Consider the following 72,089-nt stretch of genomic DNA (forward strand, 5'->3'; position numbering starts at 1 on the left):
TTAATTTCGTTGACGAAAACTATGACGAAACTATTCGTTAACGACCTTTTTCTCATGACTAAGACGAGACTAAGACGTGACGAAACGGATCTTTTGAAAATAAAAACTATGACACCCATTTTAACTTCGTTGACGAGACGAGACGAGACGAAAAATATTGTTGGTTGACTAACTCAGGGTTCCCAAACTTTTCAGCCCGTGACCCCAAAAATAACGGTGCCAGACTGCGACCTCACCTACCCTGGATGTGGTATATAATGTTGCGCACAGCCACGCACATGCACTATTAGGCCTATGCAAACACGGGCATTAATACAACACAAAAGAACAACAGCCTTACAGCCATGATATTATTTTATAGCAATTTAAGAAATAGAATATAACCAGAATACAGGGAAACTCCTGTATAAACAGCAGGGCTGAGTGAGCATGCTGTAAGTAGGCATGTCTGTGCGCGTCTGTATGCAAAACGAGCAGCAGAAACCTTATTGCCGCCATGTGCAAAAACTTTAGGTTATTTATTTTAGCCTAAACATTACTTTAATTTTAAACTCACTAATGAGATAGGTGGGCAACATGCATGGAGCAGAGCAAGTCCATTCTCGGCTTTGTTTTGAGACGGCGACTGGAGATCATTCCCTCCACGTTTTAGCTGCGTCTGTATTTATTCTTTATGTATGTCAGGGCTGAGAAAGTCTTGCACAAGTACGCCAGCCTTGTTAACCAGTCAGGGTCAGTGAGGTGGTCAGCGAGTTGGGATTCATGCTCCATCAGAAATATGCTCACCTCGGCTCCAAGAAGCTCACGAGGCGGCTCACATTTCCCGCAAGAGCAAGTCTGATATTGAGTAGACGTGTTTTTATGTAGTGGACCATTTTTATTGCAATGTCAAGAATATATTTAAGCTTTGGTTCAAGTGTTTTGCTTGCAAGAGATTCTCTGTGAATAATACAGTGCGTGAAATTTACGTGCGGCGCCACTTGTAAGACTCGCCAGTCCTTTTCTTTCCCAGCATCGCCCAGCCCTGTCCCGACACACACCAATACAGCTTTTAAAGATAGTCCTCTTCTTTAGTTTTGTAAAATGTCTCATATCTGTGCACGCCCACCCGGAGTGCGGTGTGGAGCGCGTAGCAAACAGCATTACGCTTCTCCGTCAAAACTGTATCTGATGAAAACAAGCAGCTGGGCAGATTTTAATATATCTGTGGATCATCTAACTGTAAAGCATATTTCCTTTCTTAACTCTATCCACCAGCTGGCACTTTATGTCCTGGCCATGTCGAGGATGTGCGTCAGGGCAACAGTCCCGTTAGACAGCGGCACTGATTCCAGATCACGGCTACTTTATCTACAGCAGCGGTTTAATTAACGCTTTCGCCGATTGTGTGTGGCTTTTTGCCTGTGCACTAAATATGCCACATCATATGATGCCTTTGAGCTTCGGGATTATTCAATGAGCGGTAAGGACTTACTTTTGGCCTTGCAACTCTCTACTCGCTCTGCACTAATGTGTTAGATAACTTCATCCCTTCCTCCTACATACGCCACATCCTATAGACCTATGCTAGGAGGGATATCTAATGGGATAACCTAAGTACTGCAAGCTAGAATATTATGCAGTTGTCCCTGGGCCTGAGAAGGGAAGAAAAAGGAGTTTAATGTGGCTATTAAATGTGACTCAAAACTAGACTAAAATGTAATTAGTTTTCGTTTCGACTAAAACTAGACTAAATGTTCTGAGTTTCATTACGAAAACTAGACTAAAACTAAGAAGGATAAAAATGACTAAATGTGACTAAAACTAATACTTATTTTCGTTTCAAAGATCAAGACTAAGACTAAATCAAAAATAGCTGCCAAAATTAACACTGGTGGAGAAAGGCATTTTCTTCTCTTCATCATTCCTGTTTATGCTGGAGTGAATATTATAGAAGTGACACTAAATCTGATTCTGATTGTGTTGCAAGTTGATTTAGCGCAGCATCAGCACAAGCCAAGAAGTTAAAACCTGAACAATACGAGCTCTCTACAGAAATATCAGTAGTGGCATATGTACCAACCAGTAACTAACTAAAAGCTGAAGAGCAGGGTTCACTGAACACATGGGGAACATTATGCTGCCTGTACATTCTACACACTAAACCTTTAAGGTTTCTACATTCTATTGGCCAGGTATTCAGTATCCTAAGCATCCACATTTAGATTTAAAGATGGAAAATAATTACATTACCAGAGTTTAAATTGATAAAAAATAAGAGTCGGGTTCACAACTGCTGAGACAACCTATTTGAGAAATAGGTTTAAGAATAGAGAGGATGACTGTGGTTTCTTCCGAGCATGGAAGTCTGAGTTTAAATCAGCTATAGCAACTCAAAACTAAACTGCAAATGTGCCGGATTGGGAGTATGAATGTTGTTTAACTGAAGTGAATATCAGGGACTGAACTAATCTCCAAGTCTCAGTGTCTCCGACTACACCCTGATCTGGACTCAGCTCCACCAAGAGAACAACCACAGCCAGCAGTGGTGCAGCCTGATGACCAGTCGGGACACTCAGCTGCTACCGCTGCAGAGGGCGCAGGCAGCAGCTCCAGCCGCCCTAACCTCTATCCAGACTCCACCTTGTTGCAGCGGAGGATGTGGACAGGCTTCCCAGCATACACCACCCATATGTGGCAGCCCATATTCCACGGCAAAATGGAAAAAGGACAATTCATATCCTAAATGCAACCTCGCAAGCACAGAGGGGGCGCTAGTCAGTTATTTTGCCATGCCCATTCCTTAAAACCATCTGAATGTCTGCAGGGGGGGGCTGTTGTTACACAAATTTAGTTTGAGGGAGGTTGAACCTCCAACACCGAAGTTATAGTAATTTCGTGTGTCACGGCGAGTTGATGAACTTTGACGCCACACCACTATAATGGCGTTTGATGAAAAGTCACAGTAATGTTTTGCCTACATTATCAATGTCTTGAGACCCATTTGATACAGTTTGACATGGCTTCGAGCAGTGGGTGAGGAGGAATACCTCCAAGTGTAAGACGTTCCAAAAACAAGACATTTCTTGTTTCCACCAGGGGGCGCTGTGATTTTAAGTCAAGATTTCTTTGTAGATGTCATCAGGCCGGGACTTTTGTTTTACATGTCTAGTTTGGAGTCGATTGGACCTTGTATGTCCGAGATACAGAACCTCGTGTTTTGATGGCGTGTAATCAAACTTTGATGCCACGCCACGGTCACACCGTGTGATGACAAATCGATCTTTGAGTTAGTTTTTATCTCCATCTTGTTGTGATGACACTCATCTCAATTTGAAGTTGATCAGATGAAAGCCCTGGGACAAGTTCGTCAAAGTAAAAATTTGGAATATGGCCAAAATGGCCACTAAATGCAAAATGGCGGGCTTCCTGTTGTGTTTTTCGTAATGCCCCTTGAGACTTTTTTGTATGACTGGTCACGATACACCTGGGCTACGATTTTTGTGAAGATCGGTCAAAGGGAAACCTAGGGGCTGCGTTCCAGGGGGCGCTGGTGAGCCATTTTGCCACGCCCATTTCAAATCACTCCAGAATACGTACATTTTCACCACTTTCTAATTTACTGCAAACTTTAGAATATTTTTGAGAATGTTGAAGCCCTCAAAAAGCCCCTTCTTTTCCCTGAATAATAATAACTAGGGCTACATTGTAGCACTAACGGGCCCGAGCACAGGCATTTCGAAGCCTGTTGCGGTTGGTGGAGAGAGCGATCAATGACCAAGCGCACGTCTCTGTGTTTTGCGCACTGCGGCAAGGACAAACGCTTCACTTCCTGCGTCCGTCCCGCGATGTCGATCCTTGCCTGCTAATTGCTCATTACGGTCCACGCTATCAATTGCACATCACACTTTGAACATTTTATGGAAATCGAATGGTAGTTGTAAAACAAAGCTTACTTCCTGTTGCCAGTAGGTGGCGCCATCACTATTATTACCTACAGACTAATATATCTCTTCAAGTAGGGGCTCTGATGTAGCGTGAGCAATTTTGTGTCAATTGGACAATGTTACAACAACTTAATTTTCACACTGATCAGTAGGTGGCGCTATGACCCTGAACTAATATTAATATATGGATGTGTTCAGGTCAGGATTGTGATCATAGGTCAGTAGTTCGGAGCCGGTTGGATAATGCAGAGTGGATTTACAAAGTACTTCCTGTTTCATGGCGAATCAGAAGGTGGCGCTATGACACTGAGGAAATATTGACACATAGAGCTGTTCAGGCTTGGACTATAATCATGAGACAGAAGTTTGGTAGTGATAGGACTATGCACACTGGAGTTATGCCAACATCGTCTCCTTTGGCGAAGGATGATCCTTCGCCGCACCTCAATGTTTACACGGTTTGAGGAAATGTCACGATTCTGACCATGGTCCAATGACTTGACTGAGCTCATTTGAGCTGTTTATTGTAAAGCAGCCAGGAGCAGTTCATCAAAGTATAAAACATGTCACTTCCTGTAGCCACCAGGGGGCGCTGTGATTTTAAGTCATGATTTCTATGTAGATGTCATCAGGCCGGCACACTTGTCTTACATGTCTAGTTTGGACTCGATTGGACCATGTATGTCCGAGATACAGAACCTCGTGTTTTGATGGCGTGTAATCAAACTTTGACACCATGCCACGGTCACACCGTTTGATGAAAAATCGATCTTTGAGTTAGTTTTTATCTCCGTCTTGTTGTGATGACAGGCATCTCCATATGAAGTTGATCAGATGAAAGCCCTGGGACAAGTACATCAAAGTAAAAATGTGGAATATGGCCAATATGGCCACTAAAGTCAAAATGGCGGGCTTCCTGTTGCTTTTTTCCAATTGCACCTCTGACCTTTTTTGTTTGTCTGGTCATGATACACCTGGGCTACGATTTTTGTGAAGATCGGTGAAAGCTAACTGAGGGGGTTTTCCTTAGATGGCGCTGTTGAGCCATTTTTCCACGCCCATTTCAAATTACTCCAGAATACAATTACTTTTTGGGGTTTTGAATTCTCTGCAAACTTTGATAACAATTTGAACATGTCTAGGCCCTGAAAAAGCCCCAAAAGGGAAATACAAATCCTTCGAAATACAATAGGGCCTCCCACCGTCGGTGCTCGGGCCCTAATTACATAAATCTTATTAGGGCCCGATCACCGAACAGAGTGGGAGACAGTGAGACAGTGAGGCCCTATTTTCTTCAGGCAAATTAATTGGCTTTTTGAGGGCTTTAACATGCTCAAATCGTTACCAAAGTTTGCAGAAAATTAGAAAGTGGTGAAAATGTACGTATTCTGGAGTAATTTTAAATGGGCGTGGCAAAATGGCTCAACAGCGCCCCCCGTGCCCCCTGGAACGCGTTCACATTGACCGATCTTCACAAAAATCGATACACAGGTGTATCATGACCAGACAAACAAAAAAGTCTCGAGGTGCAATTTGAAAAACACAACAGGAAGCCCGCCATTTTGCATTTAGTGGCCATTTAGTGGCCATTTAGTGGCCATTTTTCACATTTTTCACATTTTTCACATTTTTACTTTGACGAACTTGTCCCAGGGCTTTCATCAGATCAACTTCAAATTGAGATGAGTGTCATCTAAACAAGATGGAGATAAAAACAACCTCAAAGATCGATTTTTCGTCAGACGGTGTGACCGTGGCGTGGCGTCAAGGTTTGATTACACGCCATCAAAACATGAGGTTCTGTATCTCGGACATACATGGACCATGAATCAAAGGCTACAACCAAAAACAAAGGAAGCTGGACTTCAAACCTGTCTCAGAGCTGTGGCAGCTGCTGAGAAGGCTGTGATATGTGATGTTGTGATATATGATGATGATGGTGCCATATGCTTGGCCCTATTGTATTTCGAAGGATTTGTATTTCCCTTTTGGGGCTTTTTCAGGGCCTAGCCATGCTCAAATTCTCACCAAAGCATATGCTCGGGCCCATTATTATTATTATTATAATTATAATAATAATATCTTTTTATTATTATTTTTTGTCATTATAATTTTTTTTTCAGGCAAATGAATTGGCTTTTTGAGGGCTTTAATTATTATTATTATTATTATTTATTTATTTTTTCAGGCAAATGAATTGGCTTTTTGAGGGCTTTTAATTGAATTTGTTTTCAATGAAGGTTGGTATTAAATGGCTGGTAAATCCGATGATATGAGAAAATCGACAGTGTAAAAGGTGTATCTTTGTTATTATTATTGTATTATTGTCATAATTAATATATAAATAAAACCAATTGTAAAGAATGTAAGAAACATTGTTTGTCTTGTGTTGCTGTGTTGTGTTGTTGTGAACAGTAGCACACTAAACCATTCACCCTGATGTGTTTAACTCCAACACTGTGTTAATTGATCAGAGCCATGAATCCTGTATCTATATTCAGAAAGACATACACAGGTAGATGTTACCTTACTTGTTATATTTATTTACAAGATTAAACATATTTACAATATTTACATAATTATAATATTTTGGACAAACTTTTATCTACACATCCCTCTCTTCTTTGTACAATGTCTGCTGGTTCAGGAGTTTGTCTTTGTTTTAGACCTTCACTGTCCCCAGCTGCTGCTCCTCTCTCCTCCACATCCTCTCAACAAACTTCAGCTCGTTCTCTCTCTCACTGAGCTTTTTAAAGATCGAGTCTGCTGCAGCTTCACCTCCAGCTTCCTCTGTCCGACCTTCAGCAGGTTGACCTGATCCTTCAGAGCCTGGTTCTCCTTGTCCACCTCCTCCTCTCTAATCCAGCTCGTCTCTGCCTCCACCTCTCTGCAGCTCAGTCTCTCAGATCGAGTCTGCTGCAGCTTCACTTCGAGCGTCTCTGCCCGACTCTTCTTCAGGTCCTTTTCTTTAGCCGTGAGCACGGCCAGGCAGTCAATGTAAGTGTTGGTCTTTTTTCCTTAGTAGCACTCACGATTAGCTGGTTCTTGTGTATCAGCTCATCTTCAAGCCTCCTCTGTCCGACCTTCAGCAGGTCGACCTCCTCCTTCAGAACCTGGTTCTCCTTCTCCACCTCCACCTCTCTGCTCCAGCTCGTCTCGGGCTGAGGTGGCTCCTGGTGCAGACTTGCCTCCAGTCTCCCACACTTGGCCTGACACTCAGTGAGCTCGAACAGGCAGTCCATGTAGGCTCTGAAGCGATTACATCGTTTCCTGGTCTCTTTTTTCACGAGACCATCCTTTTCTCTCAGCTGCTCCTTCAGAGACGAGGTTCCATCTTTGAGAGCCTTTATCTCATCCATGGCTCGGATGAGTTCGGCTTTGAGGCTCGTCACAGTGTCTTGTTGTTGCATATTTCACAACGGAGACAAGAAGTTCTTCTTGATTAAGCACGGAAGAAACTCGAGTTCAAAGAGTTGATTCACAGTTTCCTCTCGTCTGTTCGGTTGGTTGTTGACTCCTTGTCGAATAGTAGTTGTCGAGGATTTGTTCTCGCAAAAAATATTCTGCTCTCGTCTGGATCTTGGCGGCAAAAAACGGTTGTCTGCAGGTGACAACATGAAATAGTGTTTAAGATTTAGGTGAAATTGATCTATTGACAGACATTCAATATAAAATAATTGGCACAGAGAGAGAGACACACAGAGAGATGGCTGGTTTGAGAGAGAGAGAGAGAGAGAGAGAGAGAGAGAGAGAGAGAGAGAGAGAGAGGCAAAACTTCCCTCATCAGTCACCATGGCAACCAGATGCTTCCATTTGAATTTTAATCTGAATTTGATTGGCAGTGACAGCTGTTGTCTTTTTGACTTTGCCTTAAATACTGTAGTTAGAGTTAGCATCATGCTATCACGTATCACTCATTCATTTCAATAGCAACATTAAATGACAAGAATACCACAGGAATCAATATAAGCAGCAGAAAACACAAGACTCATTTGAATAAATACATTTAATAAACAACCAGCACAGAAACCAGCACATTATCAACATTTAACAGCAGCAGCTTTATATTTTACAGTAGCATCATTTCAAACTTTAATTATGAGCCTGAATTGTAGAGGTTAACATACTGGATAAATACAGAGTTCAAGAGAGGGAGACATGACTTACCTCACACAAGGTCAGAGTGCAATAACAAACTGTCTTCAACTTTAACAGCATTAAAGGCAGAGTCAAAAAGACAACAGCCAATCAGAGGTCTCCTGTGGAAGGTGTCCAATCAGATTGGTCCTGTTGTCCCAGCCCCAGTGGAATTATGATGGAATTACTCTGTCAATCAAAATCAGCTTCAAAGTCAAACCTTAGCATCTGGTTGCTATGGTGATGAAAACACCAACTGATGAAGGAAGTTTTCACAATCATTTATTTTAGTAAATACTTTTTGTTTTACTCTAACTCATGAAGATATTTTCATGACTACATTTGATTTACATTTAAAATAATAATAATATTTTATGAATAATGTTATTTAATAGTATTTAAATTATATGTTTAAAACTCTTTAAAACACTTGAAGTTGCCTTTTTCTGTGTGTGTAAAATAATCCTTTTTAGTCCTTAGTACCACAATTTGCCAGTTAACCCCTCACATAGTGTTTGGGTCAAATATGACCCTTTGTGACATTTGACAGCAGTAAAAATACCCTAAATGTCTTTTTTTTGCCTGACATTTGATGACCTTTCCTACAGTCACACCATATACACAAAAATGAAAATATTTTTAAATAGTATACTTTCTTACAGGTAGTGGGACAAATAATAATATGTAATTGCCTAGTGGTGTGTGCAATATTTTATGTTATTATCTTATCTTATTTTGTTGATAACCATAACTAGGGCCAGAACAGAAGCTAGCTAGTTAACAGATAGTTAGTATTGTACATATTTCTCTTTCTTACTAGTAATGGATTGCATTAGATGTGCAAAAGCAGCTGTGTGAAATTAATTGTAGGTGTTCCCTAGTGCAGTGGTTTTCAAATGGGGGTACTAGTACCCCTGGGGTACGTGAAGGTACTCCAGGGGGTACGTGAGATTTAAAAAATATATATTTAAAATTAGCATCCATTCAAAAATCCTTTAAAAATAGTTATTTAATAAATATTCAATAAAATATAAGTGTTTAATAAATCAGACACTGATGGCACAGCGCTGTGTATTACATCTTTTTTTCAACCAAAAATACTTTGCGCTGGTTAGGGGGTACTTGGCTGAAAAAATATTTCACAGGGGGTACATCACTGAAAAAAGGTTGAGAACCACTGCCCTAGTGAATACATACTGTATACAAAATTTACGTGTGTTCATAAAGTAAGAAAGGAAACAGGAAAATAAGTGTTTGTGGTAATCAAAAACAAGATATTTAATGAATACTTTTTTTCATATATATAGCAAAGAAACACTAATGCATGAAATAACACAAGAAATGAATTCGGGTCATTTGTGACCCATGTTGTGCATTAGAAAGGTACTAATGAAAAATTATTTTTATTCAAAAGTAACAAAGGAAAAATTAAAACAAGGATTTGTGAGTTAAGTTAATTGGGGAATACTTGAAATACTGAATGATGAAATCCATTCACTGCAAAGATATAGCAAATAAAAACTGAGCCAGGTCACTTTTGACCCATGTTGTGTATCAACGGCCCGATTGTCGCAAATGCTCGGGCCCGCACAGTGCTGCTCGCTGCCCTAGTGCAGGGTGTGATTTAAAAATGTTAACAGACGATTCTGTACAAAGACTAAATATTTATTTGATCTGGAGAGTAAAAGAAAACATACATCCCCCGCCTGACCGCAGGTGGCGCTGTGGGCGGCTTACATCGCTTTGTGTCGTGTCGCTGTTTCTGTATATCTTATCTCTTCCGGTGTACGGCATAGTGCTAACTGAAGTGTGTGTTTTTCCCTGAAAATTTTACAAACCATTTGTCCAAACACAGAACTTGCTGACTGGTATCGGGACCGAACATTTATGTCCGGCGGGTTCGCAGGAACACGAGTCAATCATGGACATCCCCACTGCCCCCGAAGGTGAGCGGTCACGGTGCAGCGGTGGGCTTTCCATTGAACGTTAGCTAGCAACCATGTTACCAACACAGCTAACCGCTTCATTTAGCATTTCAGCTAACTCCAGTAACACCAGTGGCTCACTGTTAATCTCAAACAGGTTCTTGTGTTCACCTGTGCTCTCCAGCACTTTGAACTGTAATGTGACAATAAAACAGTAACAGCTGGCTAACATGCTGGTGCTTCTATGGCTTTTCTAGTTAAACTGACGGCCAAAGATATGTTGTGATTTCTCTCCTTTACTCTTTTATTTTCTAATTTAGTGCGATTATGAAACTCTCGATAAATCAGATATGGAGGCAACGTGAGTCATGTACCTCACATAAAGATGGGTCTTATTTACGTATGACACTCAATTCACGTATCCAACAGTCAGTGTAATGTGTTAAAACAGCGGTTTCCGGTGCCGAATATGGATTAGGATGAATTTAAACAACACACTTCATTCATACACAACAAGTTAGATGGCTGTACACAGTCGATACTAGTGTATATGTAGTAACAGTAGTATGTGGGCTCTCGAGATTAAAAGCAAACAATGATGATTAAAATCATCTCCTGTTTTTTCCCCCTTTTAATGATAAATACCCTGGTAACAGTCTTTTGATTGGTATCTGCTCAATACAGAAGGAATAAAGAACGCTGGTAACCAGATTCAATGGCGTTTCTTAATCCAAGCACAGAGAGTAGCCAGAAGTGACATATTTCCTTACTTAGTTTGAATGTGGATAAAAATTCTAAACTTTTATTATTACTTCTGTTTGCATATATTGATGTTCCTTCTTGTTGTAGATTTACGTACAGCTGCCTAAAGAGGACACTTTGTAGCTTGAGGGGATGGGATACTGCTTTCATTTAGATTGGTAAAGTCTTTGATGCAACACCATCAAAAGAGACGTTGAATAATTATGTCAGAAAATTGACCTTAAACTGTCACTACAATTAATGCTTTGAGTGTGTCTCAACATGAATCTTCCTCTCTTTCATTATTTGCTCGTCATCACTTTTTGACCGATCGGCTGTCCCAGCTCTGACCATATGTTTTTCTTTTTTTTCTCTCTTTCAGATCAAGAGCTGAGGAATGTGATTGACAAACTAGCCCAGTTTGTCTCTCGCAATGGGCCAGAGTTCGAAAAGATGACGATGGAGAAACAGAAAGACAACCCAAAATTCTCCTTCCTCTTTGGTGGAGAATACTTCAGCTACTACAGATGCAAGCTTGCCATGGAGCAACAACAGCGTATGTAGTTAAAAGGACAGCCTACCAAAAATGAGGATTTGCACATAGATAGTTGTGTGATGGTGGAATGTTAAACTCATTAGGAATATAGTAGCACTTCTTCAGTACTACATACACCTTGGGTAAAAGAATGAAAAACAATAGAAGAAATTAAGTTCTCATGGAGCTTAACATAATCAAGAGATGAAACCCCATTCGAACACCCTTATAGAGATAAACAGTGCAGCATTATTTCCTGTTTATGAGAGAAACTGTTGATTGAACACTCATGCATCATAGTGATCGTTAGTTTTCTGGGAGGGGATTTTTCTTTTGTGTTTATATCCAAAGCCTGACTGAGTAGTATCCTTGTCAAGCAAATACTGTACTATCTCACACTTACTTCCCTCAGTGTGCTTACTTATAGCAGACGGGAGCTGCTAATGACTCCTGACATGTTAACTGTGTCTTACAGTAGAGTACAGTGTGATTACAAACTGCCTCTCGATTATTGGTCTTGTTTTCCAAGCAAATCCACATGGAGCTCAACATTATTCTTTGATCAGATTTTTCATTATTCAAATCAGAAAATGGTCAGTTTCATAGTTACATAGTGAATTTCATTTAGACACAGTTCTTGGTTCTAATCAAATGTATACATACCATGTATACTGCAACAGGACATAAATATGTCTGCTGTTAAAGATTCTGTGCCCTTGAATATGTCTGGGTCCATTCACTGAGGCACATAAATATACATGTACTACCACATGTTATAACCATATCGCAAACAAAGCAGACTAAAATGATAAACCCTGTGATATTTCACATGGTTTTTCATGACTGAATCCAATTTGAAAATGTACCTGTATCTGCCAGCACCTGAAGTTCTTTAATTAAAAGCAGTAGAGTACAGCTCAAACATAAATGTCAAGCTAAATCAAGTTTATCACACTATCTCCTAGACCTACTGCTGTTTGATTATCAGCTAATAGAAATGTATCTCCTTCCACCTCATAGGCCACCTTCACTCCTAAAGTTCAATGGAAATAACAGATTTTAGTATTGTTTATGAATCAGTTTGATTAAGTACTGTGGATGAATTGAAATAGATCAGATAATCAGATATAACCCGACATACAGTACATCATGAAGGAAGGGCCCTTTTTCCTAAGTCAATATAGAAAAAGTTCTTGAAACTGAATTGTTTTGACTGCTTCCGGTTTTCAAAATAGGTTGTTAACACAGGGTACCAAATCATGTGGAATCCAGATAAATTAATATTCACAGGAAAGTAAAACCAGTAAATGGGGTATTTCCTTCAACATTTCATATATTATTTGGTCATGTGTATCGTGCATTATCTGCACTGAATGTGATGTGTGTCTGCATGCACCTGTCATGATAGACACAAGCAGAACAGAGCTGAATGTACCTTGTACTCAAGAGAACTTACTGTATCTGAGAAATGAACATCTGATAAATAGTGTTTCCTCGTGCGAAGAGCAGAAGCAGAGAAATATAAATATATAAGTTCTTATACAAGCTTTTAAACACACACTGTATCTTCTTAACCAAGTCATTCCAACTATAAGAACGAGCAGATGCCAGGAGATGCCACTAATATCTCATCAAATATATTTACTGAATATGTAAGTTAACAATGCAATTTCTTTATGCAATTTAGAATTATTTCTCTAAATAATTCAATTGGCATGTTAAAGTTTCAGTGTTAAGAATTGAGTGACACCTAGTGGTGAAGTTGCATGCTGCAGCTGAATACCCCTCATCCAACGTAGTAGCCTTCAGTTGTCATCACATTTTTTATGACGGCCTCCGTAGAGAGGACTTGCTCCAGATGTAAATATTAAGTATTTAAATATAAAGGGCTCATTCTAGGGTAAATAATTCGTACCACTTAGATGATTACACAGCCGTGAAACCATCACTAGGATTATTTATATTCAATTTTTGCCAATAGATTCCTTTTATTAAATTTACAGACTGGACCTTTAAAGGAACTATATATATACATCACATTACCTGAGCCAGTTAAAAGTGTAAATATTCAAGTGTGAGATTTAATGCACCGGCCCAGTGTACATGAATGGTAATGTAATATGTGTTCTCTGATGTGTGAGTATGGACGGAAATGATTTCTGTTACGAAGCTTAAACACTTGCCTGGATGGATGTAAACATATTGATGTGGATGATGTTTGTTTAAATGGACCTTTTTATGAGCTTTAGCTCACATCTCATCGCCAGTTCAAATCTGTGGTCTTGAGTCTGTCTCTCATAGACGTGGATCGATAGTCAGCTGATCCTGAGTCACTGTGAACTGTGGTTGATCCACAAACACTTTTATTTTTCATGTCACAGTTTGAGTTTATGTTGTGATTCCAGGCAGCTCATACAGGTAGCTGTCATCAACATTAGTGTTTAACGTAACGTAAGCCTTTTGTGCACATTGTGATAACTCTGATTCGTCAAAGCTTACTGATCCACCTAAATACACTCAACATTTAGTGCAGCTATTTGAAAGTTTACTGAGAAAGTGTACACATGCAAAAGTCAGTCTCAGGATTTTAAGATCATGATTGTAATTGTAAGAAATTCTATTTATTTACTTTTCATCCAGCCCTAGTATCATATCTCCACTCTCTTAGCTAGCCTTTCGCTCCAGCTTCCAATGTGGGCAATATTATCAGTCAGGTTTTGATTTGCGATGTGGTCAAACAGTACATATTTCATTCGGACAGACCATGAGTCAGCCCTTGTGTGGATAGAAATAAGCATCACATTGCAACATGTAAACAACGTATCCCATCCCAAAAAAACAAGAGGATCAAGCACATAATTCACATGGCCTTTAGTGGCTCGATCCAAACAGAAACGTACCCGCTGTATCTGCCAGTACTTAAAATGTATTTGTATTTACTCATAGTTTTAACTCTTCGGCGTGTACATGCTACTGGTTGCTTCTGTAGAGGTAGTGAGGTTCTCTCACAGCACCCACAGTGAGGCTTTAGTCATTGAATGATGGTCATGTGGTAATAAAAGCCCAGTGCTGGGCAGGTTTGCATGGAGTTCTTCTGTCACTTGTATAATACCACTAAAATGCATTAAAGTTTGCTTTTCTCCACTTAGATCCCTCTACCCACGATGGAGAGGAGTATAAATCTGAAGGTATTTATTTGGAGCCAGATTTGTCAGATCAATTCAAAAGATTTCCAGTTGGAAAATTACATTTTGTATTTTGCACTTTTTTTACTGGACATTATCACACCTGTGCTTGAGAGCTTTTTAGTTTGATTTCTGTTGCATTTTTCATGTTGGTATTTTGTTATTCTCTTTGTTTTCCACAGTTGTTTTGAAGTTTGACTGAAGATAATGCAAACATATCTTCTTGCTCTTGTTAGAGCTTATTCCTCCATCTGAGGATTTCAGGGTGCTGACAGACATAAGGGGGAGGAGCCGGTTGACTTGTCTTTGAATGAGGCCTTGTTGTTAAGGCTGCTTGTATGTTAATGCTTCTGCTATGACAGCGCTATTCTCTGGGCTGTACCATTGCACTTCCAGATTTGGATGTGGAATGATTTTTCTGCGCACCAACATAAACTCATAGTTGAGTAGCTACAACAGAACATATATAACTGATTGAAGTCATAAGTTATACTTCACTGATGACAGTGAAATAAGGTTGTAAAGGTTTTTAAATATTGAGTAAGTTCAGAAATTAATTAATTAACTCATTGAGTTTTTCACTATCTATTCCACTTATACTTTTAGTGTCACAGGGGCTGAAGCCGGGGTACCCCCAAGACAGGTCACCAGTCAATCAGGGCTGAGTTACACTGTTACTGCCATGTCACAATGCTGTCAAACTAACACTCTGTCATAGTTAATTATTTTAGATATGTGGATTCAGTGTTTGATCAGTAATTACTATCTGGGATATATATGTTAAATTGTAATAACTTTTTAATGACTCTGAGCTTTGTTCAATAACTCTTTAGTTGGTTGTAAAATATTTCTGTCCTTTTGAAAAAGTAATCCCATCTCATCGGGTTGTCTGCCTTAAGTTGAGTTACTTGAGTAATATTTGAAAACGGTTGCGCTTGTGATTTTGGGGTTTTGGAGATGCCAACATGTTTCCTATAAACAGCAGTTGGTTCTGCTGCCACTGGGTTAGAGATAATGATATTGGTCATGTGAATGCTGGTTGCATGCCTTTTAAACTTTGTTCCCTCTTTTGCTTTGTTTCTGGGATGTTTAATTTTCTTGCTGTATTAATGCTGTTATATATAATTTGACCTGAACAGGGTAGTATGATTGATATAGTTCAGTGTAAACAAACAACACAGTATCTGCCTTGTATATACGCTTTATGGAATACATTTTTCCCATTTGGACTCTGCATCTCAATGCCTGCTGTTTTCCTGCTGCTGTTTTTGCAGATTTGTACAACCCAGGTGCCAAAGAGGTGGCTGATATCCCTCCTCCACCGATGGCGATGATTGCTCCACCTCCTATCCTTCAACCTGCTGCACCGGCTATCGATGAGCTAATCCAGCAGAGTCAGTGGAATCTGCAGCAGCAGGAGCAGCATCTGCACACGCTCAGACAGGTACAGAGCAAGGAAGAAACTAATGCACCTGGCAAAGAGGACACCTCAGGAATTATTTACTTATCCTATTTGTTGGCTTATTATTGTTTGTCCTCTAAAGAAATATGCCCTTTCTTGGATTTCCTTTCGTGATGTGTAAAAGTACACAGAGGAGTCATGTGAAAATGAAATGAAAATCTATAATATGACAACCAGGCCCTCACATTGATGGTAAAGAGTGCAGGGTTCTAATCATACATCTCCATCGACTCAGCCTAACTGCCTTCTTTATCTAACCAACAAGAGCTTTGGTTTATGACCTGATTTAGACACGCACAATCTGTAATTATACATTGCTGAGGAGACGCCAATGGCACTTTGAAAAAAACTGTTCAGATACCAAAGTTTGACACAATTAAAAGGAATTCAGAGAGGATTGCTAGCTGCTATAGCTGTCCCATCTTGGGGGCCTGTTGCCTCCTTTATACCTTTTACACCAAAATTAGCAGGTATACATGGGATTTTTAAATATAGGTAAACCCGCTAGAAAAGGTGGCTGACTCCTTTTCCATTGCCAATACAAGAGTTTGCCTCTCAGTTTTTGTTCCCCCGGTGCGTGATGTTCAACATCGCGAGTGCACCGACAGCTCTGTCACCTCGCTGTTTTGTTGATATCTGGGCCGATAGGAGTCTGAGCCGTATATAACCAGTGTCTACTAAAGAGTCATTTGGCCCATGAGTGAATGCTGATAGTGATCATTCCCATTGCAAACAAAAGAGTGTTAGTGGGTTTTTTGACCAGTGAAAAAGAGGCTATAGAGTAGTTTTCTTTCTTGGTTATGTTTCTTAGGTTGAAGTAATGCAGTGTTTTAAAGCAGTTGTGAATGCAAATCTAACTGCCTAAACCCAGGGTTTTATACTTTTTTTGCTTCCCCTACATGGTCGTCCTACATTAGCACATTTGTAATTACGTAACCCCATTAATTAGAAATCTTCCTTCACCAGGTCAGGTGGAGCTAATTATGGTATGATCTCACAATGGAAAGTGCCTCAAAATATTGTACAATGTTATTTAGTGCTCTAGTCATAACATTGACTGGAATTGAACCAGGCGTTGTGTCAAAATTTGCATTTGCAGAGGATTATATAAATATATATATTTATTAGGGCTAGACAAATAAGCAAAAATGTATTGAAACAGAGACATTTATAACGTCTTACCAACTTAATCGAGCTCATGTCAGTTAAATTGGTTAATACAAAAAAAAACTTGGTTTCCGCTACGTCCATTTTGTACCGTGCCGTATTACCCTGCTGCATGTCCTCCCTCCTCACTCCCCCACCACAAGTTATTAGGACACGTACAGGACTTGAAATTTACTTTGTGTTTGTTTGATTCGCTCTAAAGTTTACGAGATGCGTATTTAAAGACAGTGAAAAAAGTCCAACATTCAAGACGTACTGTGATGCGCACAGCCAGGACATCATTGTTAAAGTGACCAATCCGACACCATAGATTAATAATTAAATAAATGAGATCATGCGAAAAGCTACAGGTATGACCAAACCCACATATTAAAAAAAAGGAGTTTCTGTGTCCTCCTCCACTCTGCTCTCACTTATAAATAATAATAAACACTCATCAGTTTATGAGGCTGCATTTAAACTCCATGAAAATGAGTCGTCAACATTTTGTGCTCAGTACAACACGAGACGTGACGCTCACAGTCAGGACTCAGTGTGAAAAATGAGCGGAGCGACACGCAGACATGATCCGACACCATCGATTCATAACTAAACACATGACCGTATGTTTGTCACCTAAATCGTAAATAATAAATAATGAACTATGAACGTGAACTAGTTCATTTTCATCTGCATGAACTGAACTTGGAACTCATTCTTTTTAAGTGTGAACTGGCTCAACACTGCTTCTGCCGATGGGTTCAGATTCAGATTTCACATTCACATTTAATTGTGTAAAGGTTTGGTTGTTTGTTTGATTTTAAAAAAGAAAAGAAAAAAGTTTTATTCAACCATCCTATACTTGCTTAAAAAAAAAGAGCAAGGGCTAAGATGCCCCAATTGTTTAGGATAATGGTTTTCCTTGAGTTTGATAAAAAATAAATGTTCTAAATAACATCATCATATGTTTGCTCAGAGGCATAGCAAAGATACAGCCACATTTAATTATGGTGTGGTAGGTTTTAGTTTTATTTAATTTAATCTCTATAAACAGGTTCCTTGTTTGGCATCTTTTTCTGTTTAGTCTTCATCCTGTTATAGTGTTGGAAACATCATGAGAACAGGTGCAGTCTAAAGAAGGAAGGGTAAAAGTATTTTCAAATGTTTTTGTATCTGCCTCTCACAATGCAGGAGCAAGTGACTGCAGCCATTGCTCTGGCCATGGAGCAGCAAACCCAAAAACTGCTGCTGGAGTCTCAGTTGGACATCACAGAGTTTGACAACTTGTTACAGCCCATCATAGACACCTGCACCAAAGATGCTATCTCTGTAAGCCTGCAATAAATATTTATTAATTTGTTTATTAGATCCCTAAAATGAAAGATGTTATGTCTTACTCATGTGTTTGTATTTTTCCCAGGCTGGTAAGAACTGGATGTTCAACAACGCCAAGACTCCACAGCACTGTGAACTGATGACATCGCATCTCAGTAACCGCATCATTGCTGATGGGGCACATTTTGAGCTCCGCCTACATCTCATCTACTTAACCAATGACGTTCTCCATCACTGGTACAAACACCTAAATACATACATAAAAACATGTGGTCTACTTTACATATACATCAGAATAATAAGGTCATTTCCCTGCTTGGGAGTGTTATATAGCCCTAATTTGACCTGCACTAACAGGTTGTCTAAATATGAGACATGCATGGATAGGACAAGAAATATAAAATACACCTACTGTCTCTATAGTCTCAAACACTGAACAGACATGGACTTTTGGTATAGCATGTACCCACTGCTAATTAATTAACTAATATCTGATCAAATATTTTTTATATGATTCCTATAAATGGAATATGTATTTTACCTTTATAAGAGGTGCAATGGAACTGCTGGTGTTTAATATGTAAAATATCATTTACACAATGGTTCCTCTATTAAGAATGTATCAATGTGGAAATGGTCTAACTTGAAAAAATTAAACCGCAACATCTTTAATCTGAATTTTAAAAATCAAATATCAAGCAAATATGGTCTACATAGTATTTTAATGCAGTTTCTCCACTCTACATCTTAGCTGCTTTTAATCTGTTATACATTATTTTAAACTTATCAAAGACGTTAGCTTGGGCTCTGGAAGACTGTCATAATTTTTCATAATTTCTTCACATTTCATTAAATGAATGATCAGTTGATTAAGTGAAAACATAACTCAGAAATTGACCAACTAAAAATCTTATTTGGGCATTAAAGAAAAAAGTATTATATAGGAAGATTTTATGAGAAGTAACGTGATGTGTTTTAATCTGTCCTTCCAGCCAGAGGAAGCAGCAGAAGGATTTGTTGGCAGCACTGCAGAAAGTTGTGGTTCCCATCTACTGCACCAGCTTCCTGGCAGTGGAAGAAGAGAAGCAGCAGAAGATCACTCGGGTAAACCGGATATTGTCTGTTTTCAACATCTTTAACACTCTGGATGACACAAGTATTTTAATCCTGACAGCAACATAAATATCATGGAACACTAACCACATCCCCACAACCCAGAAACATAAATACATATTACAGAAAAAATAATACATATTAACATCAACTTAAAACATTGTCAGTTAAGGGGGTAGTGGTATAAAGTATAACAAGAATGTCGTTGAATGTTAGTAGGACAGTGTATATAAATATACAATGCTAAAGTTTAATAGTCATTCAGAAATTGTTTGGTGAATAAAGTTCGAGAGTCAGTGCTTAGTTTCTCTGTTCATTTTGTGGCTGGTTCACTGAACTGGAGAGCTGTAAGAATCTGTACCTCTGTTTGGTTCAAACGATTATCTCTCATTCTAAAGCCATGTTTTTCTGGTTCTTCCCATTCACTTGCTTCTCGCCAGTTGCTGCAGCTGTGGGAGAAGAATGGCTACTTTGATGATGAAACCATTCAGCAGCTCCAGAATCCAGCACTGGGTCTCGGCCAGTATCAGGTGAGTGGAATAAGACTCATGGCTTTACTTTGTTGCCTTTTCTAAAATCATCCATAGGTGCACCTCGCTTTCTACATTTTTAATGTAAAAATATAAAATGTGATGCTAAAAATTAGGTTAGATTCTTACCAATATGAAGTGTAATCAGTTTAACCTAATGAATTGTTGTTCCAAATAAATGTAGAGGGAGGAGCTGTGTAAGATGCTATCTATTGACAGCATATTCAGATTTTATATTTTGTTGTTTGAAATGTGTATTTTTTTTAATTTTGCACTTTGGTGCAGATAAACTTTTAAAGTAAAATCACCCAAAGGCCTCAGGCATTCTTACTCTGTTTCACCTGCTAGTGCTTCTAGAGGGGCAGACAGGAGCTCATGTCCACTTACTCATTCTGTAAAGCTTTTAGTAATCATATATTCAGTCTCTCTTTGACATGGTGCGAGCTGTACCTGCTTTGGACCGTTATCTGTGTTCACCAAAATTGTGCTGGTCACACCAGTCTAAGTGTGTACTTGAATATTTTGCTTTTGTTTGCCCTGAATTTTAGAAAAACAAAGTTCTTAATGATTTATATTCACTGATAACACTGTGATAGCCTCACATCACCTGTTTCTCTCTCTGTCAGGCTTCTCTGATAACAGAGTATGCTGCAGTGGTGCAGCCCATCCAGCTGGCCTTCCAGCAGCAGATCCAGGCTTTGAAAACACAGCATGAAGAGTTTGTTGCCACCCTGAAGCAGCAGCACCAGCAACCGCAGCAACCACAGCCTACTCCTGTAGCACAGCTAGCTACCCCCACTGAGCCTGAAAAGGCCCCACCCATGACCACACAAGCTGGTGAGAAGACGCTTAATGAACACAACCAGAGGCACAGCCTGATACATGCAACCAAATTTATTATTTACAAGTGCAGTTCCAGTTCTAAACACTTCTGTTTGGAATGGTCTGTTTGCTTGTGTCAGCTTTCTTTCTCAAACTGTAAGTGACCTGCAGTAATTGAGCCACGACAAGTAAACTATGCAGAACCCAGAATAGGAGAATCAGTTGTTAATGCTTTCATTAATGCAGCCGTTGTCATGAACACACTTTTGTCATGAGCAGCATCGTCAGTTGCACAGATGAGTCGGAATTGCTGATAAACCCTGCTTGCCTGTTACTGGAAATGTATAATATTGTATGTGTCGTGTCCAAATTGAACCAAAATCAAAACTGCACTTTCTTGAGCCCTTAACAGCATGCATGCCTTATGTGATTTCTGGAATTAGTAGATTGATTACATTTTCTCTATAGGTTCATGACATTTATATTGGGTAAGTACATGTATGTTTGTTTTCAATGGTTTGGTGTGTGTGGTGTGCAGGGGATGTGAAGCCTGCCATGTCAGGTCCTCCTTCAGGAGAGTTTGATGGTGCCTCCTCCAGACCACAGGACCCCAGCAACCCCAGTGGACCCTCAGATATCCCCCCCAACAAGCCTGCGTGGTATGACCCCCAGCACATGGGCCCCTGGAACCCCAACCAGCCGGTAAACACCCATGTGTGTATCGTGCATTATAGATCTCAGTTACTGCTGTAACAGATCATGTTACAGCAGTACTCATAGACTCCAGCATGGTAAACTGGAGTAACCAAACTCTTTTAAGGCTGATTAACTCTTAAAACTGACTTGACAATACTTCCTAGCCTAGTAACGTTAAAACTAAGTAACAACCCATAATGCAACACTATTCAAACAGAATATTTATTGTAATGAATTAGAACATAACTGTCTAGTTGTGAAAATGGAGAGACCACCCTCATTATTTTAATCCTGAGTTTCAGAAAAAATGTATTGTCTATATTTTGGCCAATACATTTTCCTTTGGGGCTGATTGCAGCTTTTAGGTTGTCTCCAGTGCTGATTGCTGCCCCACTTCTTGCATTTACAGAACACCATACCATACAGTAGAGCCCAGCCTTACCTCCTGCTTCGTCCATTTTACAGCAGGCTCAACCCCCTGAGGTGGGTTCAGTCCTGCCCCTGGTCTCAGGCAATAATCATGACATTCCTGACTTTTGTCCCTTTCCCAGCCACCTTTTGACCCAAACCAGCCTCCACCTCCTTGCCCGCCCTGGAACAGCCATGAGGGGATGTGGAATGACCAGAGGGAGCCAGGGAACTGGAGCGGAGGTCCACCCAGAGAAGGAGGTCCCTGGAGTGGTCCAGGTGGGTCTGAACCAGGCCCTCCATCCTGGAACTCATATGACCAGCAGCCACCATGGGGGAACCAGCCCGACCAGCCTCCTTGGGGCCAAAGGGAGCCCCCATTTCCTCCACGCATGCAGGTTTTACTTCCATTGCTATGTTTTCTTTTAGATGCTTATATTGGTTTTCACTGTATCTTTCATATTTATTAATTGAGACTACATCCTGTTTTAAAGTTGAATCAGTTGCAGAGGATGCAAAGGATGCCCTTTGTTCCTTTACACAAATAACAGTATTGTCTAACTAATTTTTACAGAGACCTCCCCATTTCAGAGGGCCCTTCCCTCCCCACCAGCAGCCACCTCCTTTCAACCAGCCCCCTCCACCTCCACACAATTTTGGACGCTTCCCGCCACGGTTTATGCAGGATGACTTCCCGCCCAGACACCACTATGACAGGCCACCGTACACCCCACATCGCTTTGACTATGCTCAGGGAGAGTTCCCCGGGGGAGAGTTCCCCGGGGGAGAGTTCCCTGGGGGAGAGTTCCCCGGGGGAGAGTTCCCCGGAGGTGAGTGCAGAGGCACAAAGTGATATATCAGTAATTTTTGAAACTGCCTGTTTTTGAACATTATCCACCTGTTTGCCAGACATCCCAGGCCCTCCTCCTCCTCACCACCATCCCAATCAGAGGCTCCCTCCCCCAGGCATGGCGGCTGAACATCCTCCCTGGGGTGGAGGCCAGCACCAAGATTTTGGCCCACCCCCACACGGCTTCAATGGCCATTCTCCACACGTTCGCCATCGGCAGACTCCGGTGCAAGATGACCCAAGTCTAGTGCCAAATGTACCCTACTTTGATCTACCAGCTGGTCTAATGGCTCCACTGGTAAAGGTAAGTCACCTGCTTCTGATGTGAAGTCAAGAGCATTAAAAAGTATTTAGAATTTAGTTAGTTAAACTTCTCAGCTCAAAGACCGACTAATTGACTGCTACAAGAGGAGAGAAGAACAATGGTAAAGACTGAGCCAGCACAGCTACAGTGACTGACAGAATGAACAACATTTAAATTGTGGAAGAAGTTTACAAAAAAACTTTTGAATTGAGTTGCGAAACAGTCTGAATGAAGACTGCTACTTAATACTGGAGCAGAAGTTGCCTAATAGATTGTAATAATGAATGAGATGATCCCCCCCCAAAAAATGATGCACTTCCAGCACAGTTCAGAATTGGCTCATTGGCTTATTTACCTACAGCAGCTAAACCATAATGTCTTCTGATCCCTCTTCTACTGTCCACTGCTCAGCTTGAGGACTGTGATTATAAACCTCTGGACCCTAAAGACATCCGACTGCCCCCTCCCATGCCACCTAGTGATCGGCTGCTTGCTGCTGTGGAAGCTTTCTACAGTCCTCCATCCCATGATCGTCCTCGGAACAGGTACATACATACCTCCACTACATCTGCAAGACAAATTGGACAGAAATTAAAACTGTACATCAGAATTTAAGTCATTTAGTGGCTGTTGTCTGACTGAATGGAAGCGATGTACAATCGATTTATTGTTATGTTATTTGGGCATTTTATTGTGTACGGCTGAAAACATTCACCAGTGTAGACAGAACTCTGTGTGACACATCAAGTGTTTTTTACTTTTATTACAATAGTTTACCTGATTGGCAGCTGAAAGGCATCTCCAACAACTCAACAGGCTGACAAACCTCAGTCTGTTAACAGCAATTAGTCAGCTGGGATGAACTTAAAACAAAAAAGTAGAAACTTGGACTTTGTCCTTAGTGGCCACTTTAGCTTATGAAAATCATTTCCAATCCTGCATTGAAATTATAATGAACAAATGATCTATGGCTAAGAACAGACACAGGTATGCAGAAGTTACAGTAACAAAATAATTGCAGGTATCTTTAGCAAGTCAGATTAATCATCTACAGTTGGTATAATGTGTTACAGAGATGATCAGTGGTGGGTTACACATGAAAGGCCAACCAGCTTCACACTTCCATGCTGGCCTTCCAATCCCCCTGTCAGTACTTTTATTGGCCATGCTCAGTCAGAATGAGGCTGTCTTTCCAGCTACTGTATGTTAAGGATATAATTACAAACTGGTTTGACAAGTATCAGTTGCTAATAGTTTTGTAGCAGCAGCAGCAGTTACCACAAACAGCATCAGTGTGAAGCTGCTAGTATCTGATAGAAATGTCTGTAGGTCACAGAGATTACAGCTGGTTGTGGTTTGTTCCTCCTCCAGTGAAGGCTGGGAGCAGAACGGCCTGTATGAGTTCTTTAGGGCCAAGATGAGAGCCAGGAGGAAAAAGGGACAAGAGAAACGCAACAGGTAAGTCTCCTTTTCTCCTTACTGTTTGTGGGGAGTATGTCACTGGTGCATATTAAGCCGATAGAGACACTGACCCAAATGTTTATTTTGTACATTTTAAACCCCCCTCCCTCACTGTATGTCTCAATCTTTCCAGTACTCGTGGAGGCAGTCGTTCTAGGAGTCGCTCTCGCAGCAGAGGAAGGTCTTCGTCTCACTCCAGCTCTCGCTCTTCTAAGTCCTCCAGGTCACGATCCCGCTCATCTCGTTCCCGCTCCCGCAGCCGCTCCCGCTCCTACTCACGATCCAGGTCTTTAAACACATATCATGCAAACATGTATCGGGATGTGATTTGTCAAATCTTGAGGAACTCAGAAACACAAATGGCAATCTTGTCAATATGTTTGGTGGACCAACCATTTGTGTTGTATGATAGAAGAAAGCAGTTGTTCTACAGACATGGAAGAAGCAGAGCTGAAATAGTTTATTGGTTGATTTTTAAAAATTTTTTTTTATTTACTCTGAATTCAGGTCAGCAGGAAGACATGATAACGCGCATAAAATGAAATCTGAGTTTTCAGAGTGAGTGTAGTAGTGCATCTACACAGATAGGAGGTGTTATAAAGTTATCTATGTCCTGTGTGTGTGTGACAGACATCCCTCGTTTAAATGAATAGGGCTGTCTACACAAGTTATATAAGGGTTTGTGTTTCATTTCTGACCCAAAGCCCTTCAAGTCTGTTTTTCCTCTGTGACATATAAATATGTATAGATAAAGCCACTGTGTTAATGTGCTGCTACAAAAAGGCAGCTTTCCTCTACACACTTTCTTCTTCTCCATCATCATTACAAGCATTACAAACTTAAGGAACTAAGCTTTAACCTGACTCTCTATAGGTCCAGGAGTAGATCCAGGTCATCTCGGAGTCGCTCTCGCTCCAGGTCCAAATCCCGTTCATGCTCACCCAGCAAGAAACGCCGTGGCCCCAAATCCCGCAGCTCCTCTCCTCCGTAAGTCCACCTCCCTGCACGTCCGTGCTTTCATACAGGACTACTTTATTCTTAACTGAAGTGTAGATGACCTCCTCCTCTGCTCTCTACAGCTCCACATCAGTGCTAGGTGGTACTCCCTCCAAACTGCCAACAGATAACAGGCTTGGGGAGGAGAACAAGGGCCATCAGCTGCTGATGAAAATGGGTATGCTCTTTTTTAAAAGAAAATTGAATTGATAATTTGAACTGCAAATACATTTTTTCAACAAAGAATATTTGATATGTTTTAATGAGATGAAATTGTGCTGTCTGTGTACCACTTGTGTCGTCCTGTCGGCTATAGGCTGGAGTGGTTCAGGTGGTTTGGGGGCAAAAGAACAGGGCATTCAGGACCCCATCAAAGGAGGAGATATCAGGGATAAATGGGATCAGTACAAAGGTGTGGGTGTGTCATTGGATGACCCTTATGAGAACTATCGCAGGAACAAGAGCTACAACTTTGTCGCCCGCATGAAGGCACGAGAGGAAGGTACAGACAAAGACTTGTGTGTTATTCTTTACTGCTCTCTCTAAAATACCATGATACGCTCATGTTCCTCTATTGAGTATAAGACTATATTTTCATATTGGTTTTATTTTATATCTTGTGTGTTGGTTCATATTGTATTCAAAGCTTAGATATTTGTAAAATCTGAATGAATAACTGATTTAATTTTGATGAAACGCAATTAGATTATAGGGTTCCCATGGGTTCTTGAAATCATTGAAAGTTTTTGCATTTCGGAAAAATGTATATATAAGTTGTTTTGATTTAGTTTTTTAATTAAAGTTAGTAAACATTCTAATGCAACTGCTGCCTGCATGCATCGACCACCATCTCTTAGCTCTTCAAACTGTAATGGGTCTCCGTCTCGATCACTCAACTTGCACCAGATTAGATGCTGGATTACAATAGATCATAATAATAATAATAACTTTATTTGTACAGCACATATCTAAACGAGGTTAAAACATTGCTTCACACTAAAGTCCAAGGCAAAAATGAAGAATTTGACTATAGACATAAATTACTCAAATTTTAAAACAAAAGTATAACTTCTTTTATTTTAATTTTTTATGATTCAGTGAACCGGGAACCTCCGGAAGCCCCTCCAGCTGAGTGATGCCATCAAATGGCACCAAACAACCTCCTCATCTTCTCAATCGCCACCCCCACCAAGGATCCGATTTTCAGATGTCCGACCAGGATTCTAGTCCGCAGTCCTAAAACCCTTCTCCTTCTGCAGAAACCAGAGTGACAATACAAAGTACCACCACACTTGTGAGGTTTGTGAATAAGTGCAAAGTCTTTTTTCTTAGTTTAAGAACTTGGGATGAGTGTGTCATAGGAGAAAGCATCCAAACTGCAGATGGAGCAGTGATCATTAACTAACAAATGTTTAACTCAGCAGGGACACTGGAACTAGAGTCTAATACAATGTATATTTCACTCTCAATGTTAGGATATGATTTTTTTTTTCTAAAAGTGTCTCAGAGGACTGAGACTGTGACTCAATATTTAATGCAAAAGATAAATGGGAAACTCATGGGAAAAAAATGTGAATACTAAAAGTGAAATGCTTTTAAAAGGGCATGGACCCTTTGTAATGTATTCAAACATGTCAACAGCTACAAGTATGTAAAATTATTTTAATATGGGGTTTTAAACCGCTCTCAATCTTGCGTTACTAAATGATTCGTTCACCCATATCAGGAAAATGTGTCTCCAATAAAGTTCTCTGTTTTATTTACAAAGCATTTCGAAAATTACGTAAACATTTGAAAAGACCAACTCAACTGTAGTGTTGAGTAAGTATTTTGTTCTGAATGAAAAGTCCCGATGAAAGCCGCTCACTGTGTGCGGTGTTGGAGATTGTATTGGTTGATAAATCATAATTTCTGCATTTGTGTGAACCACCTTTTTGAGGGAAAACATTTGAACAAGGTCTGGTGGCTCTTGTTGGCTTTTCACTGCTGATTGTTGTGATATTTTTTCATGTTATGTCTTCTTCCATAGAGATACACAAGTCTGTCATTTAGTTATTGTATTAAAACCAACTCATACATACGAAATCCGTTGTATTTTCTCTACAAACATACCCTAAATAAACAGAGCTCTGAATCCCAAATGTACCTTTGCTTTGATTGCATATCAGTGTTCAGTGAAAGGTTCTTTCGACATGCATCAGATCAGTGACTCCTTCATCTTTTCTGCCATTATTACTCTGTAGTCATTTTGGAGTCTACGAAATGTGCACTGCTAATGACCAAGTTCACCTCTATGTACGCTGTAGAAAACAATAGAATTATCTTTTCTTTAGAAATTATGAAATATTAATGCCCAGAGTCCAAAATTCTGCCCTACGTTCTCATATTTGTGTTTAAAATGTCAAACTTTCTATGCAAAAGCCCACTGGCACAGCAGATGCAGTGACTTACCTCACTGTCAATGTCTGCCCTTGACAAGATGGACTTCCAAATAAGGAACTGGTCTGAATTTTCAAGGCTTGTGCTATCTATGCACTGCAGGTAGTGGGTGATCTTTAATACATATAAAAAAAACGTTTTTGGCACGGAGGACTCCTCTGACTCCAGTTTTTTCACCAGAGTGTCCGTCTGTCTGATTTGAAAACGACAATCTTCTCTATTCCTTCTGACGGGGACTTTGAGCTTATGTGCTAAACCTTCTCAACACACATGTATGTCAGCAACTGCAGTGCATCCACATGCAGCAAGCTCAGTTTCAATTTGATTTGTGTAGTGCCAAATCATAACAAACATTATCTCAAGGCACTTTACAAAGCAGAATGGTGCTTTTGTATGCTGATGATCTCTATTCACACAAAACACTTGGACAGTATTAAGCTGAATCTCTTATTATTCCTGTTTTAGTTGGCAGACAACAAAGCTGAACTCATAAATTAGTTGTTCTCATGCTGCTGTCAGACATCTGAATTTGCATCTTTTCATTGAGAAGTGATTTCAAATAGATCAATAGGAAGGTGCACTGTTCAACATGACTGTATCGAGTCAGTCTTTGAGGAACACCCACACTGCACAATCAAGTACATTACCTCAGATCTTCTCTTCAAGGGGTCAAACTCATGACTGTTCATAAAGATGGAAGACAGCTCCCAACAGTGATGCCAAACTGTCTCCACCGCCCCCTGGTGGCTTGCTGCAGCAAACGTCATTAACCCTAACTCCATGAAGAAGAAGAATAAAAACCCCTTCACATCAAATAGATTTTCCCAGAGATGATTTTGGTCATGTCAGGTCATTCTTATCACACTAAGCTCAAATGTTCATGTGTCTGATAAGGGATTGTAATTTAAGTTATTTAATGCAATAAAAATGGGCTGAGATATAATGATTGACAGCTGAGACTGACTCAAGATTGGTTTGGCAGGTGTAAGGGCGGGACTTGGATACTGTGGCTCCACTCACTGATCACTACTGCACAACCTGTGAATGACGGCATCTCACACGTCATTAGTGTCGTCACCCTTATCCGGAATATTTACTTTTACTTTTTGTACCGTGGGAGGAAGTGGAGACATTTATATACAGTCAGTGGTCAAACATATAGAGCATGAAAACAGATCTTTATAAATGATATTCATAAAAATAATTGCTGATTGACATATATTATATATATTATAACAGACCATTAGCCGGTTTAAGAGGAGGTCAGCCAACAATGTAGGGATACACATCCCTGACGCTGAGTCACCTAAATTTAAGACTGTGGGCAGCATCAGCTTGATCAGAGAACAGTGAAATTGTTTGGTCTATCAAATCCTTGATACTTTTTCTACTGACAGTAATGTGTATTGCTCAGTTTTGCTTTCTGTCCTGAACCCTACCAATATTCTTTGAACTTCACCGCTGTGTCCTGGTGAACTTCAGAGTGGTAAAGAATATCTGATGAGAGCCCACTGTGGCCTGCCCCGTTTGGAAGCAGAGGACAAAGAAGCTAAGGGTCCTATCAGTGTCAAGTTTGAGATTCCCTACTTCACTACCTCTGGCATCCAGGTGAGCAATAGTAAAGGGATCTTTGTTGTGTCTGGTGTTCGTGGAAGACAGGTTGCATTCAAATGTTCAGAGGAGTCATAGTTCCTCATAGTAATGCCACAGGGTGCAGCCACAGGAGGGCGATGTTGTAAAAGGAATAGAAACAAACGCAGAGTGGGAGCAGGAGAAACCATTAGTGTGTAATAAACACTGTTAGAATCAAAGCACTGCAGAAACAACAGTAATAATGAAAGACTGATGCTTAGAATCAAAAACGAACATTAGACACACACACACACACAGACACACTGTCTCTTTACTAGTGAATGATTCTTTTTCTATTTAGATCGGGCTTTAGTGTATCTCAGGATTTGGCACCACTCAGTGCTCAACATAAAAACTTTGTGTACACAATCGAAGAAAAAGACACAACACCGAGTGCAGCTAGACACCACACAGTGCAGTATGGATGGGACACAACAATTTAATAAAAAAAAAATCAAAGGACCAGTATGTAGAGTTTAGGAGGATCTATGGGCAGAAATGTTGTATAATTTTCATTATTGTACAATCTCCTGAAACTAAGAATTGTGTTCTCATTACCCAAGAATGAGCCTTTACATGATATCCATGTTTCTACAGTAGCCCAGAAAGGACAAACCAAATTCTGGTTCTATGAGGGCCTTCTCTTCTCTTCTTTATATTACCCAATGGCCACTGTCGGTTCTCCTACACATTTGGAAGGGGAGAGGGAGGGGAGGGGTATTCAGTTGGTTGCAATCTGCAACTTCACCTCTGGATATCAGTAAAGTCTTCACACCAAATACTTAAACTAAAGCAGTTGCATACAAGTGGAATCAAATTGTATTTGCATAGCCCATAAATCACAATTAGCCACATGGGGCTAAACAATCTGTACAAGGTTCCACATCCTCTGTCCTTAACCCTGGAATAGGATGAGAAAAAAGTACCGCCCAGTGGTAGAACAGTGAAAATAACAGAAACCTCAAAGAGAGTAAGAAGATTTCAACCTTTCTGATTACATACAAAATCCAAAAGTTTCAAAGGAAGTTCAGCAAGATCTCCAGGTGAACTGAATTAGGTAGGTTCAGTAATTGTGGATAAAAACTTCAATGCGTAGAGAGTAGGTGAAAGGAGAGGTTAAGACAACATGTAGACAGGGAGAGAAAGGAGAGAGGAGAGAGGAGAGAGAGGAGTCAGCTGAACCAAAACACGGAAACATAAGTCGATGTAACCACAGTGTTTGAAATGAAACGGACAGAACTGTCTGGCCCTTGCTCAGCTTTAAACCTGAAGTTTATGAAACCTTTCAAAGTCCACTGATGTCATCAAAACTGTTTTTATTTGATGAAAGCTTTGGAAATACAAGATTCCCCTCTGTCAGTATAGATCTATAAGGTTGTAGTACAGCTACAGATGTATTCACATCTTGGATTGGAGCAGTTGTCGGCGGCCTGAGTTGAACAGGCTGATAGCTTTCAAGCTTCATCATGGAACGTAAGTGCTGGTTGTAATTTCTGAGAAGTGGGGCCTTTAAAACCCTGGGAAAGAGCCGCACTGAGAGTTTGGGATGGAGCAGAGCTCTGTAATGTTGAGGTTATCATATTTTACAGCATAGAACCTGTGTCCACTGGGTCACTCTTAACGGTGGACACTCAATAACAGATGCAGACCTGACAGACCAATCAAACTGTTCCACTCACATATTCTCCCAGACTTTATTTTCATTCAATGTTTTAGCTTCATATGAGTAAATTGCATAGATTCTTTAGATGTTGCCGGAGATAGGTAATGTCTCATGGTGTGTTTTCTATTATTCCCACTGTCGAGTTATGAGATGGTCATGTGATTATGCAGTTGAGAGCAGAGAGTTCATAAAGGTTCTTGTTTTTGTGTTGAGGGGCACCAGAGAAGGCACGTTTTTAATCAAGAGGTGTGCGTGGATTTTTAACTTGACCTGCGTAAATCTGCAGAGAACTTTTAACTTCAGCTGAACTTCAGGATGTAATTTTGCACACAGAATGAAAACTAATTTTTTATCTTCTAACTCTTAGGGCCTTTATAGTAATTGAATACATAATGAGTAAAACTTAGGTAAACTAAAGCAGCCTAACACAACAGTCTTACAAACAATCTATCAATTAACTCTATTAAGGTTGCAGTGTTCAGTTTTTGTTGAAACTTTGTTGGACATTGTGATATTTTTGGAGGATGTAATTTGCATCAGTACCACAAACTACACCGTGCTGACGAGTCAACAGCTCTTTTAACCCTTCTGTGTTGTTTTCAATGTTTGCTTAGAAAAATTATGCAATTAATAATTTTTTCAACCTCAGATTCATTGATCTTGGCTCATTTTCTCTAAAGAACATAAAGAAGAACTATATCTAAACTATATCCCTATACCTAGCCTGTGTGGCTCCTTAACACAATCGATCAATCCAGCTCCAAAAAGTCTGTCAGCAGCCATCCACAGGCCCGGCGCAGCAGCCAGCCACAGGCCCGGCCCCGCAGCAGCCAGCCACAGGCCCGGCCCCGCAGCAGCCATCCACAGGCCCCGCAGCCAGCCACATGCCCAGCAGCAGCCATCCACAGGCCCGGCCGCAGCAGCCATCTACAGGCCCCGCAGCAGCCATCCACAGGCCGCAGCAGCCAGCCACAGGCCCGGCCCGCAGCAGCCATCTACAGGCCCCCAGCAGCCAGCCACAGGCCCCGCAGCAGCCAGCCACAGGCCCGCCCGCAGCAGCCATCCACAGGCCCGGCCCGCAGCAGCCATCCACAGGCCCGGCCCGCAGCAGCCAGCCACATGCCCAGCAGCAGCCATCCACAGGCCCGGCCCGCAGCAGCCATCCACAGGCCCCACAGCAGCCAGCCACAGGCCCCGCAGCACATCCACGGCCCCGCAGCAGCTAGCCACGCCCCGCAGCAGACCCACAGGCCCCGCAGCAGCCAGCCACAGGCCGGCCCGCAGCAGCCATCCACAGGCCGCGGCACCATCCACAGGCCCGCGGCAGCCATCCACATGCCCAGCAGCAGCCATCCTCAGGCCCCGCCATCTACAGGCCCCGGCAGCACAGCAGCCAGCCACAGGCGGCCCGCAGCAGCCATCCACGCCCCCCAGACAGCCATCCACAGGCCCGCGCAGCAGCCAGCCACATGCCCAGCAGCAGCCATCCACAGCCCGGCCCCGCAGCCATCCACAGGCCCGGCAGCAGCAGCGCCATCCACAGGCCCCGCAGCAGCCATCCACAGGCCCGGCCCGCAGCAGCCATCCACAGGCCCCGCAGCAGCCAGCCACATGCCCAGCAGCAGCCATCCACAGGCCCGGCCCGCAGCAGCCATCTACAGGCCCCGCAGCAGCCAGCCACAGGCCCGCAGCAGCCAGCCACAGGCCCGCCCGCAGCAGCCATCCACAGGCCCGGCCCGCAGCAGCCATCCACAGGCCCGGCCCCGCAGCAGCCAGCCACATGCCCAGCAGCAGCCATCCACAGGCCCGGCCCCGCAGCAGCCATCCACAGGCCCCACAGCAGCCAGCCACAGGCCCGCAGCAGCCATCCACAGGCCCGCGGCAGCCAGCCACAGGCCCGCAGCAGCCAGCCACAGGCCCGCAGCAGCCAGCCACAGGCGCCCGCAGCAGCCATCCACAGGCCCCGCAGCAGCCATCCACAGGCCCACAGCAGCCATCCACATGCCCAGCAGCAGCCATCCTCAGGCCCGGCCCCGCAGCAGCCATCTAGAGGCCCCGCAGCAGCCAGCCACAGGCCCCACAGCAGCCAGCCACAGGCCCGGCCCGCAGCAGCCATCCACAGGCCCCGCAGCAGCCATCCACAGGCCCCGCAGCAGCCAGCCACATGCCCAGCAGCAGCCATCCACAGGCCCCGCAGCAGCCATCCACAGGCCCGCAGCAGCTAGCCACAGGCCCCACAGCAGCCAGCCACAGGCCCGCAGCAGCCAGCCACAGGCCCCGCAGCAGCCATCCACAGGCCCGGCCCGCAGCAGCCATCCACAGGCCGGCCCGCAGCAGCTATCTACAGGCCCGGCAGCAGCCATCTACAGGCCCGCAGCCATCCACAGGCCCTGCAGCAGCCATCCACAGGCCCCTGACAGCCATCCACAGGCCCGGCCCGCAGCAGCCATCCACAGGCCCGCAGCAGCCAGCCACATGCCCAGCAGCAGCCATCCACAGGCCCCGCAGCAGCCAGCCACAGCCCGGCCCCGCAGCAGCCATCCACAGGCCCCGCAGCAGCCAGCCACATGCCCAGCAGCAGCCATCCACAGGCCCGGCCCCGCAGCAGCCATCTACAGGCCCCGCAGCAGCCAGCCACAGGCCCCGCAGCAGCCATCCACAGGCCCGGCCCCGCAGCAGCCATCCACAGGCCCGGCCCCCAGCAGCCATCCACAGGCCCGGCCCGCAGCAGCCAGCCACATGCCCAGCAGCAGCCATCCACAGGCCCGGCCCCGCAGCAGCCATCCACAGGCCCCGCAGCAGCCAGCCACAGGCCCCGCAGCAGCCATCCACAGGCCCCGCAGCAGCTAGCCACAGGCCCCGCAGCAGCCAGCCACAGGCCCCGCAGCAGCCAGCCACAGGCCCGCAGCAGCCATCCACAGGCCCGGCCCGCAGCAGCCATCTACAGGCCCCGCAGCAGCCATCCACATGCCCAGCAGCAGCCATCCACAGGCCGGCCGCAGCAGCCACTACGGCCGCAGCAGCCATCCAGGCCCCGCAGCAGCCAGCCCAGGCCCTCGCAGCCAGCCAGGCCCGCAGCAGCCAGCCACAGGCCCGGCCCGCAACAGCCATCGGCCCGCAGCAGCCAGCCACAGGCCTGCAGCAGCCAGCCACAGGCCCTGCAGCAGCCAGCCACAGGCCCGCAGCAGCCATCCACAGGCCCCGCAGCAGCCATCCACAGGCCCGCAGCAGCCAGCCACAGGCCCCCGCAGCAGCCATCCACAGGCCCGGCCCCGGCAGCCATCCACAGGCCCGCAGCAGCCATCCACAGGCCCGCAGCAGCCATCCACAGGCCCGGCAGCCATCCACAGGCCCCCCGCAGCAGCCATCTACAGGCCCCGCAGCAGCCAGCCACATGCCCAGCAGCAGCCATCCACAGGCCCGGCCCCGCAGCAGCTATCTACAGGCCCCGCAGCAGCCAGCCACAGGCCCCGCAGCAGCCAGCCACAGGCCCTGCAGCAGCCAGCCACAGGCCCGCAGCAGCCATCCACAGGCCGGCAGCCATCCGGCCCGCAGCAGCCATCCACAGGCCCGGCCCGCAGCAGCCATCTACAGGCCCCGCAGCAGCCAGCCACATGCCCAGCAGCAGCCATCCACAGGCCCGGCCCCGCAGCAGCCATCTACAGGCCCGCAGCAGCCATCTAAGCCGCCAGCCACAGGCCCGCAGCAGCCAGGCACAGGCCCGCAGCAGCCAGCCACAGGCCCGGCCCGCAACAGCCATCGGCCCGCAGCAGCCATCCACAGGCCCTGCAGCAGCCAGCCACAGGCCCCGCAGCAGCCATCCACAGGCCCAGCCCCGCAGCAGCCAGCCACAGGCCCGGCCCCACAGCAGCCAGCCACAGGCCCCGCAGCAGCCATCCACATGCCCAGCAGCAGCCATCCACAGGCCTGGCCCCACATCAGCCAGCCACAGGCCCGCCCTGCAGCAGCCAGCCACAGGCCGGCCCTGCAGCAGCCATCCACAGGCCCGGCCCGCAGCAGCCATCCACAGGCCCGCGGCAGCCAGCCACAGGCCCCGCAGCAGCCAGCCACAGGCCCGCAGCAGCCATCCACAGGCCCCGCAGCAGCCAGCCACAGGCCCAGCCCCGCAGCAGCCAGCAAGTGGAGAAATATGGATGCCAAAAAAAGTCACCCCTAGTATTTTCATCCTTCTAGGTTGTGGCCTAGATTTAGCAACGAAAAGAAACACTACAATGTGTGTGGACCAAAGACAGGAAGATGTATGAAGTATAAAAAATACATTTGCAACACACACAGTAAAACTGTGTGTTTAATGGGCTGATGTAGACTGACGTGGATACTGTATCTGGTCCTTGGGTTTCGTGACTGAAATGAGTGTGTTCAATTTCTAATTAAGTTCAAAGTAATAAACATCAAGGAATGGAAAACTTTGTTTCATATTTGTTTTTTCCAACCAAAACTTCATTGTAACAGATTTTTCCTTTTTATTGCATTTTAGCACAAAAACAAATAGCCCTTACTTTCATAAATGTGATCTAACAAGTGTAACTAACCATGCATGCTGTCCATATTGCTTGTAACTGGGGTAACATCTGTTAAGTATTTTTGTTATGGCTGTATTGATTTAAAAACCCAATGCAGTGGCTGCACCAGACCTGCGAACACTGGCTGAGTAACAAATAGATAAACACCTCAGGGTTAAACAACCTCAGTAAAATCTTTGTGGGGCTGATAAATGGTGTAGTTATATTTATATCAGATAAAGCAGAAGCACCTCTCGGTGTAATGCAACACAAGTCAACAGCAGTATTATATCTTCCAAAAGCATCACATTGTTGAATCAACACCTTTGCAAAAGCATTATACAACATTATACACTTCACAGAGGCAGGATTTATTGCAGGGCTACTGCACTGCTTTTTTTTTAGCTAGGTATCTTTTACGTCAGTGTTTTTACAGCAGCTTTGCTAAGTAATTACACATATTACTCCAGTTACAATTGTCTTATATAAACTATGCATTTCAAGAAAATTTCAGGCTGAATTTCTCCACTAAAGTTCAATAAAAAACGTTTTGTACTTTCTCACTCTTCTTTGGTAAATATTCTCCCTATTATATAAATATCAATATCATGTTTTGATTCCAAATAGTCAAAGTGAACAGGCCTTGAACACATGGATTTGGAGGGAATCTGAGAAAACTCTAAATAAGAGAAATGTGGTTTTGATGAATCAAATAAAAGCTGTCAGGCAGGTTTGAAACAAATGACTAAGTGAGTCAAAAGTCTTTAGAAGAGACAACATAGGTGATTGGTGAAATTGTAGTGTGTTTCCAAATCTCAGCAATTACAACAGCATTTTCAAAACTACTGACAGAAATATTGGACAAAACTGCCAAAAGAAGAGGACAAGTAGCAAAAGTTGTAATAAACCGGAAACTAAACTTGAAGCTGTGGTCGGACAGCTTGTGTGCTGACAGGATTTCGTCAGTAGGTTTTGTTCAGGAGACTGGACGACAGGGCAGTCATTGTCTTGCTGTCTTGGTTTACTGTGAGTGTAATAATAAACTCCAGAGTCGGTTGTTGAGAGCTGAACCACAGACCTTTACCAGCCCTTATTGTGAACCCCAAGCCAGAGACGCTGCCTTCAATTAGCGCCGGCATTTTCATCATCATGAACCCAGATCCACTTCTAACCCGGCCACACTCACCTCACAGGCTCAACCTCAACTAATGGCACCTTGTAAAGACAGAGACGAGCGTGGAGGCGGGTGGCAGAGAAACCACAGTTTCCTAAAAATAGCTTCGTGGACTTGGATCATTGGAGACCTCATTAGAGAGATGCTGCCATTAGCTGCTATGAGGCCTACTATTACTGAGAGATCACTTATGATGAGGAGCTATTATGTGGCCTGAGGCAAGACCCCCAAGGTCCCTGCTAGTGCCACACACACACACACACAAGATGCCGCAGAGACATAGTAGCAGTTGAGTGGAGGGAGCACTTCTGCAGGCAGCTGTTATTAAAGGGGACACATTGTTAAAGTGTGTCAGTGTGTGTGTGTGTGTGTGTGTGTGTGTGTGTGTGTGTGTGTGAGAGGGAGGAAGTTAAATGTTGCTGCATGGTGCTATGGTGAACAAATGTTAGTGTATTCCATGTTTACTGTGTGTGTCTTAATTATACAGTGGTGAAAATCAGCACATATCAAAAGGAATATCACACACACACACACACACACACACACACACACACACACACACACACACACACTTCTTCACTTAAACCAATTAAATTGAGCTTATCTTTATTTTTATTGGGGGTCTTATCTGAAGATTTACGTGTGTTGTGATTTTATTGGTTGCTGATTAGAAGTCACATGAGTAGTCTCTTTATCTTTTCATTCATTCATTCACCTCGTGATCCCACCCACTGCTCGGCAGATGGTAATTGTTGTCATGTCCTCAGCAGCATGAAGTAAATAAAGTAAGCTATGTTAAAACGCAGTATGTAAGAGTTAGTCACAGCCTTAAATCATGGACATTCGAAGACCTTTAAAATATTAAGATAACCTTCCACAAGTATAAAGGTAAACAAGTGAGGTCATAGTTTTCAATTCAGCCATACATCTTTGAGAATGACATGGATATCATTCGCAGTATCTGTTTGTGTGTGTACTTGCTAAATTCATACACAAACAGAAATTTAAAAAAAAGAGTTAAATGCTGAAAGTATTTTGTGGCTCATCACTATGTTGCTATTGCTCATGACATCTGGATTGAAATGAACACATTTCAAGCTTCACCTTTGAAAATGCTGCGGGCCTTAATGTAAAATCGGTGCAAGCTCTCTGTCAAAATACATATGCATCATGTCTTCTCACATGGTAAAAGTGGACTCCACTTGAAAGAATGGAAAGTGTGCTACCATACGGAGAGGCAAGTAAAAAATGCAGCGGGAAGAAAACAACATTTTAACAGTGTTGACCGGAGCAGTGAGAGTATAGTAAAGATCTTACTTCATCCAGCACACTCTTACAGCAGTGAGAGAGATGTTCTCTTGGCCTGTCAGGTTCTGTGTTACTCTGACTGGGTAGATGGATGTTCCCCTGGTGTTAAGGGCCCTAATTTCCCAGAGCTGAAAATCATCTGCCTCCATATGGAACAGATCAAAATATCTGTTATATTTATGTGATGCAAGCTGTGCTGCGGGAGGACATTTATTCAGTGTCACATCTTTCCACCACTGTAACTTCCTGACAGACTGCTTCAAGCTTATAATCTCCAGGGAAGATTTAAGAGATAATTCCTCTTCCTGTCTTTTCGTCCTTAATGTCCGTCTCATCTGTGAACATGTGCTCATGTCTGTATCATCTGTGGTGTCTTTGGTGTCAGTGATGACGTCTCCATTGTGTGTCGCTCCTAACTCTAGTCTCTTTTCTGCTTGAAGTCTAAATATGTCTCATTCATTGTCTGTCCTTTCTCTCTGTCCCCACTTCATACACGACCTCTTGCTTTGTCCTTATTGATGTTTTTGTGGCATCTGCATTTGGCACATAAGCCTGGAATCATGGTGAGGTTTGAATAATCACAAACAAGCTTGAGGATATTGACTCCAATGACAGTTTCAGTGTGTGATTGGTGCAAGTTGTTGAACAAAAATCAGTTATGACTCATTATGATATGCATTTCCCAGAATAACTGACAAGTGCCACATCCATGTGGAGGTTTATCCATTTTTGTGGGTTCCTTCAATATCTACACTCACTGTAGCTTCTGTTGGCTGCATGACACAAGATTTCCATGTAAATTTAACAAAGTCAAAAACAACAACAAGAAACAGGTCTAATAAGGATAATTGTGGTTCATTACCATTTTGTCTGCATTATTTTTTAAGTCATAATGTATAAAGAGGTCAGACAGTTTGGAATTCTGAAATACAATACCTCACTTGTTAAGCTTACATTACTGTAAGCAGGTTGCACTTTTCTCTAAACTAGGATTTGTAAATGAAGGAACTGATTTTTTCTAAAAGTATGGAGTTGCACATGAGGAATATTGCATCCATCCATTGTACCTCTGGACAATTACCTGTGTCGCCCTCTAAAACTATCATTCTAAAAGTCGAGCGCTGCTTGAAAACAACCTTCTAATTCTGAAAAATCTTGACTTCCGCTAAACTTTCTCAGCCTCTGAAGCAGAAAGAAACATGAAACATAAAAACATTTGAGGGTTTAACCCTTTGGCTTTTATTGTAATTCATGGTCTTTGCCCTAATGTTCATCAACATTTAAAAGAAGCATATATTAATTCAAACAAAGTGGTCATGCAGTAATTATTTAAGTATATCACCTTTTGTTCTGTGTACACACACAAAACAAATGCCAATAAATCTCCCACAATTCATTTTGTCCTCCATACATATAGCAAATCCCGTTGTCTCTTTTTACAATGCATTCCACACATATTAATCCTACCCTCTGCTTTACTTCATCTGTCCAACACCTGCACTGAGTGGTGGAGGTCTACAGGTACACTACATGATGATCATTGAGAAGAACTGCTCCCAGGCCCTTCCCTGGGTCAGATACATTACTTAGATACATTACACACACACACACACACACACACACACACACACACACACACACACACACACACACACACACACACACACGTAACCTTGTACTTCTATCTTAGCGAGCGAGGACACTCGTTGGCATAATGCAGTCCCTTACCACCAATGCCTGACCCTAACTCTTATCCTAACCTAAATCTAATTCTAACCCTGACCCTAAAATCATTCAATCAATCAAATTTTAATTGTATAGCCCATATTGTTGATGTTCTCCTTTACACTTGACATCTATTGCACTTCTGTCCGTCCTGGGAGGGATCCTCACATGTGGCTCTCTCTGAGGTTTCTACGTTCTTTTTACCCTGTTAAAAGGGTTTTTAGTAGTTTGTCCTTACTCTTGTTGAGGGTTAAGGACAGAGGATGTCACACCATGTTAAAGCCCTATGAGACAAATTGTGATTTGTGAATATGGGCTATACAAATAAAATTTGATTTGATTGATTGATATTCACAAATCACAATTTGTCTCATAGAGCTTAACAAGGTGTGACATCCTCTGCCCTTAACCCTCAACAAGAGTAAGGACAAACTATTAACAGGTGAAAAACGTAGAAACCTCAGAGAGAGCCACATGTGAGGATCCCTCTCCCAGGACGGACAGAAGTGCAATAGATGCTGCGTGAAAATGAACACATCAACAAAATTACAATTTTTACAGCATTGGTTAGAAGAAGCAGTTTGTAACATAATGGAAGGTGTGTCCATGTTTAAAGTATTACACATAAGAAAATGTCTGATAGAGATGAAGGGAGCAGCAACGACAAATTAATTGAGGGGTTATTGTCAGTAATGGTAAAAATGTGAGTAGGCGTATTGATCCAATTGGACAACATGTTCCCAATTGACTGAATAGCACTTACCTTAAAAGTCACTTTTAGTGAGTCGGCGGAAATGATGGACTCATGTTCTCTTAAGGTGCTACCTTTTATTGAAATGTTACAGCTCTCAGGGGCATGAATTAGATTATTTAGCACTTTACTTTGGCTCATTTAAACCTTACTTCACAATTTAGCTGTAAAAACTAATTACTAATTGCCCCATAATGTTTTTGAATAAAGTGGTGGTATCCCAGATCTCTCTAAATAGAGGAAGGAAACTAAACATGCCTTTTATGTAAACTATGTAGCCCCTTGAGCTAATCTTAACATTACATTACATAACATATAATTTAGCTGAACGCTTTTATCCAAAGCCACTTCCAATCAGTGCATTCCATCATGAGGGTACAAACCCAAAACAGCAAGAATCATGTAAGTAACTGATCCCTACAATTGAACTTCTTTAGTATAAGTTTACTACATCAAATTTCTTCCTTTTAAATCTTATGTTACGTCCCTGTAGTGAGATCTGCTGAAATTATGAACATTAGCCAAAAAGAAGAAACTGGGCTGTTAAATATGTGGACACAGCACATTGATTGGGAAAGCAAACTTTTAATGGTACCAATTTTCCAAAGTGTAAATAAACACAGGCTAATAAAAACGGGCTCCTAGTTCACCTTTTAACGTTTGATTGGAATCAGGTGATATTTCACAATGTGCGGTTTGAAAACAAGGTTAAAGAATAAGCAGCTCTTCATGCTAAAAAAACATAGGGATCCACATAATAACATAAGAATACTCTGAACAGGATGTAAATTACAAGAAGACCATAGGTTTACAGAAAAGCAGCAGCTGGACTGAGGGTGAAGAATCTAAACCCCTTTTTCTTTTTGATTTCTTGTAAATCCTTTTAAAGTTTTTAAATCGCTGATTGTGGGATGTTGGTTAAAAAAGTACTGACCTTCTCTGTGTGGTTATCATGTCAGATCAAACCAGTTCACCAACCAAAACCATCTTTGTATTCTCATTGAGCCATTTTCTGCTTTGATGTTTGTTTTACAGTTACAGAGTAATAAACCTTTCATTAAACATGTATATTAACAAATTATAAACACTCAACAGGATGAGTAAAGTGTCACCAAGCTGTTTCAGGTCAGAAATCAGGTTGTTAAACTGTGGATATCAGGGTGGCGTGCACTGTGGATGGTTTGGAGGACTTCATCAACTCTATAATATGCAATGTGCTACACTGTGCGTTTTTATGGGAATAATCAATAGACAATGACTGACTTTAGTCCATACACTCAGACAGGATTAAAATCAATGACTGTATAGTGGGTAATGTTAAAATGACTACACCGGCCTTTAAAGAAAGAACTCCAGTTTTAACGTGGATTTGAGGCCACGTCCACATTTACACAGTCTGTGTCCAGACAAGCGTTTTAGGTCTGTATCAGAACTAATCTCTGTCCGTACTAACACACCTTAAAACACATACTGTTTCATGTGACCTTTCATGTACTTTCATAACACATTTCATCTGAAATAATAATATTAATTTCAAGACTACAGGTTTTAGTATAATATCTCTTTCTACCCTGAACTTGGGAAGGGATGGTAGTTTCCAAATGACCTCTGATTATTTCTTCTTTCTTATGTTTGTGGAGATAAAGTTATAAAAGTCAAGAGTAGACCAGTCATCAGTTCAATATCTGTCCATGTAATACTGACTCTTTGTAGATGAATCCCTCGATTACCTTTTTTCTATTTTAGAGAGAAACCACAGTTCAGTATTGGATTACATAATATAATGATTTAATGAGACAAATATGTACAAAATATATACATAAATAAATAATAAAACACAAAATAAATACACACACAAACACAGAGGCAGGGTTGAGCAGCAATTCAGAGATGAACAGATGAAGATTGTGTTCATATAGTTGCTGAAAGTGATAAATAAATGTAAATACACATTTCTTTTCATCACTACAAACTTTGTAGCACTTGTTGATCCAATCTGCACAGTGTTTATAACTGAGGTGGGGAGCTTTACAAAGCTGACAGCGGCAGATTTTATGACCTCAGTAAAATATCAGAATGATATTGAATGATGATGATGTTGTTTAGATTGGAGGTTTGCCCTGTTTATATAGTTATTTTATGTATTTTTCCTTACTCTTGTTGAGGAAGGACAGAGGATGTCGCAGCTTGTTATACCTATGAGGCAGATTATGATTTGTGAATATGGGCTACACAAATAAAATTTGAATTTGAACTTTGAATGACTTGTTGGCTACTACTAACATCTGCCTCTAAAGGGTTTTAGATCAGAACTATCCTGACCTGCTCTAAAAGTACAGATAGCAGGCTTGACTAGAATTTAGCTCTGGACTGAGATTGAGTTAACCAAAGTTTTCTAAATGTGTCAAACAATATTCAGTAGAGGTGAATCACCAGCTGGAAAAGTCATAAACCAACACACCTGACCTATCAGGTTGCAGGATTCTAAAAAGAATCTGAACCAGATCTCTGGGTTAAAGAGCCTTTACATATAGTCTATAGCCTTTCTCATCCAAGTTCCAAAATGAAGCAAAGTTGGAAGCAAGTCAATGGTAAAATCCAACAAATCCTCAATTCAATTGCCCAGTGTAATTCACTTTAACAAGCAGTGTGAAAAACACACTAAAATGATATTCCTAATGATGTCTGTGAAACGAAGAGACATCATTAAGGGTGGCAGGTTAAATCCATGTTTTAAGTTCCCAAAGATCTCAGTTTGTTGGGTGTTGAACTGTAAGGTCGGGTCTTAAATTGTCCACATGCTGAAACAGTTAAGGAGTGAGACTGCAACTCTTGACATTGAGACAATTGTTTGCAGGGGAGGGAAAGAGTTTTGTAGAAACACAGGAGGGGAAAAAGGTCTCAGAGTCTTCAGGGACACAAGAGATCTTGAGGTAGCAGCGGAGAAAGAGTAAAAACAAAGAAAACTCATTCAGTAATGTAAATCTGTGTGAATGTAAACCATTGTCCCAGGCTTTTGTTCTGATTGCTCTTTGCTTTACAAACTTCATTTCCCAGAGATATTTTCCTGAATATTTATCTTAAAGCTGGATAATTTTTATATTATAGCACAAGTGAAGAGACGAATGAACTGGATGCAGATTGAGAAATTGTTGGGTAGGCTATGACATGATATTCTTTGAAATTTGTCAATACTAATTCTGATACAACACCAGAGAAACTGAAGTTTTATTGTTATCTTACTTTAAGAAATATGGGCATGTCTAACCAGACCCATGTTTCTGTTTAGAAAAAAGAACCATGCTTCAAAATTACATTCAAAGTCCTCAACTTTCCCCTGCAAGCAATTCTGACCAACCTCCAGCTCACAGGTCAACGAGTGACAAAGTCCTCCGGGAGCCCACGTGCACAGGCCTGGACCACTGCACACAACCCTGCTCCAAATGTTCTGTTTGCTCTCCCCTCTGGGCTGCTGCCAAAGCCCACAGCCAAGGAATGATTTAGGAATGCTCACACACAAGAAGGGGAATTCTGCCTCGGGTGATAGGGACAAATAGCTCAGATTTTTAATAGTCTCTCTGCGTCTCTCTGCAGCTTAGTGCGCCTGATAAGATCCAGTAAAATAAGCAGTGTGCACGTCTGCTAAAAGACTTAAGTTTCTACATCATACTGACAATAGATTTCAAGCTGTGGAGGTCAGGCCTTGAATGGTGAGGGGATTTCTGTACATGTTACCATTCAAAGTTACAATACTCACTAAAGATCCTCCTGTGATGAAGGTCTGAACAATTAGAGGAACATATCTACTAGTTCTCTGGTCAGTGTTGTCATTTCAATTAAGACTAAGAATAGATGTTTTGCTTTAGAAATGTAGACATAGCTTAGTGTACAGGTTCATTGATAAAAGCTGCACAGGTATTCAGCTATGGTGTAATAACTAACTGCTGCTCAGGGTGGACCGTGATCCACATAGTATGTAATAGAGCTAGAATTAGCATCGTAGCTATATAATCATATATTTATAACCAGAGCCAATTTCTGAACTTTAAGCTCAAAATAATGTTAGGGTGAGCGCTACATCGATTCCAACTGCTGTTAACTGTTAGCTGTCATTCAATTATTGGACAACTACAATCAATCAGGTTCTGTTCTTTTTTGTCATTTTCATAAAATGAAAGGGAATTTGCTTTATTACTTTTAGTGTGTGGCTTCTCAATAAATTTGAATGATCTACTGAACTGGTGTTTTTTTTCAGACATTGTATGTTTGCTATTTCAGAGGTCTGTTGAGCCATCAACACAGTCTTTAGACACAAGTTCACAACTTTCAAAATAAAAGCTCCGGAATTCTGCTCAGTAGAACAAATTACAGGTCAGAACACCCTTTAGACATGATAGATGATAGATTATGAATGTTGTGCTTTTTTGTTTTGTTTTTGTCAAAACAGGAAGTTTTTCCAACTTGACTATATAAAAACATTCTGCAGCAAACTTCCTAAGAACAGATCGAGCTGAAATTTGGTCCAAAGAGCCCTGAGAGTGGGATGAAGACATCTTGAGAATGTTGTTTGTCTATACGGCGCATCTTGATGTGTATTTACTATACCCTAAATTGAACAGGAAGATTGTGATGTTGATTGTAATGTATAATTTTTGCTATTTGCAGACATTCTACTTTAATGAACTCCTACAGAATAATCATATCAACTAACTGCAATCAAAAAACATTGATTAACCCCTCTATAAAATGACAACCCAGAGTTGGGACCAGGACGCAGAGCTGCAGTGCTACACACTTCTCTGCGCTCCCTCTGGATCAGTCACACAACCACAAACCCATAGAGACTGTGTCTGTCCACCGTCCCATTAAATTATGTAAATCAAACAATAACAGAGGGAGAATTCTACACAAAAATCTAATACAAATTAACACAACCTCTGCAACAACTCAACAAACAAAGACTTTTAAATGTGGACTTTTAAACATAAGATCATTATCATCAAAGGCTATTTTAGTTAATGAACTAGTCTCAGATCACAACATTGATTTATTGTCCCTCACTGAGACCTGGCTGCATCCCGATGAATATGTCAGCCTAAATGAATCTACTCCCCCCAGTCATGCTCTGTAAAGTCATTACTATTAACATTAGACTCAATAGCGCCTCTAAAAAAGAAACGTGTAAAACATAGTAAAATAGCTCTGTGGTATAATTCCAACACACATGAATTAAAACAAGCGTCAAGAAAACTAGAAAGGAAGTGGCGCTCCAGCAACCGTGTTGAAAATCTCCTAGCCTGGAAGAATAGTGTTAAAGCATATAAGAAGGCCGTCCACAAAGCAAGAGCTGCCTACTACTCCAAATTAATAGAAGAAAATAAAAACAACCCCAGGTTTCTCCTCAGCACTGTAGCCAGGCTGACAGAGAGTCACACCTCCACCGAACCCAGTATTACTCGATCCCTAAATAGCAATATCTTTATGACCTTCTTTAATGATAAAATTCTAACTATTAGAAATAAAATCAACCATCTCCTGCCCTCAATTGGCACTAATACCCCATCAAGAACAGAAATCTCAGAAACTGCTGAGAATCTTACCGATTATTTAGACAGCTTCACTCTGATCACCCTTGATCAGCTGACCAAATTAATCTCATGTTCTAAACCAACAACTTGTATCTTAGATCCCATTCCTACTAAATTACTTAAAGAAATTCTGCCCCTAATTGATAGTACGTTACTGAACACAATACATCTGTCATTATCATCAGGATATGTACCACAGTCTTTTAAAATAGCTGTAATCAAACCCCTTCTCAAAAAACCCACCCTAGACCCAGAGGTTTTAGCCAATTACAGCCGATATCCAACCTCCTCTTCCTGTCTAAAATCCTTGAAAAAGTTGTAGCCAGTCAGCTGTGTGAGTTTCTCCAGGAAAGTAATATATATAAAGACTTTCAGTCGGGGTTTAGAGCCAATCATAGCACAGAGACAGCCTTGGCAAAAGTCACTAATGACCTTCTAATAGCTTCAGATCAGGGATTTGTGTCTGTCCTCGTTCTGTTAGATCTTAGTGCAGCATTCGACACTATTGACCATCAAATTTTATTACAGAGGCTAGAACAGTTAATTAGCATTAAAGGAACCGCCCAAAACTGGTTTAAATCATATTTTTCGGATCAATTCCAATTCGTGCAAATTAATGATGAGTCATCTGTGCGCACCAAAGTTAACCATGGTGTTCCACAGGGCTCTGTGCTTGGCCCAATTTTATTCTCATTATATATGCTTCCACTAGGAAACATTATCAGGACACACTCAGTAAATTTCCACTGCTATGCGGATGACACCCAGTTATACTTGTCAATAAAACCTGAACAAAGTAATCAAATAACTAAACTCCAAGCATGTCTCAAGGACATAAAAACCTGGATGACCCGCAACTTTCTCTTGTTAAACTGAGATAAAACAGAGGTTCTAATACTTGGCCCTAAACACCTTAGAGATACATTATCTAATGATATAGCTGCGCTAGACGACATTGCCCTTGCTTCCAATGAAACAGTCAAGAACTTGGGAGTGATCTTCGATCCTGATTTATCCTTTAATTCACACTTAAAACAAATTTCTAGGACCGCCTTTTTCCACTTGCGTAATATCTCAAAAATCGGACATGTCCTTTCTCAAAAAGATGCAGAAAAACTAGTCCATGCCTTTGTTACATCCAGACTGGATTATTGTGATTCCTTATTATCAGGCTCCAGCAGTAAGTCGTTAAAGACTCTGCAGCTTGTCCAAAATGCTGCAGCACGTGTCCTGACAAGAACCAAGAAAAGAGACCACATTTCTCCAGTATTAGCTTCACTACACTGGCTTCTGGTTAAATCTAGAATAGAATTTAAAATTCTCATCCTCACCTTCAAGGCCCTTAATAATATGGCACCATTATACCTTAAAGAGCTGATAGTACCTTATCAATCCACTAGAGCACTGCGCTCCCAGAATTCAGGCTTACTTGTCGTCCCTAAAGTCTCTAAAAGTAGAGTAGGAGCCAGAGCTTTCAGCTATCAAGCTCCTCTCCTGTGGAATCATCTCCCACTTTCAGTTCGGGAGGCAGACACCATCTCTACGTTTAAGAGTAGGCTTAAAACCTTCCTTTTTGATAAAGCTTATAGTTAGAGCCGGTCCAGGCTTGTCTTAGACCTGCTCTTAGTTATGCTGCTATAGGTCTAGAAGGTCGGGGGACACATGACACACGGAGCTTCTCTTCCCAGCTTCTCCTTCCTCTTCTCCATCCTTATCACATCAAAGAAATTAATATCTCATCAATACATGTAACTGACTTGACTTCTTCCCCGGAGTCCCTTTGCCTTATCGTCTGCAGATCCAGGGCCGCGGCTGCGGCCACATCGTGGATTATGATCTGTGGATCGCGTATCAGAGATCGTGATCGTAATGGTGGATCCTGTATAGCGGATTCTGCATCGTGCTGGCTGATCGTGATAATAATGGCGGATCCTGTATCGTGTTGGCATCTGATAATGGTGGTGGACCACGATCGATGTGGCAGCTGATGATGGATCCTGATGGCGGCAGTGGACAATGACTGTGGACTATAGTGGCATCCGATCTTGATGGTGGATCATGATCGTGGTGGCTGCTGACCATAGACTATGATTGCAGCAGGACTGCTTGATATATAATATTTCTCCTCAGATACTCGACCATTACTGACAATAATCCATCAATTCATTGACCTTCCATTATGCTACAAACTGTTTATTCTAATCAATGCTACAAATACCCTTATCTTTCTGATGTTCTCCATTAAACATCATCTATTGCACTTCTGTCCGTCCTGGGAGAGGGATCCCTCACATGTGGCTCTCTCTGAGGTTTCTACCTTCTTTTTACCCTGTTAAAAAAATGTTTTTGTTGTAGTTTTTCCTTACTCTTGTTGAGGGTTAAGGACAGAGGATGTCACACCATGTTAAAGCCCAATGATACAAATTGTGATTTGTGAATATGGGCTTTACAAATAAAATTTGATTGATTGATTGATGAAGATGTATGTGGCATAATATGGAATTTGGAAGTTTTGCTGTGAAATAGGATGTTTTTGTCATTTGAGTGTACATGCTTAAATCGCCCAAACTTCAAATGTAATGAAATATGTTCAATATCAGTTTTTATATCATCTAGCAATATTTTTGAGTCCCTCAGCAAGGTACAACCCCCATAGCATCAAATGTTTTGACTACAGCGCAGTCATACCCTTGTGAAGAACAATAGGGACCAAATTACTCCACTGCTGTTCTGTTTCATACTGTATCCAATCAGATACCTGCACAATGCGGATGTCCTTTGGCTGATTCAACAGCATTGTTACATTTATGTATGGGCATCAGACTGTGATGTGGTCAAACTGTGACGCACATTGTAGAAGGTGTATATATGTGTTTCTGTTTGTGTGTGGTATAACATGGTGACGCCACTCTAATAAACTTGTGGTTTCACCCCTGTTTTTTTCTGTGCACCACATATGGCACAGCTTTGCGCAGAGGAAAGTATGTTTGAGACAATACTAAATTAAGAAGATTGAGTCAGCAACAGGCGTGAAAATGCAGAATGTGGAACTACACTTGCGTACTGCTGTGCATGTATGTGTGTGACTATACGCAGTGCATGTGCAGAACACACAAGAAATATAAACGTCCTCACTCGGCACGAGGGGGAGAGGGGCGTATTTAGTTGCTTAAATTAAAGACCTCCCATGAGGTTTTTCAGTTGAAGGACCCCTCTTTAAACAACAAGCTACCAATTACCAGCAGCCTCCAGCCCTACCCATCTATTACCACATCCAGAGAAGAAGTGGGGACCTCAGCTGTCTTCCTCTCCTCCCTTTCATGTTCTCTCGCTCCAAAGCCTTGTAGGAAACCAGAGGCAGTGTTTGATGGTTACAGGACAGGCAGTTAAAGCCATGCTTCGGGGGAGGGGGTAAGCTGCACTCCATTTATTGTCTGGCCCGGCACAAAGCTACGCTACAATTAGACATACACTAACAGGCTGCTGCCAGACCAGTTGGCTACGTTGTGGCACACAGCAGGTACATCAAGCGACTCAAGGCAGAAGTTTGTATGTCATGCAATCATCCTCTGTGGGCCTCGAGCAAAAAAAACTGCCAGGCAGTTAATTGTTCACTGACTTTGCTTCATGATGTTCAGATATCAACTTTTTTCAATAATTTTTAACCAGTTTGTCAAAACTCTGTTGTGGTGTCAGCTAGTGTGTTTAAATGAATGTGAAATCACACAACATGTTTAATTTAAATCCACATATATGTACATTAAGTAGCCCCACCGTCTTCAGAGTAAAAAAAACATTAAAACTCTTAAGATTGAGTTTAGTTCTTTTGTCCCTTTGTCTTTAGTGTAAACTGAATGAATGTAGACAACCTGTAGCTACAATCTGAGACAAGATGATAGGAGATTAAATTAAAATACGCACATCACACTTCAGCTTCTTTTTTACAGAGCTGTTTTACACAGCTGGACTTAATCTTAAACAAATGATGTGAATTGCAATAATAACAATAATGACAATAATGTTTTGACTGTACTGAACATAATCACAAAGAAATATGGCAAACATGTCCTGAGTGACAGTACATTTAAATATTTATTGTAAACTACAAACTGAACAAATAGAATCCATAGAATCAGATGCAAACTGTGGTTAAAATGTTTCACTGAAGAAAATGAACTGGATAAGTTCCTGTAGATTTCACAACAGTTCAAATTAGTAAGCATGTTTTCTAAAGCATGTACTTAGTTTGCCTGAAAGACTGTCCATGTGATTAACAGTCTCTAAACTACAGTACATAATGTAGGTGTAATAATAATTAGGAGTGTACACGGCCGCCTGCACCAAGCAATTTCTAGTTGAAAATCAAATTTTCTGATTTTTTTGAAAGCTACTGGTGTTTTCCCTGTAGCTCCTTCACGGGCAATCAATCAGAACTCAGAAAATGGAGGAGAAGCCTATTCTGTCCATGGCTGTCTGTCCCAATCTACGCATGTCAGAGTGAAACATCTGTGGCTGTCAGATTGAGTCACAACAAGCTCATCAATACAAACTTTTTTCAACGTCCCATATCTGCAGTCTCTTTCATTTGGTCACCACCAAAAGCTCAGGACCATTGGTGAGGTTCCAAACGTTGATTGACTATGTTCTGCTCCCTCATCTGCTTTACTGCTGAGGCTTTACCTGTCAGTCTCCCACTCAGTCCTCCCCTCCCTAATGGACCACACCCTGAGAAGGGATCGACTTCACTGGTGTCACAGAGTAGCTCCAGAGATGTGAACTTAAAACCGCTATGGTGAATAAGTGAGTCAATGCCCTGGGTTGAAGGAATGACACACCAGGACAAAATGAGTGACAAAGTGAAACAGCAGATCTCAAGTCAATACTAATGATAGTTCAACTATGTTTAATAAAGCAGTGTATAACAGTTTAACTCTACAAATTACAAATCACCTGATGACAAGCAGAGTGAAAGGAAATGGATTGGGGAAGCTAAAGCTATGGACCTTTGCATGTGAGGGGGCCACCTCAAGATCAAGATTTGGGTTTAGAATTACAATAAGAATCAGGATTAAGTTAGTTATGTTAAATGTAAGAGTTGAGGCTGGTGCACGTAATTTAGTATACTGTAGTCAGTGGAAGGTCCTCATAAGTGTAGAAGCAAAGTGTTGTGGGGGTGTGTGTGTGCAGAAACAACATCTGGCAGCATCTGGCATGAAACTGCCCACAGTTAACAGAATTTGGCAGGTAATTTCTGTAAACTCACTTTTGCATGTTAGCAGAATTAGAGCAATGCCAGCGCATTTTACTAGAAAGCTGTGCTATTGTTTCCAAAGTGCCCCTGGTTGCCACTAGCAACGCTCAGAAACACAAGGCTGCCATGGGCTCTGGCTCTAATTGCTCCTAAAGCAGATCTTATTTAAGGCAAATGAAATCCAGATACCCTGGGCTTACAGAGCAATGAGTTTCACCACTCCCCTGCCTAGCCTTAAGCACACATAACTGTGTTTCCATAACAAAACCCATGTGTGTGTTATTGTTATCATTACAGAAATCATAGTTTGTATTCTTTAGGCAGCTGAGTGCAGCTTTGGAACTGTTTCCATGAACACGCCATACTGATCTCCAGCCTGTATGCCTAGTTTGACTAAGACTGTGTTAAGTACCTGAGTGTGTGTGTGTGTGTGTGTGTGTGTGTGTGTGTGTGTGTGTGTGTGTGTGTGTGTGTGTGTGTGTGTGTGTGTGTGTGTGTGTGTGCAAGAAGGAAGTGCAGATGTCGAGCAAACCCTTAATCTAAATTCAGAGATTCCACCAAGAATAAGCAGGCAGTCAGATGTTGCCCAGGGCAAGAAGCCACAACCTTGCTCCAGGTGGATACAGCACATATATGAATATGCATGTATCTGTGTCCATGCCTGTGTGTGTTTCCTGCACTGCTCTTACTGTCCATTTCAAATGTTTATGTGTCAGTTTAAGAGCTGAGCTGTCAGGCTAACTCAGCTGCAGCCAGTTCAAGCCCACAGAAGCTTGGAGCTCTCAGAACAACAATCGTTGACACACATTAACATATTAAATTGTGTGGAAACAGGCGTCCTTGATTCCGTTCCCTCACATCTTTTCATGGGTTGTTTTATTAATTGTCTATCTGGCCTCTGGGCCATATTCTGCCTACAAGACAGTGATCCATTCCATTCATCAAAGCAGGTTTGGAAATGTTCAGATTCTTTTCCCTCCGATTTCAGAAAGTGCATCATGCAATCCTGTATGCCAAGTTTAAACTCCTCCCACTTCCTCATTGCAGTGAGTTCACTCACTGTGTTGTTTCTGTCCTGAGGATTGACAATGAATGTCATTGAGGTATGATGTTGTATTTTAAAACTAACTGAAGCCAGGCTCAACAAAATCAACACAACACACAATATGCCAATCCTGTAGCCTTCGTTTTACACAAGACAAGTATGGCAAGCCTTTTTTATGTCATCCACAAGAATCTCTTTTAATCTTACTGGTATCGGTTTCATTCATCATCCTTTTTCCTCCTAGCAAGGCCTCCATCCGGTCATCAACACTGTTTCAGGACTTTGAGTGCCTGAAAAAAGGCTCCTACTCTGAATGAAGCCTTCATTGTGTGCTCTTGCTGTGTCAATGACAACAATTATTCTGCTGAATGTTTGACAATAACTTCAACAGGTTTTGTTCAGCAGGTTTGGTTCTTATGTGTGTTCTGAGGCCACTGTTGTTCAAACTGGACATGTTGTGTGTGGTAGGGATTTTCTGTTACATTACATTACATTCACTACAAAGTCACTTAGATTACATCACATTACATTGTGATGTTTGGTCTAAACAATGACAGAACCTCTTGACCATGTTTTCATGCTTTCATGCTCTCAGTTGGTTTGACAGTAAGTCAGATAGTAATTAAGACACATTCCTGCAGAACCCAGAACCCCTCTACCAACAAGAGTGTGTTGCATAGGTGCACAGGATACACCCCCCCCCTGATATTTAGAACACATGCATTTGTCAACCCCAAATAACACTACAGACACAGGGGACTTTAATAAAAAAATAAACTCTGTAACGTGGGTTATTTTCTATGAATATGACTTATGGCTCATAAAACCACTGAATTGTTTGTCTTTGACAGAGTTTGCTCATCTCTGTCCTTGGTGTTTTGTTTTAGACTACCGGCGGAGAACATTGTGGTGATGCTGGACGGCCTGGACAAAGACACTTTTAGCTGGGGACACCACTATTATTCAAGGATGAACAACTGGATAAACCATCATGAACGTTCATGACATTTTTACCGTCAAGAATGAAGAAATGTATTCAGTGAATCCCTGCACAGGAGAGTGGAAGAGCTTACAAACCTCAAAACATTTCTGCAAAGCAATAGTCAAATGCTAAATCTGTTTCACAAATTTTATTCATCACTGACATTTTCTGTATGAAAGATCCAATGCAAAGCTACTAATCCAAACTGAAGTGGTTTTCTGAATCAGACCAAATAACATAAGACCTCCCCATGAACAAACCAACTTCATTGGTTTTATTGTACAAGTTGTAAATGGTAAATGGTCTGAATTTATGTATAGCACTTTTCTAGTCTTGATGACCATTCAAAGCGCTTTACAGTACAGTGTACAAATTGTATTGTATTGTACAGACCTGTTTTCTCAGGCAGAACTGACTGTGTTAAACCCTAAGGCACCACTGATTTAAGTCGCATTTCATGTGATACATGCAATATGGAGTTTGGAGGCAGGTGTGCAGTGCTGGGGAATAACCACAACCGAATAAAAAAAGGCCCTTACCAATACTTCACATTTACTCATCAATTGAAAAGCAACAAACATATGTGTAACCCAGTAGAACACTCTTTATTTCATTAAGTGGCTATTTGGATATTATATATTTATCTTTGTATAAAGTTGCCATTTGTTTACAAATATACATCAAGCTTGGGAACATGTTTCTATTAAATATAACCATATTGCTCAGTAATACTTATGAGTAAACGGTTATAACCTTTCACTGCTGACTTTTAGTTTCATAAAAATTACAACTCAGTGCATAATACTGTAGAAGAAGAGTAAATCATATGTCCAAGGTGCATGGAGAGTTTTTCAATTGGATTTGGAGATTGCAAACATGGCAACCCCTCAGAAGAATTCCTTTGACTCTAGATATTTACTGCACCTAAAGCCCCCCAAAAGTGAAAAAAGCAAATGACACAGCTTTAGATGGCTGACAAGTTCAACCAGGACAAACAAACCAGTTGCCATGTTAGAGTCATAAAGTATAAAAAGAGCAATGTAATATCATTAACACAGCAATATCTGTCTTGACCAATGTTATCCACCATGAGTTATATGTCATAGACCACTGCGTGGCTGTACCACTGTGCACTGAAGTAAGTAATGTTGTGATTTATTTTATATATCCACATATATATGTCCATTTTTTTTATCTGTTAGAACAGGAATATATTATTTCATCCCCCATCCTAAATCTTGCTCTGATAAGTATTGTTCTTCAATTTCATTTTGGTAAAACAGTTATTTTCTTAGAAAGCGTTGAGTGTCAGCATTCTTCACTGAAACTCATAGGTGTCACTAGCTTTACGACACAGCTTCCACTGTGCCGGCCACGACCCCTGGATTTAATGAGTTGTGCAAACAATGCTAAAAGCTAATATTTGTAATGGTCAAAGGAAATATTTGTCCCTCCATAATGAAAGAAAAATACAAGGCTCCAATTTCAAATGCTAAGCTGAAGGACCTTTTCTAATAAGCATTGTAATACAATGTTTTAATTTACATTGGTATCTTTAACACAGTGTTACATATCAGTCTGGTGTGACAGATGGGCGCTAAGAGCTAAGCTACACTTTTCACATGACATTAAAAAGCACGGCTTCGATGTGTGGTGAATTTTTTTTAAAGAGAAGGCAAATTGAAGAAAAAGTTAATGTTTGGGTGGCAGCTGCTTTATGTTTCTGAGACAACATCCACCAGTATTATGTACTAATATTCAGCTTCTCATACGCCATGTTTGTATCTTATTTGTATAGATGAACATATGTAAAATCAATCAAGTAGTTTCCAAGGGTTAAATGTTAGTCTGTGGTTGTTTATGTGTTTGCTGTGTTTTGAGTCATGTATACAAAAGCAAGCTCAGTGATATGAATAAATTAGTTTCCAACTAATTTCACATGACTAATTTCGCAGCATAATGCCACAATGAGAAAAAATAGGGAATTAATTTTGCCTGTGAATGTCCTCAGAACTGATGAATCTATGTGTGTGGGGTCCAAGTATATCTGTTTACACAGTCACATTATGGGGACAAAAATCAAATCCCCATAACATTAATCATTAAATGTTAATGCAAAGTAGTTTTACGGTTAGGATGAGGTTAGGTTAAGGTTAGTGTAAGTCTCAAGGAAATTACTGTAAATCAATGTAATGTCAGTCAAAGACATACTCTCTCTCTCTCTCTCTCTCTCTCTCTCTCTCTCTCTCTCTCTCTCTCTCTCTCTCTCTCTCTCTCTCTCTTTATATATATATATGTGTGTGTGTGCATGTGTGTGTGCGTGCATGCATGCGTGTGTGCCAGGTATTACACGTGTATTTACGTGTCTATGTGTGTGTGAGAGAGTGATATCATATTCTCCACTACCACCAGAAAGCATTGTGAAGCCAACACAAGAATGTTACACAGGAAGTACTTTGTGAAAAAGCCACTACTATAAGTAAACAGTATTGTGTTGAAGCGTTCCTCGAACACAGCTCTGTAATTAAGTGTGACTCGGTTTCCCACATGTACAAATGCTGTGCTGGATTCAGCCTCACACACTGAGACAACAATGTGTTCCAGATACAATGACAGTCCCATGGGATATTCTATTAGTAGTGTAACAATGATTCCACCTGCTTGTGTGTAATGTTTACTCTCAGAGTAAGAAGCATTGTTACTGCATCAGCTCACATGTTATTTATATGATCACATCAACCAGTTAACATGAAACCTTGCCCTGCCTAAAGGCATTACAGTACACAAAATATTTTGTACAGGCCAACATATTGTGTTTTACTATTTCACTTTGCTATGGTGTACATGAACGATTGAGTGGGATGTAGTCTTCTGGCTACAAATCAGCTGAAGCACTAACGAAAAATGTTTGAAGTTTTGTATTTTCATATTTGAGAAGCTGGAAAACAATACACTTGCAGAGTGTGTTCACAGTCAGGCTCACAGGGTCAGAACCAGCACTTTAATAAAACAGCAGGTTTCTATTCATTGACAGACCAACTCGATCTCCGTTTTAACTGGGAAGGACAGCCTTTATTCAGAAAATGATAAGACTGTTATAAACCACAATTATTCGAGTCATTTAAAGGTTCACACTCAACAGTAAAACTGTTGAGCCATTCAGTTCTGTAATGAATAAGTGTGTAGAAGTTTTACACAAGCCACAAATGGCTTTACTTGTGGTTTTATTTGTAATCCTGTCATTTAAGTCATTCCTTGTAACTGTTTCTCATTATCTCAGGATAACAGGATCTTGTTTTCTCAAAAATCACATGTTTTTTTTAATATTGACTAAAATATGTGTTTACATAGCAGGATTACAAAATGTCAATGCAATGCCACCATGGGTGGTCTTGGCTTCAATGCAGTTTTATACTCACCTCTATTTTATCATAAAATGATGGGAATGACTTAATGAATAGTGGCTCATCTTACTGAAAAACATCATGCTTTTGACATATTGTGATGTTATCTCTGGTGTCAAGGTCACCTCTGGAGTCACTGTCACTGTTTACTCAGTCATGTGTGGCCCTTCCCTCAGGCAGCATGACTTACTTTTATGAGCGTGTCCCTTAAAATCATCAAAAACTCATTAGTCTTCCTCACATTTGATAAGCATCATGTTGTAGATATTGGTTTCTTGAGAGGGTTATGAAAATATATCACTGCTGGGAGGATGGCCTTTTTTTCCAAAAGGTAGAAATACTTCAACTCCCAGAATGCACCAGGCCCCCAGGCATCTCGCCTATAGGATGCTTGACCTGTGCTTCGGTATGTTTACAAATACTAGCGGCAGAGCCAGTGTCCATATACCACTCCTAGAAGCAAGATGTTCATTTACAATGAATGACACACACATTTTATAACATTAAATGTTTGTGAGATGCCAATAGACGATGTTACAATACTGCCTTTAGTAGTTTGTCCTTTGCTTTAAAAGTAAATGAACCTCATTCTGTTCCCTCATTTGTGTGTGACGCACCTAAAAGTGTCTCTTCAGGTCTGTGGTTCTCTTCCCAGTGATTTTAGACACAAAGCTTCTCTCCTGACCAAATTGAACAAGAGTCCACATAATCATGATGCAGATTTATCAACAGTGACAAAACATCGATTGAGTGCCTCGCTGTCTGTCATTCTGTCTGATTGTTTGGTGCTGAGTGCTGCTGCCTCTCTGTGATGTTCCTACACAGACCGTAAGAGACAGACAATCTGTGTTTTTGGGGGGCCAGTCTTCCACTATTCCGCGGAAATCAGAAGTTTATTTGTTTTAGTGTTTCATCCATTCTTGTTGTTTTTATCCAACTTTTTCAGACCTTATCAGTTTCACAGATCAGCTGCTGACTGTGAAAAGGCTCACTGAGGAAACGTTCAGTTTGCATCACCAAGGCAAACACGTCATTTGCATTCCTGTTCCTTAGAGAACAAAATTTATACTAATATCAGAATATTCTGATATTTCCGCCACCTGCTGTGTGCTGTTCATGGTTGTGACAATAGAGGTCACCAAAGAAACCACAGTGCGACATTTGTGTATAAATTGTGCCAAAGAAATTAATGTGTTTATTTTGAATGAGTAACTGATGTGGGGTGACAGAATACACACTGCAAATGAATCATTAGTCCTGCTCTCTATTGTTATCAGTGAGGATATGCAGTTTGTCACGTAGACCCATTACATTGAGGCACTGCTGATGACGTGAAGCTCTCATGTTTGCACAGGGTCCGGTGCACAATCCATAATAACCCAAACACGTTGTTTTTATGATACACAGGTATATGCTGTATAACGACTATAACACCTCAAGATGATAGAAAACCACTTAAAAATGTGCAAAAACATGTGACAGTGTATATTTGTGACAATTATTTAATCTTTCTTCCCAAAGAACGACAGTAATTAAAAGAAAGCAATCGTTTCCACTTACAAAATTAACTTTGTGCTCATTATATGTGTTTTGTAGCTCTGCGAGAGGTTTATGAGGTTGCGGAAACTATTATCAATATACCTAGTGTTGGACTGGACATTGGGCATAATGGCACAGATCCTGAAAGACTGTCAAAAAATCCATAAAGATTTTATGAGCCCTGCTTGCTTACTTATCAGCCCTCTCTGTGTGCCTGTCATTTGGGGTGAACATAAGAATGGGGGATTTAGTTGCTACACTCTTCGTCTGGTATTGTAGTGGCTAATTTTACCTAATGTTTCGATCGGGATCGAGTTCAGATTTTTTTAATGATTTTTGACCCTGTTCATGACAGGCACTACACCACTGACCATTAATCATCTTATGACCCCCAGTTTTATCTGGTGACCCTTTGGAGAGGTCTAATACTGCACTGCCTGAAGTCCTGACAACCTCACAGTGACAACAAGCCAAGCTAAAGACCACAAGGCATCACACAGGAGATGAGTTTGAATTGAGATTTCCTGCAGCGATGGTAGCAGGCATTCATCCAACCAATGAACTGTGGTTGCTCATTCTTTTTTAATCCATTCTGATCAGCCGGAAAATATGAAAATATTATTATATCAGTCAGGGGGCTCAATGACAATTACATCATGTCAATACTGTGATTACTTCACAAACAGTCGGTGTGATTTGCTTGTGCATTATGTGCAAATTTAACAACAATGAGTGGCTGTGGCTAAGCTGCAGCATGAGTGCATTGGTGGACCTATTCATGCCTCTTTCAGTCCATATGTCAACATGCCCTCTGGCAAGACAAAGAACTCCAAATTGCTCCTGACTGTCAGGGTGACTGCTTGCTGTCATGTGTGTGACTGAATGGGTGTGTGACAGTCAAGCATTTAGATTGAAAACACCATACACCGCACATGCAGTCTTGACAGCTTGAAGGGAACATTCTGAAAATGACAAATTACTTTTCAACTGAACTGGATCACTGTTGACTTGAACCATCACAAATATCGACCAGTGCTCTGAAGCACAAGGAAATATTTGTTGACCTCAGTTAGAGCTTAACGAAATTGTGTTGCATCTGGCTCACAATACAGCAGACAGAGGGATAAATAATACAAAATATAACTAGGTAAACATAGAATAACTTTAAAAGCAGTGTGGCAACGTCACTTGACAGCCGGGGTCTCCCAACGCAACTCTTCTGATTATCCCCCTGGTGCAGCTGGAAGTGCCCCCCTCTGCCATGCCCATATACCCCCATCACCTGACTCAGGCTGGGGAGCCAACTCCAGCTCACGGAAATTCGGGGTTCAGCATCTTGTTCAAGGACACTTCGGCATGCAGATGGGGAAGACTGGGATCGAACTGCCAACCTTCTGGTTGACTTTAAGTTCTACCACTCAGCCGAATCCGCCCACAAGTATATTAAGTATATATATTGAGTGTACTTACATATTGCAACAAGGTAGATTGCACATGAATATAACTGTGAGTTTATTATACACATGGCATATCGAGGTAGATTACAGAGATAATTCAAGTACAACCCAGAGTGTGTGTGTGTGTGTGTGTGTGTGTGTGTGTGTGTGTGTGTGTGTGTGTGTGTGTGTGTGTGTGTGTGTGTGTGTGTGTGTGTGTGTGTGTGTGTGTGTGTGTGCGTGTGTGTGTGAGTCTGCTCCGCATGCTTTGAACTTTTTTCCAGAGGCTTTTCAGTCCCCAAACCAGACAGAGATGCAGTCAGTATGCTCTTTATTGTGCCTCTATAGAAGGTGGTGAGGATGGAAGGGGGGAGGTGTACTGAACCTGGCATGACAGTGGTGGGTCATCAGGGAAATAGCACAGTGCTCAGGGAGTCATCAGCGTTGGAGATGTTATTTCCAACCCGTACTGACTGAGGTCTATCAGTGAGGACTTCCCTTAGCAGTTACACAGGTGGGGACTAAGACAGATGCACAGTGAGTTTCTTACTGCTATTTGTCCATTGCTAACGGGAGCAGTGCAGCCGCAGCCGAGCAGGGCACCACTTTTATCATTTATCTAAACAGTATGGTGTGGTTGCTCAGCTGTACAGGACAATTAGTTGATTTTCTTTGACTAACACCACAACAGCCATAGGAACAAAAATCCATTTACAATACTTTTATTCATCATCTCAAAATTGTTTTATGTTTTAACAGTTGCCAATGGTAAAGACTGCACATGACATGGCACAATGTTTGTATTGTTTACCACACACTAGTAGTTGATGAGTAAATATGGGCTGACAGACGTGCTGTTGTTGGTATGTGGATGATAATGAAGCCTATACGATGTTGAAGAAAAGCAAGAATTAAGTGCATGTGGTTCTTTAGCTGTACCAGATGAAAACACAAACTAAGTAAAGGTAAACAGTGGTATCATAGATGTAGAAGCTCAGCTTTCATCACTTCGCTCAGTTCTTGCAGGGGAAGCTTAATTTGCAAGCTCTGTTATAAAAGTCAGAAAAGAGAAGACAAATTTACTTTAAAAACTACTCATAATCCTGTGTTTTTGTTTTTGGATGCGTGTGTGTTTCTGATTGTGTGTGCACACGTGTGTGTGTCCTATTCTCTGCTAGGTATCTTGTTCCTTTCTCTTTGTCAGACTAAGGTCTAAGTCACTATCTCAGGATATGAACATGGCATGAACAAACACTTTCATGCTAGACTCATTGGTATAATGTTCAAGATTCAGGTGCTAAGGCTTTATTGTCATAGGCTCTATGTTATGGCTCCATGTGAGTGTTTGATTCATGAAAACCAACTTGATCTATTATACTTACATACTTTATGTATGCCATTGTGTATCCGTAGTGTTAGGGTTAGCCCCTAACCCTGTTAGCCCTAACCCTAACCCTTGTATACTATACTACCCGTCTACTATACTATATTATAGTATACAATACTATATACTATGGTACTGTTAGGAATATTTTTCCTCTAGAGATTTGTTGGAGTGATTTACTGCGACATTTTATTGAATACTTTTACTGTAACTTTTAGGGACTAAAGATCATACTGTTTTTCTGAATTGCTAAAATGCATTTCCTGAAACACCCTCCCTCAAAAATAATATTAATATAAAAAGCACTATATGATTTTACATCAAGCAATGTCATTCATTCTGTCTCAGCATCATGGTTGGTTCAGGCCACAGGACTTCATCAACATCACAGGCAGTCCTCTCCCTTGCTAAGCAACGGTGAAAGAATCCTTTTGTATGCTGAATCCAGCCCTGAAAAGATTTCACTCCGATATCATAACATGCCGCATCCATCGGCTGGAGGAGATGCTCTGCAACAGGACTTAGGAGAGTATGGTGGAAAGCAAACATTGAGAAACTGCTGGTTATTGATGAACCATTCATCGATTCTATGATTACAGTGAAAGTTCACATTGTCCAAAATGACACCATAAACATGCACTGCCTTCTCATTGCCTCTCTGCTTATGTCTGAGCAAAGCATCCCATAGAACAGAGGTCACTAACAGGCGGACCGCGGTCCGGGTCCGGACCCAGAAGCCGTCCCGTACGGACCCGGACCTACAGCCAAAACAGAAGGTTATGATTTAAAACCTGACGGGGCGCTTCTATTTGTAATCAGCGCAGCTTTTGTAGTCTTTACGGTAGTGGTTTAGCGGATGAGAAACGCACAGACCAATTGCATGCGAGTTAAGCCATCCCACGTGATACTACTCAGCCAATCAAGTCTGTGCATTCCAGGCGGTAAACATTGTGACTCTACAGTGCAGACACATGAGAGAGTTAGAGGCAAGTTACACACGAAAAGACGGTAGAAAGAAAAAGAAAGATAGAGATACAGGTAGAGAAAACAAAGGGAGAGAAACAGAGGAGTGAGACGGAGAAAGGGAGAGAAACAGAGGAGACAGAGAAAGGAAACAGGAGTGAGCGAGAAAGAGAAAACAGAGCGGGAGAGAAACAGGAGTGAGACGGAGAAAGGGAGAAAAGCAGAGGAGTGAGCCGGAGAAAGGAGAGAAACAGGAGTGAGCCGGAGAAAGGGAGAGAAACAGAGGAATGAGCGGAGAAAGGAGAGAAACAGGAGTGAGACGGAGAAAGGAGAGAAACAGGAGTGAGACGGAGAAAGGGAGATACAGAGAGGAGAAGGAGAAAGGAGAGAAACAGGAGTGAGACGGAGAAAGGAGAGATACAGAGGAGTGAGACGGAGAAAGGGAGAGAAACAGGAGTGAGACGGAGAAAGGGAGAGAAACAGGAGTGAGACGGAGAAGGGAGAGAAACAGAGGAGTGAGACGGAGAAAGGGAGAGAAACAGAGGAGTGAGCCGGAGAAAGGAGAGAAACAGAGGAGTGAGAAGGAGAAAGGAGAGAAACAGGAGTGAGACGGAGAAAGGGAGAGAAACAGGAGTGAGACGGAGAAAGGGAGAGAAGCAGAGGAGTGAGACGGAGAAAGGGAGAGAAACAGAGGAGTGAGACGGAGAAAGGGAGAGAAAGGGCGAAAGGGGAAAACAGAGGAATGAGATGGAGAAAGGAGAAAACAGGAGTGAGACGGAGAAAGGAGAAAGCAGAGGAGGAGAGGAGAGGGAGAGAAACAGAGAGGAGAAAGGAGAGAAACAGGAGTGAGACGGAGAAAGGAGAGAAGCAGAGGAGTGAGACGGAGAAGGGAGAGAAACAGAGGAGTGAGACGGAGAAAGGGAGAAACAGGAGTGAGCGGAGAAAGGAGAAAACAGAGTGAGGGAGAAAGGGAGAGAAGCAGAAGTGAGACGGAGAAAAAACAGGGAAAGGAGAAACAGGAGTGAGACGGAGGAAGGGAAAGCAGAGGAGGCCGGAGGGAGAAACAGGAGTGAGCCGGAGAAAGGGAGAGAAACAGAGGAATGAGACGGAGAAAGGAGAGAAACAGGAGTGAGACGGAGAAAGGAGAGAAACAGGAGTGAGACGGAGAAAGGGAGAGATACAGAGGAGTGAGAAGGAGAAAGAGAGAAACAGGAGTGAGACGGAGAAAGGAGAGATACAGAGGAGTGAGACGGAGAAAGGAGAGAACGGGTGAGACGGAGAAAGGGGAAAACAGGAGTGAGACAGAAAAGGAGAGAAACAGAGGAGAGGGAGAAAGGGAGAGAAACAGGAGTGAGCCGGAGAAAGGAGAGAAACAGAGGAGTGAGAAGGAGAAAGGGAGAGAAACAGGAGTGAGAGGAGAAAGGGAGACGGAGAAAGGAAAACAGAGTGAGGAAGGTGAGACGGAGAAAGAACCGGGGAGAGTGGAACTCAGGAGCGGAGAAAGGGAGAAAACAGGAGACGGAGAAAGGAGAGAAACAGGAGTGAGACGGAGAAAGGAGAGAAACAGGAGTGAGACGGAAGGAAGGAAAAGGAAAGGGAGAAGCAGAAGGAGGAGAAAGGAAGAAACAAGGAGAGGAGAAAGGGAGAAGAGTGAGCGGAGAAAGGAAAGAGAGTGAGAAGAGAGAAACAGGAGTGAGACGGAGAAAGGAGAGAAACAGGAGTGAGACGGAGAAAGGGAGAGAAACAGGAGTGAGACGGAGAAAGGAGAAAGCAGAGGAGGAAACGGAGAAAGGGAGAAACAGAGGAGTGAGACGGAGAAAGGAGAGAAACAGGAGTGAGACGGAGAAAGGAGAGAAACAGAGTAGGACGGAGAAAGGGAGAGAAACAGGAGTGAGACGGAGAAAGGAGAGAAACAGGAGTGAGACGGAGAAAGGGAGACAGAGGAGTGAGACGGAGAAAGGAGAGAAACAGGAGTGAGACGGAGAAAGGGAGAGAAACAGGAGTGAGACGGAGAAGGAGAGAAACAGGAGTGAGACGGAGAAAGGGAGAAAAAGAGGAGTGAGACGGAGAAAGGAGAGAAACAGGAGTGAGCCGGAGAAAGGGAGAGAAACAGGAGTGAGACGGAGAAAGGAGAGAAACAGGAGTGAGACGGAGAAAGGGAGAGAAACAGGAGTGAGACAGAGGAAGGGAGAGAAACAGGAGTGAGACGGAGAAAGGAGAGAAACAGGAGAGGAGAGGAGGAGACGGAGAAAGGAGAGAAACAGAGGAGTGAGACGGAGAAAGGGAGAGAAACAGGAGTGAGACGGAGAAAGTGGAGAAACAGGAGTGAGACGGAGAAAGTGGAGAAACAGGAGTGAAACCGAAAAAGGGAAATTCAAGCTTTTGCTCCCTTTATTTTTCTGAAGTTAAGCCCTTTAATTGAACATGCACAATTTTCACATTTTATTTATTTTCTCTTATTTTGAAATGCAGCCCTACTTTTATTTAGTTAATGAGAGAACATTATACATATCTGCAATCATACATATGTTCAGTTCTATGTTACGTGACATTAAATATTGTCCAAAAGTTTTTGAATCGTACTGAATTCATTTGATTTGACAGTCAGGTATTTAGTACATGCAGATGTTGATAGAACTACTAGGCTACTTAAATATATATCACACTAAATAGTTAGACATTATGATCTTCCGGACCTTTGCTTCAAGAAATTTTCTCTAACTGGACCTCTTTAAATTTTAGTTGAATACCCCTGCCATAGAACATCCACAAATGATAGAAGATGTTCAGTGTTGTAAGGCCCTAAAGTGGCAGTGGAGAACCCCAAAGCTGCTGATGGCAGCACATATGGTCATGTGGCCATCACGCTGGCCAGGCACCAATTATGTTTTAACATCTCCGTCTCTTTTTTGAGAGATTGAATGCAGCTTCATCCAAGAAGTTGCAATCACGAGGCCTCTCCACGGAGTCCAATTCGAACATTCTCTCCATGTCTCTGTATACATGTGCTGCCTTACATACAATACAATATTCAGTAATATGAGGGCTGTAGATTCATTGTAAATGTTTGCTTACTTGCACATATTGATATCGTTGCCTTATCACTCTTTTTGAGTTTCGCTCAAATGTTTCATCCTTATCTGGTTGTGTTGCAGGACACGGTCAATTGTGGAAAACTCACACTGTTTATTCCTTCAAAATGCACGTGGTCTTTAATAATCCACTATTGTATTTCACACAATAGGAATGTATTAATAGATAGATAGATAGATAGATAGATAGATAGATAGATAGATAGATGTAATTTATTGATCCCAATTTGGGAAATTATTGTATAACAAATGCATGTCAAGGGCATTTCACAAAGAGCAAAGAAAAAAAGGCTAAAATACAAAAGACGGCAAAAGAGACAAGCCTGCAAAATTGCAGTATTTGTTTGGATTAGTAACAAATTTATATGAATATAATAAATGCATAAAATAAAATAAATTCACTGTTATTGCAGGAAATTCACAGTTATTGCAGGAAGTAATCCGAGAGTTTTGGTGTGGATAGAAACTATAAGAGGTAAGAAATATACAGTCTTATTGCTGTGGGCAGGAAAGACTTCCTGTATCTGTCCTTGCCACAGCGAGGCTGTCTGTCCACTAGGTGGTGGAGAGGGCGCTCATGGTTGTCCATGATGGATAACAGTTTGTTCAAAGGCCGGACTCTTTTGAAGTGGTGGTGGAGCGCTCCACCGCCACTTCAAAAGAGTCCGGCCTGTAGCCAGTGATGAAGCCAGCCTTCTTAATCAGCTTGTTGAGTCTGTTGGTGTCACCGGCTCCGATTATGAAGGACCTTATCAACAATGAGAGTCTCCTGTTGTGAGAATACACATGTCCTTCCACCCGCACATGGCTGTCTTTTATTTCTACAAAAAGATCATCAGAGGTGTACATGCTACTATCTTGGCAAGTTATCCCTAATACCATGAAAAACAGACGCAGTATAATACTGTAAGGAAGATCTTTTGCTTTTTAGAGTTTTGGTGGAATGATTAACTGAGACATTCTACTAAAAACTTCTCCAGTATTATGCTGTAACTTTTAGGGACCAAAAATCATCAAAAGTCATTTTACCCTTTTTTCTTTGCTGAATGTCCTGACTATGGAGGCCACTGAGAACCTGCTTAAATTCGGTTGCACACGTTGTCCTGCTCCCTCATAGTCTTGCCATGAACCAGAACATCATCTATAATTGTTACTCTATGTGAAATTACTGCTCCTGTACTTGGTCTTCCTCTTCGTCCTCCAAAATACAGAGTTATAGAGTTATATGATAACTACCAGGGCCTCTATGTGATTGTTATCCAAATTAGACAAATAAAACATTTGTACAGACTTTTTGATTCTGTGCTCCTGTGCATTAAAACGTTTCTTTTACTGAACCATAGACCACATTATGTAGAAAGCACTTTAGCTCTTTGATCTCTTAGTGGCCACCCTGTCCACTAAATCTCAGTCAGCCAATATTTCCTAGAGTGCTACCTGTGTACACGTCCACACACAAAACATTTTGTGAAGAAGCATGAAGAAGTCGAGCGTGGTTACTATCACGTCACAAACCAACATGGCTACGCACACACAGCCCGCTGTTGCTAGGTCACACCTTCTCACATCGGAGGAACAGCTGATCTGTGTTTGAATGTCAAAAGCGAAAATTCCACCGTACGACTGTGTCCTGTTTCAATGATCTGCTGCATCACATGGAACCGTTTAGACAGCATACAGGAGGGACCCACAGAAACTCAGTTTGTTTTAAAGAGAGACTGGACTTTGAGAGCGCGCAGGCAGTGAGGGCTGTACGCTGATGAGGTTGTGCTCTGAACTGTCATATAATGCTCAGTAAACAATGGTGTTGAATTTGACTCAAGCTTTAAAAAATCGGACAATAACAAGTGAGTAAACCAACATAAAAAGGTGCCTGTCATAGTTGTGGTGACCCCTCTAGCACTTGGTGCCCTATGCACAACGCGTGAGGCATGTGGTGGGAGAGGCGGCCCTATGTATGTGCAATTCATATTTGTGATTTGTGTGGGATTACTTTTCAACGGTGAGGTTTCACAAAGTCAAATCAAATCAAATCAAATAAACTTTTGTTGTCCCATAGGGACATTTTTCTTGCATTTATCTTACAACAGACAACAACAACAAAAAACAGTATACAAAGACCCAGAATAAAAATGCAGAATAAAAGTGAATTGAATTTTGCTCTTGCCCTAACATTGAAGTTACAGCTACTTACAAACCTTGTGCTACACGTACAAAATTGTGACCGTTGCTTAACTCTTGAGTTTTCTAGCCAATTTATACACACACACACATAAAGGTGATGTACAACTACAACGTGATTTCACAAGCACAAAATATTAGTGACCCTAATTTGATTCCTTGAATAATAGTCCAATATTAAAAGTGAGGCTATTGTAAAAGGAAAACATCACAAAACTGTTTCCGACCATCTCTTCATTTGCTTTTTTGTCTTGCTGTGTTTTCATTGTGTTTCTTTCTTCTGCAACATACAAATACAAATTTGACTCAACTAAAAGAGGTAGTTTTCATTAACTACTGCTTAAAGGTTCAGTTTGTAGAATTTAGTGACATCTAGTGGTGAAGTTGCATGTTACAGCTCAATACCCCTCACCTCACCCTCCCCTTCCAAAAATGAAAGAGAACCTGTGGATCCTTCAGCTGCCATGACAACTCAAAAGGTGTTTAGATGGTCCAGACTGGGCTACTGTAAAAAACATGGCGGTCTCCGTAGAAAGGACCTGCTCCAGATGTAAATATTAAGTATAAAGAAACCATTCAAGGGTAAATAAATTAAACAATTAAAAGAAAAAAAGTAAACAATTCATACAATTTAGATGAAACACACTAGTGAAAACATCACTTGGATTATTTTTTATTGAATTTATGCCAATAGATCCCTTTCACCTAAATCTTACACACTGGACCTTTAACTACTATTTAACTTTTTTCATTTAGTAGCCTGTTTACCTGTACTGAACGAAACTGAACTGACAGCTTCTTCCAGTTTAGCTATAAAGTCTTTCTGGCTGTCTGCTGCAATACCTTCCCCATCATTTCACAACCCTGCTGGAACGAAGCACAATTATCTTAATCTCCTGGAAACTGTCCCATCTTGCTGTTATTCTCTCAAAAGGTGATGTGGGTGTGTGGGTGTAAATCCACGGCTCAATTGTTCTTCTTCCAGGCTCTCTTTGACGTTGCTGTGGAGACATGCCAGTAGAGTCATCCTCTCAACCTACAGCCATACATCATGCAGCTTACAAAGGTGACAGTTTAATCACTTACCTATTAAATAATGAGCTGGAGGTGCCTTTTAAATGCCAACAAAAAAGTTCAAAAAGCAAACAAGTCTCTTATGTGGTTTCATTAAACTCACGTAACTTTGTAATACGTAACCATCATATCTTAACTCACTGTTTTTTTCATAGTCTTTCTATGACAGTATACACTGTACACACGCACACACACACACACACACAAGGTAAAGGAAAGGAGGGGTATATGTGTTTTTTTTTACAGTTAAAGGCACAGTGAAATGATCGGTGATTGAAGCTGTATTCTGTCTGATGGTATAGTTAATATATATATGAGAGGTTTTATATGACAGTTTTAACATGTGACTGTCCCTCACAGTGTTATGATAGATCACTGTTCACCGGGGTTTCGCTTTTCTTCTCCACACTCTTTTTCTTACTCCTGAGCACATCTTTAAAAAACTTGGTCTATAGGTTAAGTCAGCATTTGATTCTCTCCTCCCTATTGCCTCTCTCACTGTGGTGTAATGTTGTTATGAAGCTTATGTGTGATTTTTCAAACAGATATAATTCCATGGTGGGCCTGAGGGTCAAAATACAACAACATTTCTAACAACATCTCAGAAAACACAATAACATTTCCAGAAACAATAATATTTCACAAAACACAGCAACATTTCAAAAATCACAATATTACAGAAACAACAATGAAGTTGATGCTGCAGTGGAGTTTTCCATATTCCTGCAACAATACCTTGTCAGCAACTGTGTTATTACACTGCACCTTCTCACTCTTCACCCCAGGCAACAAGACAGAAACACAATGCCCTCTTAGATCAACAGCAACTAACATGTTATTAGAGCTTTGAAGTGAATGAAAGCAAGTTGCTTCCAGGCCACCTGTCCTTAGTTGACCTGCCCTAGTGTTAACGCTGATTTGACACTTTCAGATGATAAAGAAAGCATTCCGTACGTTTAGACATTGTCAAACACAGTACATTTACTTGACTTTTGATGAGAATTCATATGTTATTGTACAGTGAGTTCATGTGAGTGTACACTTCAATGTATCTGCTTCACCACACATGGAGACACCAGCTGATCCAGGGTTCACTCTAATGTCCCACTGTCCCCCTAGACTGACTGTAGTTCAGTGACAAAGAGGTTCTCTCTAGCTAGCTTCCAAACCACACACTCCACCAAAGGCCACTACTCGGAGTAGCTGTGGCTGTGGTAGAGCTAGATCAAGACTAGAAAAGCCCTATATAAATTCAGACCATTGCTGAGCCTCTCCAACTTTTTGGTCCACAACAGGCTCTCATATAAAGTTTGGAGTTCATACTAGTCGCCAGGGAATGAACTCTAATGATCTTACAAAATCCGCTGTTTTTTCATTGTCAAAAATTGTGAACAAAACTTGGGTTTGGTTGAGGTCATGGGTATAAGAAGCAACACACACTGTTATCAAATCCAAAATATACAGTATCTGCAATGAGCTAATACTGCAGTCATTCTCATGCACAGCTGCTGCAGCTGTTTGACCAGTCAACAAATAATACAGTTCTACCTTTTGTGTTCAGTTTTTAAAAGGACCGCTGCACTTTCACAAATATGTGGACTTGTCTTGGTAATTTCAAACAACTAAGAATTCAAACACAACAGGGATCATCGCAGGACTCTAGAACTCTTCCCTCAAATAAACAGGCCGCTTAAGGCAGTGTGTTTGCACCACTTAATCTTATACTGAATATCAGTCACCACGAGTAAGACCAAAAGGCCTGGCTCCTCCCTATAAGTCTAAACTTCCATTTCCCTGTGAGCCACACATTCTGAAACCCTCTGTTAGATTGCTGGTCATTCACAGGTCCAGATTGCAAACCAATTACATTACTAAATTTCACATTTACAAAAAGCTTTTATTGTGTGATGTTGATTTTATGTTTATGTCATTTTACTCTGATCTGTTTGTTTTGTATTGGACACAGTGAGGTCCTTTGTTACCTGTATTGAAATGTCTGATTGTTACATAACATAACTCCCATATCAATCTGGAAGTTGACAGTGCTGTGTGATTCATCTTTGTTTTATCCGACCAAAACTATCAATCAAATTTATTTTTAACTATGTGCATGCTTAGTGCTTGAGTGTATTAATTGTAACTTCTTTATGGATATGAAGTTGTACCTGTGGCCATGCAGTGTTCTGAATGCAGCAGTAATGTACAGCATGTTAATGTGGGACAGGTGTGTCTCATCGGCTGAGACACAGGAGCCTTTTGTCACTGGGTCAGAGTAGGGAAAGCTTAAATGTCAGTTTTAAACTGTCATTTACCCAACAACTATAATTAGACATATTTGTGCTGACACGTGTACACACACAACACACACTGTCACCAATATCACTTTCAATTTCCTTTGACCTTATATGCCTCCAGGTACACGCCCCAATTATGTGATTTAAAGGTTTGAATAGAAATTGATATGTTGGATGTTGAGGAGCAAGACTGAGTGTTGAGTGAAGGGCTCGAGGTGAAGATGCTTCACGTGGTCTCAGACTCAGAGTGGGGGTTCCGTCTCAGGCATCTTCCATCCGGGCTTAGAGTGTGAATTAAAGTGTGAATTAATGGAGTTGTATGCAAGCTTGATAGATGTCATCAAGACTGTCTATTCAAGTCATGCTCTGCCCTTAGGCACAGCATCCACAGCAGCCACTACTCTTTAGATATGCCTGACAGGCAGCAGACTTGTGTAATCTAGTATAGCTGTTAGTTGGCGTGGTAAGCATTGAAATAGTTCCAGTCAATTAAGAAGGTCAACTGTACTCGAGGCCGGCTTAAGATGATGGCTGCTTGTGAGTGTACCAAAGAGGTTCCCCAGCTGGGGAGTTAGTAAAATATTGCAGTTAGAAAGAGTGGGACCTTTGTGGTCGTGCTGCATATGAACCAGTCTGTCTCTGACTGGGTATATGTAGGCTTGACTGGAGATTAGAGGTGCCCTGCTCCTAAACCAAGGTTAACTAGTTTATTAACAGTTCCTTCAAAACTCTGGAAAAGTTTGATAAAATTGTCTAAATAGTCTATACAAAGTGTTACACTTTAGCACGGTCAGACTGTTTTTTGTAATGGCAATAATAATCGTGATACTTAAAGCAAGCAAGCAAATCTTAGTTTATATAGCACATTTCATTCCTGGTGGACGCACAATGTGCTGCACAGATTGTGAGCTACCACAAAAGTAGCAGCCACTAAACCATGTGGTTAAAAAAGTAAGACATAAAATAGTAGATGGATTGGTAAAAAGTAAAAGTAAAAATAAAATGAAATGAAAAAAAAAAAATTTGAATAAAGTTGTTATAAAAGATAAGACCGGTTGACAAGACTACT

At 41.6% G+C, this 72,089-nt stretch overlaps 1 protein-coding gene across 4 annotated transcripts; it reads left to right on the forward strand.

The window, feature by feature from the left end:
- The first annotated feature begins 9,837 nt into the window (after positions 1-9,837).
- Positions 9,838-27,713, forward strand: LOC118121311 (calcium homeostasis endoplasmic reticulum protein). 4 transcript variants are annotated; one of them, XM_035177096.2, is made up of 20 exons: positions 9,838-10,009; positions 11,112-11,285; positions 14,414-14,452; positions 15,724-15,893; positions 18,249-18,386; positions 18,478-18,629; positions 19,385-19,496; positions 19,946-20,035; positions 20,662-20,872; positions 21,396-21,571; positions 22,105-22,359; positions 22,536-22,791; positions 22,871-23,115; positions 23,527-23,660; positions 24,487-24,573; positions 24,710-24,862; positions 25,450-25,563; positions 25,656-25,750; positions 25,889-26,074; positions 26,671-27,713. In XM_035177096.2, the coding sequence occupies exons 1-20, from the start codon at positions 9,985-9,987 to the stop codon at positions 26,706-26,708; spliced, it is 2,850 nt and encodes a 949-aa protein (XP_035032987.1). In that variant the 5' UTR covers positions 9,838-9,984; the 3' UTR covers positions 26,709-27,713. The 4 variants fall into 4 exon arrangements, with proteins under 4 accessions (XP_035032987.1, XP_035032988.1, XP_035032989.1 ...); XM_035177097.2 differs by having other exon boundaries at positions 21,396-21,559; XM_035177098.2 differs by lacking the exon at positions 14,414-14,452.
- The last annotated feature ends 44,376 nt before the right edge of the window (positions 27,714-72,089 follow it).

The sequence above is a fragment of the Hippoglossus stenolepis genome, chromosome 14, assembly GCF_022539355.2.
Source record: "Hippoglossus stenolepis isolate QCI-W04-F060 chromosome 14, HSTE1.2, whole genome shotgun sequence".
Taxonomy (NCBI): Eukaryota; Metazoa; Chordata; class Actinopteri; order Pleuronectiformes; family Pleuronectidae; genus Hippoglossus; species Hippoglossus stenolepis.

Bases quoted from the DNA above. Each gene is read 5' to 3' on its own strand.
- LOC118121311 (XM_035177096.2), top strand. From the start codon at position 9,985: ATGGACATCCCCACTGCCCCCGAAG. The intron at 10,010-11,111 runs GTGAGCGGTCAC...TCTCTCTTTCAG, and splicing joins CATCCCCACTGCCCCCGAAG to ATCAAGAGCTGAGGAATGTG. The intron at 23,116-23,526 runs GTAAGTCACCTG...TCCACTGCTCAG, and splicing joins TAATGGCTCCACTGGTAAAG to CTTGAGGACTGTGATTATAA.